This window comes from Triticum dicoccoides, chromosome 7B (genome assembly GCF_002162155.2).
Source record: "Triticum dicoccoides isolate Atlit2015 ecotype Zavitan chromosome 7B, WEW_v2.0, whole genome shotgun sequence".
In the NCBI taxonomy this organism is placed as follows: Eukaryota; Viridiplantae; Streptophyta; class Magnoliopsida; order Poales; family Poaceae; genus Triticum; species Triticum dicoccoides.
The window spans coordinates 121,401,998-121,474,086 of record NC_041393.1 but is presented as its reverse complement, the minus strand read 5'-3'; positions in this window follow the sequence as shown (position 1 = coordinate 121,474,086).

The following is a 72,089-nucleotide window of genomic DNA, read 5'->3' as shown; positions in this document are numbered from 1 at the left end:
TTGATGAAGCACAAGTCTGAAACATTTGAAAAGTTCAAAGAATTTCAGAGTGAAGTGGAAAATCATCGTAACAAGAAAATAAAGTTTCTACGATCTGATCGTGGAGGAGAATATTTGAGTTACGAGTTTGGTTTACATTTGAAACAATGCGGAATAGTTTCGCAACTCACGCCACCCGGAACACCACAACGAAATGGTGTGTCCAAACGTCGTAATCGTACTTTACTAGATATGGTGCGATCTATGATGTCTCTTACTGATTTACCGCTATCGTTTTGGGGTTATGCTTTAGAGACGGCCGCATTCACGTTAAATAGGGCACCATCAAAATCCGTTGAGACGACGCCTTATGAACTGTGGTTTGGCAAGAAACTAAAGTTGTCGTTTCTTAAAGTTTGGGGCTGCGATGCTTATGTGAAGAAACTTCAACCAGATAAGCTCGAACCTAAATCGGAGAAATGTGTCTTCATAGGATACCCAAAAGAGACCATTGGGTACACCTTCTATCACAGATCTGAGGGCAAGATTTTTGTTGCTAAAATTGGATCCTTTCTAGAGAAGGAGTTTCTCTCGAAAGAAGTGAGTGGGAGGAAAGTAGAACTTGATGAGATAACTGTATCTACTCCCTTGTTGGAAAGTAGTTCATCAAAAGAACCGGTTCCTGTGACAACTACACCAATTAGTGAGGAAGCTAATGATATTGATCATGAAACTTCAGATCAAGTTTCTACTGAACCTCGTAGGTCTACCAGAGTAAGATCCGCACCAGAGTGGTATGGTAATCCTATTCTGGAAGTCATGTTACTTGACCATGATGAACCTATGAACTATGAGGAAGCGATGATGAGCCCAGATTCCGCAAAATGGCTAGAGGCCATGAAATCTGAGATGGGATCCATGTATGAAAACAAAGTATGGACTTTGGTTGACTTGCCCGATGATTGGCAAGCCATTGAGAATAAATGGATCTTTAAGAAGAAGACTGACGCTGATGGTAATGTAACTGTCTATAAAGCTCGACTTGTTGCAAAAGGTTTTCGACAAGTTCAAGGGGTTGACTACGATGAGACTTTCTCACCAGTAGCGATGCTTAAGTCTGTCCGAATCATGTTAGCTATTGCTGCATTTCATGATTATGAAATCTGGCAAATGGATGTCAAAACTGCATTCTTGAATGGATTTTTGGAAGAAGAGTTATATATGATGCAACCAGAAGGTTTTGTTGATCCAAAAGGTGCTAACAAAGTGTGCAAGCTCCAGCGATCCATTTATGGACTGGTGCAAGCATCTCGGAGTTGGAATAAATGCTTTGATAGTGTGATCAAAGCATATGGTTTTATACAGACTTTTGGAGAAGCCTGTATTTACAAGAAAGTGAGTGGGAGCTCTGTAGCATTTCTGATATTATATGTAGATGACATATTATTAATTGGAAATGATATAGAATTTCTGGATAGCATAAAGGGATACTTGAATAAAAGTTTTTCAATGAAAGATCTAGGTGAAGCTGCTTACATATTGGGCATCAAGATCTATAGAGATAGATCAAGACGCTTAATAGGACTTTCACAAAGCACATACCTTGATAAAATTTTGAAAAAGTTCAAAATGGATCAGGCAAAGAAAGGGTTCTTGCCCGTGCTTCAAGGTGTGAAGTTGAGTCAAACTCAATGCCCGACCACAACAGAAGATAGAGAGAAAATGAAAGATATTCCCTATGCTTCAGCCATAGGCTCTATCATGTATGCAATGCTGTGTACCAGACCTGACATATGCTTAGCAATAAGTTTGGCAGGGAGGTACCAAAGTAATCCAGGAGTGGATCACTGGACAATGGTCAAGAACATCCTGAAATACCTGAAAAGGACTAAGGATATGTTTCTCGTATATGGAGGTGACAAAGAGCTAGTCGTAAATGGTTACGTCGATGCAAGCTTTGACACTGATCCGGACGATTCTAAATCGCAAACCGGATATGTGTTTTTATTAAACGGTGGAGCTGTAAGTTGGTGCAGTTCTAAACAAAGCGTCGTGGCGGGATCTACATGTGAAGTGGAGTACATAGCTGCTTCGGAAGTAGCAAATGAAGGAGTCTGGATGAAGGAGTTCATTTCCGATCTAGGTGTCATACCTAGTGCATCGGGACCAATGAAGATCTTCTGTGACAATACTGGTGCAATTGCTGTGGCAAAGGAATCCAGATTTCACAAGAGGACCAAGCACATCATGAGACACTTCAATTCCATCCGGGACCAAGTCCAAGTGGGAGACATAGAAATTTGCAAGATACATGCGGATCTGAATTTTGCAGACCCATTGACTAAGCCTCTCTCACGAGCAAAACATGATCAGCACCAAGACTCCATGGGTGTTAGAATCATTACTATGTAATCTAGATTATTGACTCTAGTGCAAGTGGGAGACTGAAGGAAATATGCCCTAGAGGCAATAATAAAGTTATTATTTATTTCCTCATATCATGATAAATGTTTATTATTCATGCTAGAATTGTATTAACCGGAAACATGATACATGTGTGAATACATAGACAAACATATAGTCACTAGTATGCCTCTACTTGACTAGCTCATTAATCAAAGATGGTTATGTTTCCTAACCATAGACATGTGTTGTCATTTGATTAACGGGATCACATCATTAGGAGAATGATGTGATTGACATGACCCATTCCGTTAGCCTAGCACTTGATCGTTTAGTATATTGTTATTGCTTTCTTCATGACTTATACATGTTCCTGTAACTATGAGATTATGCAACTCCCATTTACCGGAGGAACACTTTGGGTACTACCAAACGTCACAACGTAACTGGGTGATTATAAAGGAGTACTACAGGTGTCTCCGAAGGTACATGTTGAGTTGGCGTATTTCGAGATTAGGTTTTGTCACTCCGATTGTCGGAGAGGTATCTCTGGGCCCTCTCGGTAATGCACATCACTATAAGCCTTGCAAGCAATGTGACCAATGAGTTGGTTACGGGATGATGCATTACATAACGAGTAAAGAGACTTGCCGGTAATGAGATTGAACTAGGTATTGGATACCGACGATCAAATCTCGGGCAAGTAACATACCAATGACAAAGGGAACAACGTATGTTGTTATGCGGTTTGACCGATAAAGATCTTCGTAGAATATGTAGGAACCAATATGGGCATCCAGGTTCTGCTATTGGTTATTGACCGAGAATAGTTCTAGGTCATGTCTACATAGTTCTCGAACCCGTAGGGTCCGCACGCTTAACGTTACGATGACAGTTTTATTATGAGTTTATAAGTTTTGATGTACCGAAGTTTTTTCGGAGTCCCGGATGTGATCACGGACATGACGAGGAGTCTCGAAATGGTCGAGACATAAAGATTGATATATTGGACGACTATATTCGGACACAGGAAGTGTTCCGGACGTTTTCGGAGAAAACCGGAGTGCCGGACGGTTACCAGAACCCCCCGGGAAGAGATAATGGGCCACATGGGCCTTGGTGGAAAGAGAGAGGGGCGGCCAGGGTGGGCCGCGCGCCCCCTCTCCCTCTGGCCTGAATTGGACTAGGAGGGGGGCGGCGCCCCCCCTCTTTCCTTCCCCCTCTCACCCTTCCTTCCCCTCCTAGTAGGAGTAGGAAAGGGGGAGTCCTACTCCTACTAGGAGGAGGACTCCTCCTCCTTGGCGCGCCCACAAGGGCCGGCCGGCCTCCCCCCTTGCTCCTTTATATACAGGGGCAGGGGGGCACCCTAGAACACACAAGTTGATCTACGGATTGTTCCTTAGCCGTGTGTGGTGCCCCCCTCCACCAAATTCCACCTCGGTCATATCTCGCAGAGTTTAGGCGAAGCCCTGTGCCGGTAGAGCATCATCATCGTCACCACACCGCTGTGCTGACGGAACTCATCCCCGACACTTTGCTGGATCGGAGTCCGGGGATCGTCATCGAGCTGAACGTGTGCTGAACTCGGAGGTGCCGTACGTTTGGTACTTGGATCGGTCGGATCGTGAAGACGTACGACTACATCAACCGCGTTGTCATAACGCTTCCGCTTACGGTCTACGAGGGTACGTGGACAACACTCTCCCCTCTCGTTGCTATGCCATCACCATGATCTTGCGTGTACGTAGTAAAATTTTGAAATTACTACGTTCCCCAACATTTACAACAGTGCCTAAAGGTAGTGATTTGCTTTAATATACTAACGGATCTCACAAAGTTTTTATTAAGTTTTTGTGGATGAAGTGTTCGAAGAACGAGGAGTTACCGATGTGAGAAGAATAAAGAGAGTCAAGAGTTCAAGCTTGGGGATGCCCAAGGCACCCCAAGTAAATATGCCAAGGATACTCAAGCATCTAAGCTTGGGGATGCCCCGGTTGGCATCCCATCTTTCTTCTTTAATAATTATCGGTATACCTTGGTTTTTGTCTTGTTCATATGATTTATGTCCTTTGTGTTTTTCTTTTTCTTTAAGAACCATGCTAGTATGAGATAGCCCTTTATCGATTTATAGGATGCTTCATGTGCTTCACTTATATCTTTTGAGTATGACCTTATAGAATGCTCTTTGTGTTTCACTTAAATCTTTTGAGTATAGTTTTATAGAATGCTTCGTGTGCTTCACTTATATATTTTGAGCTTGGATATTGGTTAGTCTATATTAATTGTAGAATGCTCCATAAACTTCACTTATATCTTTTGGAGTGTAAATAATATTATCATCTAGAGTGGGTTTGGAAGAGTGTCAACTTTAGTTACTGGTGATCCCACTATTTGGAGGGTGTTGATCTTAGTGTGATATCTATGAAAGTGGATTTGGAAGAGTGTCAACTTTAGTTAGTAATGATTCCACTATTTCGGAAGAGGTTCCAATTGATTATGAGAACAAAGTTGCTATCTATGATGATTATTGTGATGACATGTATGCTATAAAGAAAAATTTAAACCATGAAACTTGTCATCATGATTTTAATTTTCAATTGGATTATGCCTCACATGACAGTTATTTTGTTGAGTTTGCTCCCACTATTCCGAACGAGAAGAATTTTGCTTATGTGGAGAGTAGAAAATTTTCTATGCTTGTAGATCATGAAAAGAATGCTTTATATGATGGTTATATTGTTGAACTCCTTCATGATGCTACTGAAAATTATTATGAGGGAGGAATACATGCTTGTAGGAGTTGCAATAATATCAAGTTTCCTCTCTATGTGCTCAAAGTTTTGAAGTTATACTTGTTTTGCCTTCCTATGCTAGTTGATTCTTGTTCCTATAAATTGTGTGCTCACAAAATCCCTAGGCATAGGAAGCGGGTTAGGTTTAAATGTGCTAGTCATATTCTTCATGATGATCTCTTTATGTTCCAATTCTTATCTTTTATATGAGCATCATTGAAATCATCATGCCTAGCTAAAAGGCATTAAAGAAAAACGCTTGTTGGGAGACAACCAAATATTTACCCTTACTGTTTTTGTGTGTTCACATGATTAAGCTACTGTAGTAATCATGTTTTATATCTTTTGTTTCAATAAAGTGCCAAGTAAGACCTTTGGGAAGAGTTGGGTGAAAGTTAATGTGATCTTGTTGTAAAAACAGAAACTTTGTGCTCACGAGATTAGCTGTAATTTTTTACAGAAGAGTGATTTTGAGTTGATTCTTTTTGCATAAGATTAATAGACAAATTACTCACGTCCACCAATTTATTTCATAATTTTTGGAGTAGCAGAAGTATGGTTGTTGTTCATATCATTACAGACTGTTCTGTTTCTAACATATTCTGTTTTCATTGCATAGTTTGCTTGTTTTCTATTTTCTATGGCTTATATTGCTCAATATAAATTGTAGAAATGATATGGTACAGTAGGCATTGTGTGAGAACAATTATGAATCTTGTCTTTTACAGTAACAAAGCGAATGATTTACTCTTTATCATACTAACCCATCTCATGAAGTTCCGTTAAGTTTTGTGTGATTGAAGTTTTCAAGTTTTGAGTGAGATATCGATATGAGGAGAAATAAGTAGTGGAAAGACTCTAAGATTGAGGATGCCCAAGGCACCCCAAGGTAATATTCAAGGAAAACTCAAGCGCCTAAGCTTGGGGATGCCCTGGAAGGCATCCCCTCTTTCGTCTTCAAAACCATCGGTATACCTTATCCGGAGCTATATTTTTATTATTCACATGATATGTGTTTTGCTTGGAGCATATTTTCATTCTACTTGATGTTTGAATAAAATCATTGGATATGAAATCTTGAATAATAGAGAGTCCTCCCATGGCTAGTTAATTATTTGGCTACTCATTGTTCTTCACTTATATCTTTTTGGAGTAGTTTGTCATTTACTCACGTGCTTCATGTATATCCTATGAGTAAATGGTTGAATGAATTGAATATCATAAATCTGAATTTATACGTGAAGCATTGGGGAGTAATGACTTCACACATAATAAGTATAGGTAGTAAACTTATTGAAAGTTAGCAAACGCAGAATTGGTCACTTGAACAATTCATGAAACAATATTGAAGGAAGACATATTTCACATATAAATTAATATACTATCTTGGACATATTTTGTAATTGTGAGCACTCATTAAAATATGACTTAAAAAAGGTTGATGTTGGACAAGGAAGACAACTTAATGGATTATGTTTTCCTATATCCGAAACATTATATTTTCTTGGATCATCCAACATGTTGAGCTTGCCTTTCCCTCTCATGCTAGCCAAATTCTTTGCACCAAGTAGAGATACTACTTGTGCTTCCAAACATCCTTAAACCAGTTTTTCCATGAGAGTCCACCATACCTACCTATGGATTGAGTAAGATCCTTCAAGTAATTTGTCATCATGCATGCAATAAAAATTGCTCCTTAAAATATGTATGATCTATTAGTGCGAAGAAAATAAGCTTTATACGAACTTGTGATAGGGAAGAAATAAAAGCGACGGACTGCATAATAAAGGTCGTTATCACAAGCGGCAATATAAAGTGACGTTCTTTTGCATCAAGATTTTGTGCATCTAACCATAAAAGCGCATGATAACCTCTGCTTCCCTCTACGAAGGGCCTACCTTTTACTTTTATCTTCTACCCTTATACAAGAGTCATGGTGATCATCACCTTTCCTTTTTACACTTTTTCCTTTGGCAAGCACTTTGTGTTGAAGCGTTCCGGATATATATACCCACTTGAATGTAGGTTTTTATAAATTATTATTGTTGACATTACCCTTGAGATAAAAGGTTGGGAGGCGAAACTATAAGCCCCTATCTTTCTGTGTGTCTGATTAAAACTTTGAACCCATAAATATCACATGAGTGTTAGCAATTGTGAAAGATTAAATGATAGTTGAGTATGTGGAGTTTGCTGAATCAAAGCTCTTACATTGACCCTTCCCGAAAATAAGATGAATTGCAATTGTTTGATGACTAAGAGCATGGTTTGTTAGTTTTCAAGAAAGTTTATGATCTATACTTTAACATGGGAATAGCTTGTTACTTGATCATGAGAAGTTTTATGAGTTGAGCTACTGTTATGATATATAATGATGCTAGAAAAAGTGATTGCAACTATCATTGATCAAACTTAAGCACTTGCTAGCTTTCACACTTCATAAATTATTTCTTTTATCATTTACCTACTTGAGGACGAGCAGGAATTAAGCTTGGGGATTGAGGGAGTCCTGGATTAGGGGGTGTCCGGATGGCCGGACTATGACCTTTGGCCGGACTCCCGGACTATGAAGATACAAGATTGAAGACTTCGTCCCGTGTCCGGATAGGACTTTCCTTGGTGTGGAAGGCAAGCTTGGCGATGCGATATGAAGATCTCCTCCCATTGTAACCGACTCTGTGTAACCCTAGCCCTCTCCGGTGTCTATATAAACCGGAGAGTTTTAGTCCGTAGGACGAACAACAATCATACCATAGGCTAGCTTCTAGGGTTTAGCCTCTCTGATCTCGTGGTAGATCAACTCTTGTACTACCCATATCATCAATATTAATCAAGCAGGAGTAGGGCTTTACCTCCATCGAGAGGGCCCGAACCTGGGTAAAAACATCGTGTCCCTTGTCTCATGTTACCATCTGCCTAGACGCACAGTTTGGGACCCCCTACCCGAGATCCGCCGGTTTTGACACCGACATTGGTGATTTCATTGAGAGTTCCTCTGTGTCGTCACCGTCAGGAAGGATGCCGCACCCCGTATTTAAAGACGGCGCTGTTGCTAAAGGAGCTTTGGCTGTCGGCCAAACTCTCCGGCTAGGCAGTTTTTTAATGACCGCCTGTTCGGCCACCGCGCCGACGATGACTACTCGGGTCATCGAAAGCAATCTCCACGTCAACTCAGAACTTGCCGAGCAGTTAGATCCGATGGAGCTCTCTTCCTTAAATGAGCTCTTGGATCGCATTGCCGCCTTGGGAGTCGCTACAGACTACGGTCAGATTGGGCTTAAACCCGATCCGAGAGAGATTGACTCTCCCCAGGTCACCCACACCACGTCGAAGTGGTGGAGGAACAATGCGGCGAATCTTCACCCATCCTAAGGACCAGATGTGTCCGGATTCCTGATCCCTCCAAGCCGGACATCCGCGGAAGGGAGGACGTCACTCAAGCCCTGAACCTAAAGTCAGGCAGCGGGCCTGATTCATTGGATAACGTCCAAGAACCCAAGCTTCCGAGTTCGGAATTTTCTTGGCCCCTGAGTCTTAGATCGGGCGAGGTTTCGGATTTAAATCCACCCGCCCACCCAAATATAAGGGATCTATCCCAAATTCGGCAAGAGCCCAGAGAAACAGTACACCATTACTGGGCCAGATTCCTCCTGGTTATGAACATGATAAAGGACTGCCACGAGGGGGATGCAATTTCATTCTTCTGCAACAACTACACGGACATCGGAATCCTCAACGCCATAAGTCGCCGTGAAATTACACGCTTCGCCAACTTGGCATCCATAGTACGAAAGTACTGTGCGACAGAAAGCGTTCGGAAAACCGAAACAAAATTCTGGGACAATCCGATCCTGAATACAATCCCAGTCCGAAACAAAAGGGCGCATTATCGCCAGGCACCTGGGCCAAACAACAAAAAACAAAAACCCTCTATAGGGTATGGAACCGTACTGGAGGGATGGCTCAATGGACCCTGTAAAATTCATAGTACAGAGGGCGCCACACCAACTCATCACCTTAGAGCATGTTGGATACTCCGGCAGGTGGCCAGAAGTGGCGAGGAGCTTCTAACTCCAGAATCCGCAGAGCACCACCCCAGGAACGCCAGCACGATATCAACATTCTTCGAGACTTTCGCATCAAACAATGCGAGGAAACGAATGCTCCGCAGCCTTACCGAAGTCTATCAGGTAGCGACAATAAACCCATGGAGTGACACTGCTATTACCTTTAATGCCAATGATGAACCTAAATTCCGGACAGCCCGAGCACCAGCCGCACTGGTCCTCAGTCCGATAGTGGACGGCTTTCGGCTTACCAAGGTACTCATGGATGGTGGCAGCGGATTGAACCTCATCTATGAGGAAACCCTATGAAAAATGGAAATAGACTGGAGCCGCATTAAGAGAAGCAACACAACCTTTAGAGGAATAATCCCCAGTTGGGAAGCGTGTTGTATAGGAAAAATCACACTGGACGTGGTGTTCGGCACGCCGGATAATTACATATCCGAGGAGGTCACATTTCAAGTGGCCCCGTTCAGCAGCGGATACCACGCTCTGTTAGGGCGAGAAGCATTCACAATTTTTCAAGCTATACCCCATTACGGGTACATGAAGCTCAAAATGCCCGGACCCAACGGAATCATCACTCTTGCTAGCAATCCGGACACAACGCTCCGCGCCGGAAACAAGACAGCCGCACTGGCCCTCGAGGCATTATCCGAAGCCCTAGCGGCCAAGGAACTAACTATGTTGTGCTCCACGGTGGACAGGGACGACGTGATACTCGACAAAAGATCCAAGTCCACCTCCTTCAAGCCGGCAGATGAAATAGTCAAGTTCCAAGTCCATCCAACGGACACTACAAAAACGACCTCCATTGGGGCACAACTAAACCCTGATGTAGACGCCGCACTAAGAGAATTCCTACGCGAAAATTGGGACATTTTTGCCTGGCACCCTTCAGACATGCCAGGAATCCCACGCAGGCTGGCCGAGCACAGCCTGAACATCCTAAAAGGATTCAAGCGTGTTAAGCAGGCTCTTCAGCGTTTCTCCGAACCTAAGAGACAAGCCATGGGAGAGGAGCTAGCCAAACTATTGGAAGCCGGATTCATCAGAGATATAAAACATCCGGACTGGCTAGCAAACCTGGTGATGGTACCAAAGAAGGACAAATCCTGGCGCCTATGCGTCGATTTCAAAGACCTAAATAAGGCCTTCCCAAAGGATCCCTTCCCCCTCCCCCGCATTGATCGAATCATCAACGCCACCGCAGGACACGATTCATTGTGTTTCCTCGACGCATACTATGGCTACCACCAAATCAAGATGGCAGAGTCAGACCAAGCCGCAACGGCATTCATCACCCCATACGGCCCATTCTGCTTCAACACAATGCCCTTCGGGCTCAAAAACGCTGGCGCAACATATCAGCGCATGATTCAGACATGTCTGGCCAACCAGATCGGCAAAACGGTTGAAGCATACGTGGATGACGTGGTCATCAAAACCAAGCATGTCGAAACTCTAATATTCGGTAGAGGCATATGAGGCTCACGTTCGATAACCTCCGAACATATGACATTAGGCTTAACCCAGAAAAATGCGTTTTCGGCATACCAGCCGAAAAGCTCTTGGGCTTCATCATATCCGGTAGAGGAATTGAAGCAAACCCATCCAAGATCCGAGCTCTGTCACAATTGGATATTCCAAAAGATCTCAAGCAAATACAAAAATTGACTGGATGCGTGGCGGCTCTAAGCCGCTTCATCTCCCGCTTGGGGGAAAAGGCATTACCCCTTTACCGCCTCCTCCGGCGCACTGAACACTTTGAGTGGACGGATGCCGCCACGGCCGGACTCGAAGAAATAAAAGCCATACTGGCAACAAACCCGGTCCTGGCCGCGCCTAACATCGGCGAACCAATGTTGTTATACATCACGACAACTCACCAAGTTGTAAGCGCAGTCCTTGTCGTCGAATGAGAAACGGACGAACACAAATTCCCTGTCCAGAAACCAGTCTACCACGTGTCCACTGTCCTCACTCCATGCAAGTCCCGGTACCCGCATTACCAAAAGATAGCATACGCAGTGTTCATGGCATCCCGGAAGCTACGACACTACTTTCAAGAGTGTTCGATAATAGTAGCCTCTGAAGTACCTCTTAACGATATCATAAACAACTGAGACGCAACGGGCCGGATTGCCAAATGGGCCATCGAGCTCCTCCCGTCCGACATAACCTATAAGCCACGGCGAGCCATCAAGTCGCAAGCCTTGGCCGACTTTGTCGCTGAATGGACTGAAGCCGAACTCCCTAAAGAGTACGACACATATTCCAACTGGACCATGCACTTCGACGGCTCCAAAATGCTGGCAGGTCTGGGGGCTGGCATTGTTCTGACGTCCCCAACAGGAGATACAGTCCAATATGTACTCCAGATAATGTATACGGACTCCAACAATGCAGCCGAATATGAGGCCCTTCTACATGGCCTCCGGATGGCAGTCTCCATGGGCATTCAATGCCTAGAGGTGCGTGGGGATTCGAACCTCGTGATATCCCAAATAAACGGAGACTTTGATGCCAAAGATCCGAAAATGGCAGCCTATCGCAACGCCGTCCTAAATATGTCAGCTCGGTTCGAAGGGCTGGAATTTCACCATATAGCCTGGGAAAACAATCAGGCAGCAGACGTCTTGGCACGCATCGGTGCAAAGCGCGATGCAGTCCCCCCAACATTTTCCTGGAAAGGCTATTCAAGCCATCCATACAGTGGGAAGGGGAATCCGGAAATAACAATCCGGACCTGGCCGCACCACCTGACCCCGAACATTCTGACACAACGGAAGACTCCGCCAACGAAGTCACACCCTCAGCCCACGTAATAATGGCAGTAATTGCCCCATGGACATAACCATTCTTAGCCTACTCAACTAGGTAGGAACTTCCCGAGGACCAACATGAGGCACACTGCATAGTGCGGCGATCTAAAGCCTATAAATTCCACGAAGGAGAGCTTTATAAGAAAAGCACCACCGGAGTCCTTCAAAGGTGTATCTCCGAAGAGGAAGGGCGGAACCTTCTGGCTGAAATTCACGCTGGACTCGGCGGGCACCACGCCGCAGCCCGAGCCCTTGTGATCAAGGCCTTCCGTACCGGATTTTATTGGCCGACGGCCCGGGCAGACGCTCAGGACTTAGTCCAGCGATGCGTCCGTTGCCAATTATTTGCTAATCAAAGCCACATGCTGCCTACCGCCCTCCAAACTATACCCATTACTTGGCCTTTTGCGGTCTGGGGGCTTGACATGGTTGGACCCCTTAAAGGAGGAACCCACAAGCAAAAATATCTACTGGTCATGGTGGACAAATTCACCAAATGGATAGAGGCCAAGCCTGTTAAGACGGCCGAATCCGGACCGGTGATAGACTTCATATCAGGGGTTGTACACCGTTACGGCGTCCCCCACAGCATCATTACTGACAATGGCACAAACTTTATGGCCGACGAGGTTAAACTCTGGTGCAAAAATATGGGCATTAAGCTCGATTACGCTTCAGTCTATCACCCACAAACTAACGGTCGAGTCGAGCGAGCCAATGGTCTAATCATGAGAGGCATCAAACCCAGATTAGTGCAATCCCTCAAGGAATCTAACACACACTGGGTAGAGGAGCTCGACTCCGTACTCTGGGGGTGCGGACCACGCCGAATCGCACTACCGGATTCACACCATTTTTATGGTATACGGCGCAGAGGCAGTCCTGCCCTGCGACATAATTCATGACTCACCTCGCGTGCGCATGTACGAAGAAAGAGAAGCCGAGCTCGATCGGCAGGACAGCTTGGACGCATTGGAGGAGGAGCGCGACGTGGCAAAAGCCCATTCCGCATTCTATCAACAGCAGGCTCGAAGATATCAAAGCAGAGAAGTATGGGCCAAAACTTACAATGTTGGCGAACTAGTTCTATGCCCGCCGGACAAGAAAAAGGACAAACTCAAGCCCAAATGGGAGGGTCCCTTCATAATCGACCAAGTCCTGACTGGTGGAGCGTACCATCTGCGAAACGCATCGGATAACCGACTCGAGCCAAACCCATGGAACGCAGCACGCCTACGAAGATTCTACGCCTAGCGCCGGACTCTATGTTCGTCTCCTTCCTCTATCCCCTTTTTTTTTACAAATTAGCTGCCTTATATTTCTCTACTTCTCCCTCCCTTTTTCTTCCAAGCCTTTAAGGACTTGCTTGCGCATTGTTCGCACATAATTGACGCGCCACCCACGCTCACTATACCTGGGGGCTTCTTTATCAGAAGCTTATATACACGGGCCTCATGCCCAAAACATGTGTGACACTTCCGCATGAACCTTTTATGCACCATTATATGCATCGATATGACTTAAGTTTTGGCCAAGCTGGGTTGCCTGGCTCCTGTGCTTACCCCTACGTTCCTGTTTGTTCGGTTAGGTGGTAAAGGGAGCACCTCTGCGATTGTTACTGCTGGGTCAGCCGGATGTGTACCTTAGACTGGGTGAAGCCGAAAGCTAGCGTTCTTAAGGGAATATTCGGTCGGTGAACTAAAAGATGATTTTTCACTTGTTTATTTATCTGCCCCCAGATGCTTTTCTGCTTTTTTCGCAGTCCGGACATGCACTTTAGGGCATGCCTCCCAGGGAAAGGAACCCCTAACGAAACTATTCTCCCTGGAAGATGTTTCTTACTAACCATGTAATATAACATAACTAGTTGGGCACTTGTTTGCTAAAGCACTTATGACTCCTACGCCGGCCTGGTCTCCACGCATGCCCCGGTTCTTGCATAACCGAGAGGGTATTCGGACACACTCCAGACTATCAGGTCCAGAGGTTGAAGCGAAAAGGTCTGCAATGACAAATGATCTACAATCCGGCTAGAAGGCATTTTACATGTCATTTTAAATTACATAGTCAATTTGACTGGGTATATTCTTCTTCAATACCATCCAACAGGTTGTCTAATTTATAGTCCTGTTGGGAATACTTGGCGGCCAGCTCTACCTGGCCGTACACTAAACTGACAGGGATATCCTTCCCGTCGGGCCCCACAGGGCCGACCTCGGCCATGTGGTTTGGGCAGCCTTCGTGTACCGCGTCTTCACCATGGCCCAGGCCTCCCTGGCGCCTTGACGGCAGGACGATATCTTCCATAATCGGAAGCACTGCCGCGCTCCCTTCAGCTTCTCTGCAAGCTCTCCAAGGCCTTCGGGCATGGAGAGGGATGGCCACAAAGCCTGGATGACGCCTTGCATCGCCTGCCGAACTCGTTCGTGCAGTTGCGATAGCTTGGGAAGAAGGTCACCCATAGAACCGGGCATTTCCTCCGCAGGCCGACCTGTCAGCATATCTAAAGACATAACTCTGTCAATCGACTTCCTCGCCGAACTCTTTTTCAAAGATTCGTTCAAGCACTTACTAAAAATGTCGCGTCGAAGTCGCCGATTCTCCTTTACGGAATCCGACAGCTGAGCACGAACATCCTTTAGTTCCTCGCCCAGCTGGGTATTGGCATCTTGAAGCTTGTTCTTCTCTTGCCTCACCCTCGTAAGCATGCTCTCGCCGGCCTTTAACTGGCGCAAGAGTTGTTTCTTGTCCGGATCCACTCCGGCCCCATCTGCACTGTTATTGTCAGAATTGCACACATGCCGCACTTCAAAACATACTTATCTTTCGAAGCATATATTACCTAAGGGGGTCCCCTTGGCATTCTCTGTAGCGGCTAGTGCGGCCTCGAGTTGGGCCTTGCACTCTTCCAGCTCCTGGGACAGTTGCGTATTCTTTTTTGTAAGATCCTGCATAACAAATGATCCTTAAATCAGTTATTTTAACTATTTCAAGTCTCGGGGCTACTGACATATATAACCATCAGATCTACTCACCCGTATGTCTTTTACATACTGCTCTGTGGCTCTGGCTAGACCGTTTTGAGCGGCACGGAGGTACGCATCTCCCGTATTAAAGGCGTCCGACGCCTCTTGGGAAAAACATGCGTCACGAAGAACAGTCCGGTGACGCTTGTGGTTCATGGCACTCTCCACCTCTGAATTGGTGGCAGATAGCCCGTCCATGTCCTCTGTTGGAGGAGCGTCCGGTGCGCGCCCCGTGTTCACCTCCGCTTCCGGACCCGGACTTGAAGCCTGGCCGGTGGATATAGTCCGACGGGCGCTCTTCTTCCTGAAGAGAGCATGAATGTTAGTATGCCTTGAAGGCATAAACCCTGGGCATTAAAGTCACATGCCGTACCATTGCGCCGGCGTCTCGATCCGGTCCGCACTTCTTTTTAGCCCGTCGGGCCTCAATGGCCCTTGTTGGCTACCCACCGCGGGCTCGGCCCTCTGCCTCAAGGATTTCCCCTGCAAAAAGAAACACTATTGGTTTACGGCAATCAAAATAAGCATGGATGGATCCTCTTGAAAGTACTGGGACTTCGGTCTCGGTTACCTTTGAGGCTGGAAGTAGTCCGGGATAATCGGCCATAGTGGCCACTAAGGTGTTGTCCTTACTCAATTAATGAAACACCCCGTCAATTAGCTCCACACATAAGTCCGGGTCCTCTTGGGAGTCTGGGTCAAGGGATCGTTCTGGGTCCTCGGGTTGTGTAGGAGGGCTGTTTATCTCCTTTACAGTCTGGCGCAGCTCCTGCGTTAAAATTGCTAGACTAAGTACTCAATTATGGGAATTTGAAAATAGATAGGCAAGTGAAAGTGTTCGCTCACCCAACTTGGAGGATTGTACATAGAGAATCCGCCCCGTGGGTTGACACAGAGGAATTCCTCTTCTTCTCCCTTGTACAAAGCGGATAAGATCTTCGTTAGAGTGGTAGCCGAATCCGGCCCCTTGCGACCACACCGGGTGGCATCGTCCTCCCCATTGAAATCCCACATGGGGTGGCCTCTGTACTGAAGCGGTTGCACTCCCCGCATAATGCATGTGGCCATGACCTCGATCATGGTCGGTCCGGAATGAGCTAACAACCTTATCCGGCTCATCAGGTAAAGGACGTCCCTATCAGTTTCCCTCTGAGGGCACCGTGGGCGCCAGCTCAGGCGTTTCTTCAAGGGAGCATTATTGAACTCAGGGAGGCCGATCCGTACAGGGTCTGGCAGGGGGACGTCATCTATATAAAACCATTCTGAAGGCCAGTCCTCGGACGCCTTCTTTGGGGTTCTGGATAGATATCCGGTCCCGGCGATGCGCCATAGTTCGGCTCCGCCCACTTGATAAATCGACCCCTCCTAAGAGCGGGGCACGAGGCAGAACAACTTCTTCCACAGTGCGAAATGGGCCTCAATGCCCAAAAACAGCTCACAAAGGGCCACGAAGCCCGCAATATGCAGTATGGAGGCAGGCGTGAGGTTGTGTAGCTGGAGGCCATAAAACTCCAGTAGCCCCCGAAGAAACGGATGAATTGGAAATCCGAGCCCTCTTATTAAATAAGGGACTAGGCATACCCGCTCTCCTTTGGAGGGATTGGGGACGCTCTCCGCCTGCTCTCCGCCACTATAGGTAGCAAGCCCGGCTCGAACTGGGACCATATATGCTGGGGGGAGGAGCCCCTTGGATTGGAGCACTACTAGCTCGCTATGCGGGACGGAACACCGCTCCCAATATCCGGGCCGAGGGCTGGAGGGGCGAGAGGAGGGGCTGCGTCGACCGGCCATGATGGAATGGATCTTCGTCGAAAGCGCTCTGATGAATGCTCGCAGAGGGAAGATGGTGTGAATTGGATCTAAATCCCCGTCTCTTTTATGGGCAGCTCATTTACGCAGCTAGGGGGGTAAATGAAAAAACTCCCTGGCTTTTCGCATTCGTTTGACACGTGGAAGATGGTCATTATTGGGCACAGAAGCCAAGGAGCGCAGCATGCACTAGAAGCCGGACACTGTTCGACAGGTACATGGAATTTGGAGAAGAACCCGCCTTGCAATGCCGAAGACAAATTTGCGCGCCGGACTCATCGTCATTGAAGCCTGGTTCGGGGGCTACTGAGGGAGTCCTGGATTAGGGGGTGTCCGGATGGCCGGACTATGACCTTTGGCCGGACTCCCGGACTATGAAGATAGAAGATTGAAGACTTCATCCCATGTCTGGATAGGAATTTCCTTGGCGTGGAAGTCAAGCTTGGCGATGCGATATGAGGATCTCCTCCCATTGTAACCGACTCTGTGTAACCCTAGCCCTCTCCGGTGTCTACATAAACCGGAGAGTTTTAGTCTGTAGGACGAACAACAATCATACCATAGGCTAGCTTCTAGGGTTTAGCCTCTCTGATCTCGTGGTAGATCAACTCTTGTACTACCCATATCATCAATATTAATCAAGCAGGAGTAGGGTTTTACCTCCATCGAGAGGGCCTGAACCTGGGTAAAAACATCGTGTCCCTTCTCTCCTGTTACCATCTGCCTAGACGCACAGTTTGGGACCCCCTACCCGAGATCCGCCGGTTTTGACACCGACAGGGATGCTGATACGTCTCCAACGTATCCATAATTTATGAAGTATTCATGCCATGTTTACAATAGTTTTATATGATTTTGGTATGATTTGATTATAACTAACCGGACTGACGCAGTTTCCAGCAGAACTACCTGTTAGGGAACGCGGTAATTTCAAAACATTTCCTACGATCACGCAAGATCTATCTATGTGATGCATAGCAATGGAGAGGAGAGTGTATTGACGTACCCTCATAGACCGAAAGTGAAAGCGTTTAGTTAACGCGGTTGATGTAGTTGAACGTCTTCACGGTCCAACCGATCCAAGCACCGAACGTATGTCACCTCCGCGTTCAGCACACGTTCATCTCGGGGACGTCCCTCGTACTCTTGATCCAGTTGAGGCCGAGGGAGAGTTTCGTCAGCACGACGGCGTGGTGACGGTGATGATGCAGTTACCGGCGCAGGGCTTCGCCTAAGCACTATGATGATATGACCGAGGCGTGTAACTGTGGAGGGGGGCACCGCACACGGCTAAAACAATTGTCAACTTGTGTGTTCTAGGGTGCCCGCTACCCCCATATATAAAGGAGCAAGGGGGAGGCCGGCCGGCCCCTGTAGGGCGCACACCAAGTAGGATTCCTACTAGGAATCCTATTCCTAGTAGGTTTCCAACTTGGGGAAGGGAGAGGGAAGGAAGGAGAGGGAGAGAGGGAAGGCAAGGGGGGCGCCGCCCCCCCTTCCCGTGTCCTATTCGGACTCAGGGGGAGAGGGGGGGGGGGCGGCCTGCCCTGGCTGGCCCCTCTCTCTCCCATCGAGGCCCATTAGTTCCCCGGGGGGTTCCGGTAACCCTCCGGCACTCCGGTTTTATTTGAAACTTCTCTAGAACACTTCCGGTGTCCTTATATAGTCGTCCAATATATCAATCTTTATGTCTCAACCATTTAGAGACTCCTCTTCATGTCAGTGATCACATCCGGGACTCCAAACAATCTTCGGTACAACATTCACATAAACTCATAATACCAATCATCATCGAACGTTAAGCGTGCGGACCCTACGGGTTCGAGGACTATGTAGACATGACCGAGACATGTCTCCGGTCAATAACCAATAGCGGAACCTAGATGCTCATATTGGTTCCTACATATTCTACGAAGATCTTTATCGGTCAAACCGCATAACAACATATGTTGTTTCCTTTGTCATCGGTATGTTACTTGCCCGAGATTCGATCGTCAGTATCTCAATACCTAGTTCAATCTTGTTATCGGCAAGTCTCTTTACTCATTCTGTAATACTTCATCCCGCAACTAACTCATTAGTCACAATGCTTGCAAGGCTTATAGTGATGAGTATTACCGAGAGGGCCTAGAGATACCTCTCCGAAACACGGAGTGACAAATCCTAATCTCGATCTATGCCAACCCAACAAACACCTTCAGAGACACCTGTAGAGCACCTTTATAATCACCCTTTTACGTTGTGACGTTTGGTAGCACACAAAGTGTTGCTCCAGTATTCGTGAGTTGCATAATCTCATAGTCCGAGGAACTTGTATAAGTCATGAAGAAAGCAGTAGCAATGAAACTGACACGATCATAATGCTAAGCTATCGGATGGGTCTGTCCATCACATCATTCTCCTAATGATGTGACCCCGTTCATCAAATGACAACACATGTCCATGGTTAGGAAACATAACCATCTTTGATTAACGAGCTAGTCAAGTAGAGGCATACTAGGGACTATATGTTTTGTCTATGTATTCACACATGTACTAAGTTTCCGGTTAATACAATTCTAGCATGAATAATAAACATTTATCATGAATTAAGGAAATAAATAATAAATTTATTATTGCCTCTAGGGCATATTTCCTTCAGTCTCCCACTTGCACTGGAGTCAATAATCTAGATTACATAGTAATGATTCTAACACCCATGGAGCTTTGGTGCTGATCATGTTTTGCTCGTGGAAGAGGCTTAGTCAATGGGTCTGCGACATTCAGATCTGTGTGTATCTTGCAAATCTCTATGTCCCCTTTCGACACTTGATGACAGATGGAATTGAAGCGTCTCTTGATGTGCTTGGTTCTCTTGTGAAATCTGGATTCCTTTGCCAAGGCAATTGCACCAGTATTGTCACAAAAGATTTTCATTGGACCCGATGCACTAGGCATGACACCTAGATCAGATATGAACTCCTTCATCCAAACTCCTTCATTTGCTGCTTCCGAAGGAGCAATGTACTCCGCTTCACACGTAGATCCCTCCATGACGCTCTGCTTGGAACTGCACCAACTGACAGCTCCTCCATTCAATAAAAATACGTATCCGGTTTGCAACTTAGAGTCATTCAGATCAGTGTCAAAGCTTGCATCGACGTAACCATTTACGACGAGCTCTTTTTCACCTCCATAAATGAGAAACATATCCTTAGTCCTTTTCAGGTATTTCAGGATGTTCTTGACCGCTGTCCAGTGCTCCACTCCGGGATTACTTTGGTACCTCCCTGCTATGCTTATAGCAAGACATACATCAGGTCTGGTACACAGCATTGCATACATGATAGAACCTATGGCTGAAGCATAGGGAATGACTTTCATTTTCTCTCTATCTTCTACGGTGGTCGGGCTTTGAGTCTGACTCAACTTCACAACTTGTAACACAGGCAAGAACCCTTTCTTTGACTGATCCATTTTGAACTTCTTCAAAACATTATCAAGGTATGTGCTTTGTGAAAGTCCAATTAAGCGTCTTGATCTATCTCTATAGATATTGATGCCAAATATGTAAGCAGCTTCTCCAAGGTCTTTCATAGAAAAACTCTTATTCAGGTATCACTTTATACTATCTAGAAATTCTATATCATTTCCAATCAACAATATGTCATCCACATATAAGATTAGAAATGCTACAAAGCTCCCACTCACTTTCTTGTAAATACGGGCTTCTCCAAAAGTCTGTATAAAACCATATTCTTTGATCACACTATCAAAACGTTTATTCCAACTCCGAGAGGCTTGCACCAGTCCATAAATGGATCGCTGGAGCTTGCACACTTCGTTAGTACCCTTTGGATCGACAAAACCTTCTGGTTGCATCATATACAACTCTTCTTCCAGAAATCCATTCAGGAATGCAGTTTTGACATCCATTTGCCAAATTTCACAATCATAAAATGCATCAATTGCTAACATGATTCGGACAGACTTAAGCATCGCCACGGGTGAGAAAGTCTCATCATAGTCAACTCCTTGAACTTGTCGAAAACCTTTCACAACAAGTCGAGCTTTCTAAATAGTAACATTACCGTCTGCGTCGGTCTTCTTCTTAAAGATCCATTTAATTTCTATGGCTTGCCGATCATCGAGCAAGTCCACCAAAGTCCACAATTTGTTCTCGTACATGGATCCCATCTCAGATTTCATGGCCTTAAGCCATTTCACGGAATCTGGGCTCATCATCGCTTCCTCATAGTTTGTAGGTTCATCATGGTCTAGTAACATGACTTCTAGAACATGATTACTGTACCACTCTGGTGCGGATCTTACTCTGGAAGACCTACGAGGTTCGGTAGTAACTTGATCTGAAACTTCATGATGATCATCATTAGCTTCCTCACTAATTGATGTAGGAATCATGGGAACTGATTTCTGTGACGAACTACTTTCCAATAAGGGAGAAGCTACAGTTACCTCATCAAGTTCTACTTTCCTCCCACTCACTTCTTTCGAGAGAAACTCCTTCTCTAGAAAGGATCCATTCTTAGCAACAAAGATTTTGCCTTCGGATCTGTGATAGAAGGTGTACCCAACAGTTTCCTTGGGGTATCCTATGAAGACACACTTCTCCGATTTGGGTTCGAGCTTATCAGGTTGAAGCTTTTTCACATAAGCATCGCAGCCCCAAACTTTAAGAAACGACAACTTTGGTTTCTTACCAAACCACAGTTCATAAGGCGTCGTCTCAACGGATTTTGACGGTGCCCTATTTAAAGTGAATGCATCTATGTCTAAAACATAACCCCAAAACGATAGCGGTGAATCAGTAAGAGACATCATAGATCGCACCATATCTAATAAAGTACGATTACGACGTTCAGACACACCATTTCGCTGTGGTGTTCCAGGTGGCGTTAATTGTGAAACTATCCCATGTTGTTTCAAATGAAGACCAAACTCATAACTCAAATATTCTCCTCCACGATCAGATCATAGAAACTTTTCTTATTATGATGATTTTTCACTTCACTCTGAAATTCTTTGAACTTTTCAAATGTTTCAGACTGATGCTTCATTAAGTAGATATAAACATATCTGCTCAAATCATCTGTGAAGGTAAGAAAATAACGATACCCACCACGAGCATCAATACTCATTGGACCGCATACATTGGTATCTATTATTTCCAATAAGTCAGTAGCTCGTTCCATTGTTCCGAAGAATGAAGTTTTAGTCATCTTGCCCATAAGGCACGGTTCGCAAGCACCAAGTGATTCATAATCAAGTGATTCCAAAAGTCCATCAGCATGGAGTTTCTTCAGCATTTTACACCGATATGACCCAAATGGCAGTGCCACAAATAAGTTGCACTATCATTATTAAACTTCAATCTTTTGGCTTCAACACTATGAATATGTGCATCACTACTATCGAGATTCAACAAAAATAGACCACTCAGCAGGGGTGCATGACCATAAAAGATATTACTCATATAAAAAGAACAACCATTATTCTCTGATTTAAATGAATAACCGTCTCGCATCAAACAAGATCCATATATAATGTTCATGCTCAACGCTGGCACCAAATAACAATTATTCAGGTCTAAAACTAATCCCGATGGTAGATGTAGAGGTAGCGTGCCGACCACGATCACATCGACTTTGGAACCATTTCCCACGTGCATCGTCACCTCGTCCTTAGCCAATCTTCACTTAATCTGTAGCCCCTATTTTGAGTTGCAAATATGAGCAACAGAACCAATACCAAATACCCAGGCGCTACTGCGAGCATTAGTTAAGTACACATCAATAACATGTATATCAAATATACCTTTCACTTTTCCATCCTTCTTATCCGCCAAATACTTGGGGCAGTTCCGCTTCTAGTGACCAGTCCCTTTGTAGTAGAAGCACTCAGTTTCAGGCTTAGGTCCAGACTTGGGTTTCTTCTCTTGAGCAGCAACCTTTTTGTCGTTCTTCTTGAAGTTCCCTTTCTTCCCTTTGCCCTTTTTGTTGAAACTAGTGGTCTTATTGACCATAAACACTTGATGCTCATTTTTGATTTCTACCTCCGCGGCCTTTAGCATCGTGAAGAGCTCGGGAATAGTCTTGTCCATCCCTTGCATGTTATAGTTCATCATGAAGCCTTTATAGCTTGGTGACAGTGATTGAAGAACTCTGCCAATGACACAATCAACTGGAAGATCAACTCCCAGCTGAGTCAAGTGATTATGATACCCAGACATTTTGAGTGTGTATTCACTGACAGAACTATTCTCCTCCATTTTGCAGCTGTAGAACTGTTGGAGACTTCATATCTCTCAACTCGGGCATTTGCTTGAAATATTAACTTCAACTCTTGGAACATCTCATATGCTCCATGACGTTCAAAACGTCTTTGAAGTCCCGATTCTAAGCCGTAAAGCATGGCACACTGAACTATCGAGTAGTCATCAGCTTTGCTTTGACAGACGTTCTTAACGTCATCAGTAGCATCTACAGCAGGCCTGACACCCAATGGTGCTTCCAGGATGTAATTCTTCTGTGCAGCAATGAGAATAATCCTCAAGTTACGGACCTAGTCTGTGTAGTTGCTGCCATCATCTCTCAACTTAGCTTTCTCTAGGAACGCATTAAAATTCAGAGGAACGATGGCACATGCCATTGATCTACAACAACATAGACATGCAAAATATTATCAGGTACTAAGTTCATGATAAATTAAAGTTCAATTAATCATATTACTCAAGAACTCCCACTTAGATAGACATCCCTCTAATCATCTAAGTGATCACGTCATCCAAATCAACTAAACCATGTCTGATCATCACGTGAGATGGAGTAGTTTTCAATGGTGAGCATCACTATGTTGATCATATCTACTATATGATTCATGCTCGACCTTTCGGTCTTAGTGTTCTGAGTCCATATCTACATATGCTAGGCTCTTCAAGTTAAACCTGAGTATGCTACGTGTGCAAAACTGGCTTGCACCCATTGTATGTGAACGTAGAGCTTATCACACCCGATCATCACGTGGTGTCTCGGCACGACGAACTGTAGCAACGGTGCATACTCAGGGAGAACACTTGTACCTTGAAATTTAGTAAGGGATCATCTTATAATGCTACCAATGTTCTAAGCAAAATAAGATGCATAAAGGATAACATCACATGCAATCAAATATGTGACATGATATGACCATCATCATCTTGTGTTCATGATCTCCATCGCTGAAGCATCGTTATGATCTCCAACGTCACCCGCGCGACACCTTGATCTCCATCGTAGCATCATTGTCGTTTCACCACCTATTGTTCCTACGACTATCGCTACCGCTTAGTGATAAAGTAAAACAATTACATGTCGATTGCATTGCATACAATAAAGCAACAACCATATGGCTCCTGCCAGTTGCCGATAACTTTGTTACAAAACATGATTATCTCATGCAACAATTTATATCACATCATGCTTGACCATATCACATCACATCAAGCCCTGCAAAAACAAGTTAGACGTCCTCTACTTTGTTGTTGCAAGTTTTACGTGGCTGCTACAGGCTTCTAGCAAGAATCGTTCTTACCTACGCATCAAAACCACAATGATTTTTCATCAAGTGTGATGTTTTAACCTTCAACAAGGACTGGGCATAGCCACACTCGATTCAACTAAAGTTGGAGAAATAGACACTCACCAGCCACCTATGTGCAAAGCACGTCGGTAGAACCAGTCTCGCATTAGCGTACACGTAATGTCGGTCTGAGCCGCTTCATCCAACAATACCGCCGAATCAAAGTATGACATGCCGGTAAGCAGTGTGACTATTATCGCCCACAACTCTTTGTGTTCTACTCATGCAGATAACATCTACGCATAAACCTGGCTCTGATACAACTGTTGGGGAACGCGGTAATTTCAAAAATTTCCTATGATCATGCAAGATCTATCTATGTGATGCATAGCAACGAGAGGCGAGAGTGTGTCCACATACCCTCGTAGACCGAAAGCGGAAGCGTTTAGTTAACGCGGTTGATGTAGTCGAACGTCTTCACGATCCAACTGATCCAAGAACCGAACATACGACACCTCCGCGTTCAGCACACGTTCAGCTCGAGGACCTCCCTCGTACTCTTGATCCAGTTGAGGCCGAGGGAGAGTTTCATCAGCACGATGGTGTGGTGACGGTGATGATGCAGTTACCGGCACAGGGCTTCGCCTAAGCACTACGATGATATGACTGAGGTGTGTAACTATGGAGGGGGGCACCGCACACGGCTAAAACAATTGTCAACTTGTGTGTTCTAGAGTGCCCCCTGCCCCCATATATAAAGGAGAAAGGGGGGAGGCCGGCCGCCCCCTGTAGGGAACACCCCAAGTAGGATTCCTACAAGGAATCCTATTCCTAGTAGGTTTCCAACTTGGGGAATGGAGGGGGAAGGAAGGAGTGGGAGAGAGGGAAGGCATGGCGGGCGCCACCCCGCTTCCCTTGTCCTATTCGGATTCAGGGAAGGGGCACGCGGCCTGCCCTGGCCGGCCCCTCTCTCTCCACTAGGGCCCATCGAGGCCCATTAGTTCCCCGGGGGGTTCCGGTAACCCTCCGGCACTCCAGTTTTATCTGAAACTTCTCCGGAACACTTCCGGTGTCCGAATATAGTCGTCCAATATATCAATCTTTATGTCTCAACCATTTAGAGATTCCTCGTCTCCGTGATCACATCCGGGACTCCGAACAATCTTAGGCACAACATATCACATAAACTCATAATACCAATCGTCATCGAACGTTAAGCGTGCGGACCCTACGGGTTTGAGAACTATGTAGACATGACCGAGACACGTCTCCGGTCAATAACCAATAGCGGAACCGGATGCTCATATTGGTTCCTACATATTCTACGAAGATCTTTATCGGTCAAACTGCATAACAACATACGTTGTTCCCTTTGTCATCGATATGTTACTTGCCCAAGATTCGATCGTCGGTATCTCAATACCTAGTTCAATCTCATTACTGGCAAGTCTCTTTACTCATTCTGTAATACTTCATCCCGCAACTAACTCATTAGTCACAATGCTTGCAAGGCTTATAGTGATGAGTATTACCGAGAGGGCCCAGAGATACCTCTCCGAAACATGGAGTGACAAATCCTAATCTCGATCTGTGCCAACCCAACAAACACCTTCGGAGTCACCTGTAGAGCACGTTTATAATCACCCTTTCACGTTGTGACGTTTGGTAGCACACAAAGTGTTCCTCCGGTATTCGGGAGTTGCATAATCTCATAGTCTGAGGACCTTGTATAAGTCATGAAGAAAGCGGTAGCAATGAAACTAACACGATCATAATGCTAAGCTAACGGATGGGTCATGTCCATCACATCATTCTCCTAATGATGTGATCTCGTTCATCAAATGACAACACATGTCTATGGTTAGGAAACATAACCATCTTTGATTAACGAGCTAGTCAAGTAGAGGCATACTAGGGACTATATGTTTTGTCTATGTATTCACACATGTATTAAGTTTCCGGTTAATATAGTTCTAGCATGAATAATAAACATTTATCATGAATTAAGGAAATAAATAATAACTTTATTATTGACTCTAGGGCATATTTCCTTCACTACCGTGGTGTTGTTTTTGCGCAGAAATAAAAGTTCTCGCAATGCGCTGAAAATCAACGGAGAGTTTTTCTGGAAAATATTAAAAATACTGAAACAAAGAGTTACTGGAGGGACCGTGGGCCCCACGAGGGTGGAGGGCGCGCCTGAGGGAGTCCTGGATTAGGGGGTCCTCGGACAGCCAAACTATATACTTTGGCCGGACTATTGGACTATGAAGACACAAGATTGAAGACTTCGTCCCGTGTCCGGGTGGGACTCTCCTTTGCGTGGAAGGCAAACTTGGCAATTTGGATATGTATATCTCCTTCTTTGTAACCGACTCGGTGTAACCCCAGCTCCCTCCCGTGTCTATATAAACCGGAGGGTTTAGTCCGTAGAAGAACAACAATCATAATCATAGGCTAGCTTCTAGGGTTTAGCCTCTACGATCTCGTGGTAGATCAACTCTTGTAATACTCATATCATCAAGATTAATCAAGCAGGAAGTAGGGTATTACCTCCATCAAGAGGGCCCGAACCTGGATAAACATCGTGTCCCCTGCCTCCTATTACCATTAGCCTTAGACGCACAATTCGGGACCCCCTACCCGAGATCCGCCGGTTTTGACACCGACATTGGTGCTTTCATTGAGAGTTCCACTGTGCCGTCACGATAAGGCTTGATGGCTCGCCTGGTTGTCAAGGAAAACATCACCTCTGGGTGAGCCCTAGCTGTAGGCCAGACTCTCCAGCTGGGCGGCTTCATCATGACCGCCCGTTCGGCCGCCGCGCCGACTATGACTTCTCAGGTCATCAAGAACCGCCTCCACGTCATCTCGGAATTCACCGAGCAGATGGATCCAATGGAGCTCTCCTCCCTAAACGAGCTCTTGGATCGCATCGCCGCCCTGGGAGTCGCTACGGACTATGATCGGATCGGGCTTAAACCCGACCAAAGGGAGATTAACTCTCCGCTGGTCACCCATCAGATAGCGGTGGTGGAGGATCAATGCAACGATTCTTCCTCTATTTTGAGGATGAACTATGTCCAGATTCCCGAGCTCTCCGAGTCGGATACCCGTCTATGGGAGGACATGGCCCAGGCTCCGAACCTAGAATCGGACGGTGGGCCAGGAATTAGACAAGAGCTCGAAGAGACAGTACATCACTTCTGGGCCAGATTCCTCCTTGTAATGAGCAAGGTTAAGGACTATCGCGAGGAAGACGCAATCTCATTCTTTTGCAAAAATTGCACGGACAAGGGAATTCTCAACGCCATAAGTCGCCATGACATAGCACACTTTGCTGACTTGGCGGCCATAGTACAGAATTACTATGCGATGGAAAGCACATGGAAAACCCAAAAAAATTCTGGGATCCTCCGACTCTCACTAAACTCCTTGTCCGAACAAAAAGGGTGCACTCTCGCAAGTCATCCGATCCAATTACAAAGAAACCAAAGCTCACTACAGGGCGTGGAACCGTATTGGAGGGATGGCTCAATGGGCCATGCAAAATTCATAGTACGCCGGATACCATACCAACACACAGCCTGAGAGCATGTTGGATACTCCGGCAGGTGGCCAAGAGCGCCGAGGATCTCCTCATCAACAATACCGCAGAGCACCATCCCGCAGAAAATAACAATACAGTACTGACAGTCTTTGAGACTTTCGCCTCAAATAATAGGCGTAAGCGAGCACTCCGCAACCTCGCCGAAGTCTGCCACGTTGCAACAATAAATTCGTGGAATGACACGGCCATAACCTTCAATGCCAGTGAATAACCTCAATTCCGTACAGTCCGAGCACCAGCCGCTTTGGTCCTTAGTCCAATTGCGGATGGCTTCCGGCTTACTAAAGTGCTCATGGACGGTGGCAGCAGATTAAACCTCATCTACGAGGAAACTCTTAACAAAATGGAAATAGACAAGAGCCGCATTGAGCAAAGCAGCACGACCTTCAGAGGTATCATCCCTAGTCGGGAGGCACGATGCACGGGAAAAATCACACTCGATGTGGTATTCGGCACACCGGAGAATTATAGGTCCGAAGAGATCACATTCCAAGTGGCCCCGTACAGTAGCGGATACCACGCCCTTTTAGGGCGGGACGCATTCACGAGCTTCCAAGCTATACCCCATTACTGGTACATGAAGCTCAAGATGCCCGGGCCCAATGGAATAATCACTCTAGCTAGTGATCCGGACGTAGCACTCCGCGCCGAAAATAAAACCACCGCTCTAGCCCTTGAGGCATTATCCGAAGCCCTCGCGGCTGAAGAACTAACTGCGCTGTGCTCCACGGTGGACAGGGATGACGTGATACTCGACAAATGACCCAAGTCCACCTCTTTCAAACCAGCGGACGAAATAGTCAAATTCCAGGTCCTATTCCAGGTCCACCCAATGGACCCTACAAAAACAGCATCCATCGGGGCACAGTTGAGCCCCACAATAGACGCCGCACTCCGAGAATTCTTGCGCGAGAGTTGGGACATCTTTGCCTGGCATCCTTCAGACATGCCAGGTATCCCTCGCAGACTAGCCGAGCATAGCCTAAACATACTGAAGGAATACAAGCCGGTCAAGCAGACTCTTCGGCGCTTTTCAGAACCTAAGTGACAAGCCATGGGAGAAGAGCTAGCCAAATTACTCGAGGCCGGATTCATCAGAGAAATAAAACATCCGGACTGGCTATCAAACCTGGTGATGGTACCAAAGAAGGACAAATCCTGATGCCTATGTGTCGATTTCAAGGACCTCAATAAAGCTTGCCCTAAGGATCCCTTCCCACTCCCCCACATCGATCAAATCATCGATGCTACCGCAGGACACGACTCACTGTGTTTCCTCGACGCATACTCTGGTACCATCAAATCAAGATGGCAGAGTCCGATCAAGCCACAACGGCATTCATCACTCCATACGGCCCCTTCTGTTTTAACACCATGCCCTTCAGGCTCAAAAATGCCGGTGCAACCTATCAACGCATGATTCAGACATGCCTGGAAACACAAATCAGCAAAACAGTGGAGGCATACATAGACGACATGGTCATCAAAACCAGACATGTCGAATCCTTAATAGATGACTTGAGGCTTACATTCGACAATCTCCGAACATATGACATCAAGCTCAATCCGGAAAAATGCGTCTTCGGCGTACCTGCCGGAAAGCTCTTAGGCTTCATTGTTTCCAATAGAGGAATTGAAGCAAACCCGGCTAAAATCCGAGCTCTGTCATAGTTGGCTACCCCAATAGACCTCAAGCAAATCCAGAAATTAACTAGATGTGTGGCTGCCCTAAGCCGCTTTATCTCCCGATTAGGAGAAAAGGCACTACCTCTCTATCGCCTTCTTCGACGCACTGAACACTTCGAGTGGACAGATGCGGCTACGGCCGGACTAGAAGAAATAAAGGCCCTCTTGGCCAGCAATCCAATCCGGGCCGCGCCAAATATCGGCGAACCCGTGCTGTTATATATAGCTGCAACACACCAAGTTGTAAGCGCAGTGCTCGTCGTCGAACGAGAGACGGACGGGCATAAGTTCCCGCTTCAAAAGCCGGTATACTACGTATCCACTGTCCTCACTCCATGCAAGTCGCGGTACCCACATTATCAAAAGATAGCATACGCGGTCTTCATGGCATCCCGAAAACTATGACACTACTTTCAAGAGTGTTCAATCACGGTGGCCTCCGAAGTACCACTCAATGATATAATAAATAACCGCGATGCCACGGGCCAGATTGCTAAATGGGCTATCGATCTCCTCCCGTTCGACATAACATACAAACCACGGCGAGCCAGTAAGTCGCAAGTACTGGCTGACTTCGTCACCGAATGGACAGAAGCCGAACTCCCTAAAGAGTAGGCGCGTACTCCAATTGGATCATGCACTTTGACGGCTCTAAGATGCTGGCTGGTCTAGGGGCAGGCGTTGTCCTGACATCCCCCACCGTAGATACAGTCCAATACGTACTCCAAATACTATACACAGATTCCAACAATGCAGCCGAATATGAGGCTCTGTTGCACGGCCTTCGGATGGCAGTCTCCATGGGCATTCAATGCCTATAAGTGCATGGGGATTCAAACCTTGCAGTATCTCAAATAAATGGAGACTTCGACGCCAAGGACCCAAAAATGGCAGCTTACCGTAATGCCGTCCTCAAAATGTCAGCTCAGTTCGAGGGGCTCGAATTTCACCATGTGGTCTAGGAAAATAATCAAGCGGCGGATACCCTCGCCTGCATCGGCGCAAAGCGCGACCCCGTCCCACCTAATATCTTCTTGGAAAGGCTGTTCAAGCCATCTGTGGTGTGGGAAGGGGAGACCGGCAATACCAGTCAGGATCCGAACACAACCCCAGATCCCGAACACTCTGACATAATCGGAGGCTCCGCCACCGAAATAACACCTTCAGCCCACGTGATCATGGCTGTCATCGCCCCGTGGACTGAACCCTTCTTAGCCTACTTAAATAGGCAAGAACTCCCTGAGGACCAAAATGAGGCACGTTGCATTGTGCGGCGCTCTAAAGCCAACAAGGTCCACGAGGGAGATCTTTATAAGAAAAGCACGACTAGAGTGCTCCAAAGGTGCATCTCCGAAGAGGAAGGGCGGCAGCTCTTGGCCGAAATTCATGCCGGACTCGGCGGCCACCATGCCGCAGCTCGGGCACTCGTAAGCAAGGCCTTCCGTACAGGTTTCTACTGGCCGACAGCCCGGGCAGACGCACAGGACCTTGTCCAACATTGCGTCGGTTGCCAGCTTTTTGCAAATCAAAGCCATATGCCACCTACCGCTCTCCAAACAATCCCCATAACTTGGCCCTTTGCGGTCTGGGGGCTCGATATGGTTGGACCCCTTAAAGGAGGAAGCCATAAGAAGAAATACTTGTTGGTCATGGTGGATAAATTCACCAAATGGATAGAAGCCAAACCAGTTAAAACGGCCGAGTCCGGACCAGTGATAGACTTCATATCCGGGGTCGTACACCGTTACGGTGTCCCCCACAGCATCATCACCGATAACGGCTCAAACTTCACAGCCGACGAGGTGAAAACTTGGTGCGGCAAAATGGGCATTAAGCTCAATTATGCCTCTGTCTATCACCCCCAAAAAACGGTCAAGTCGAATGAGCAAATGGTCTTATTATGAGCGGCATTAAACTTAGACTAGTGCGATCCTTGAAGGAATCAGATACGCACTGGGTCGAGGAGCTCGACTCCGTACTATGGGGGCTGCGGACCACGCCAAATCGCACCACCGGATACACATTATTTTTTATGGTGTATGGCATAGAGGCAGTGATACCCTGCGATATCATTCATGACTCACCTAGAGTGCGCATGTATGAAGAGAGAGAAGCCGAGCTAGATCGGCAGGACAGTTTAGATGCCTTGGAGGAGGAGCGTGATGTCGTAAAGGCCCGTTCCGCATTCTATCAGCAGCAGGCTCGAAGGTATCAAAGCAGAGAAGTACGGGCCAAAACTTATAACGTTGGCGAACTCATTCTACGCCTACCAGAGAAGAAAAAGGACAAGCTCAAGCCCAAGTGGGAGGGTCCCTTCATCATTGATAAAGTTCTCACTGGAGGAGCGTACCGTCTACGTGATGCATCAGATAATGGACTCGAACCGAACCCATGGAACGAGGCTAGACTCCAAAAATTCTACGCCTAGTGCCGAACTCTGTGTTCGTCTCCTTACCTCCGCCCTTCTTTTTAAGTTATATCCTCTCTCCTCTCTTTCTTTTTTTTATATATAGCCTTAACAACTTCAAGTACGCTTCGACCGCACACTACTGCCACGCTATGTGCGCTCAATATACCTGGGGGCTTCTTATACATAAGCTTAATATAATTATCTTTTGGGCTTTATGCCCACCACATATGCGTTATTCCTTCATATGTACCTTTTTCACCATTATATGCATCGATATGACTTAAGTTTTGGCCAAGCTGGGTTGCCTGGCTCTTGTGTTTATGCCCTACGTTCCCGTTAATTCGGCTAGGGCATAAGGGGAGCACCTCTGTGATTGTTACTGCCGGGTCAGTCGGATGTTTACCTCAGACTCGGTAAAGCCAAAAGCTAGCATTCTTAAGGGAATATTCGATCGGTGAACAAAAGATGTTTCTCACTTATTGCAATACATGCCCCCAGATGTTTATATCCTGCGCCGCTTTTCGCAGCTCGGACATGCACATTAATGCATGCGTACCCAGGGAAAGGAACCCTTAATGGAACTATTCTCCCTGGAAGAGGTTTCTTACTATCCATGTAATATAACATAGCTAGTTGGGTACTTCTCTGTTCAAGCACTTATGACCCCTACGCTTGGTTTCCACGCATACCCCGGGTTTTGCATAACTGAGCGGGTATTCGGATACACTCCGGACTATCGGGTCCGGAGGTTGAAGCGAAAAGGTCTGCCATGACAAATGATTTACAATCCGGCTAGGGACAAAATATGTCATTTGAAGTACACAGTCACTTAGACTGACTAAATTCTTCTTCTATACCATCCAACAGGCTGTCTAGCCTACAATCCTGTTGGGAATACTTTGCGGCTAATGCTACCTGGTCATATACCAGACTAACTGGGATCTCTTTCCCATCTGACCCTACAGGTCCGACCTCGTCCATGTGGTTCAGGTCAGCCTTGGTGTATCGCATCTTCACCATGGCCCAGGCCTCCCTTGCACCTTGTCGGTAGGCCGATATCTTCCATAATCGGAAGCGCCTCCGTGCTCCCTTGAGCATCTCGACAAGCTCTCCCATGCCTTTGGGCAGGGATGCGGGCGACCACAAGACCTGGGCAATACCCTGCATCACCTGCCGAATTCGCCCGTGCAGTTGTGCGAGTTCTTGCAGAAGATCGCCTGCAGATCCGGGCATCTCCTCTTCGGGACGACCTGTCAGCATACCTACAGACATAATTCTGTTAGCCCACTTCTTCACTGAACTTTATAAAGGTTCGTTCGAGCACTTACTAAAAATGCCGCGTCGAAGCCTCTTATTCTCCTTCACGGAGTCAGCAAACTAGGCCCGAACATCTTTTAATTCAATGTCCAGCCGGGTCTTCGCGTCCTGGAGATCATTCTTCTCCCGTATAACCTTTGTAAGCACGCGCTCGGCAGCCTTTAGTTGTCGTTGAGCATGTTGTTCAACCTCCGATATGATCTCCGGATTACCTCCGGTATTGTCTGCAGAATCTATTGTTAGATCCGCATGCATGCCGAATACTAACTGGTATATGTCAGTACATTCTTTTCGATCAAGACAAGTATTACCAGACGAGGCCTTCTTGGACTCCTCCATTCCGGTGACTGCGGCCCGTAGCTGGGCTTTGCACTCCTCCAGCTCTTTAGACAGCTGGGTATTCTTCTCTGTAAGAACCTATGCATACAATGATCCTTAAATCAGTTGTGCCAACTTTTCAAGTCTCAGGGGCTACTGATATACATACTTATCAAATTTTCTTACCCGTATATCCTTTACATACTGGTCCGTGGCTCTGGCGAGGCCATCTTGAGAAGCTCGGATGTACGCATCCCCTGAGTTGAAGGCATTGAACGCCTCTTCAGAGAAATTAGGGTCGCGTAGTGTGGCCCATCGGCGCCTATGATTCATGGCGCTCTCCACTTTGGAGTTTGTATTGGATAATCTATTCGCATCCTCTGTAGGAGGATCATCCGGCGTTGTCCCCGCGTTGACCTCCGCCCTGGAGTCCAGCCTCGGAGTCCGGCTGGTGGAGGCGTGGCCGGCAGGCTCTCCGGATATAGTTCGGCGAGCGCTTTTTCTGCCAGGAAACCATGGACATTGTTATATTTTAAAGATGATAATTACGTAGCAAGTTTTTAATCATACCTCTACAACGGCGTCTCGGTCCTGACCGCCTTCCTTTTAAGCCTACCCGGCTTTGGTGCCCCTTGTTGATGAGTCACCGTGGGTTCAGCGCGGCGTCCTAATGGCCTTCCTTGTAAAACGCAGTACATGTGCGGTGGGTAAGGCGCAAAGAGGGGATCCTTCTTGGAAGTTGGGATCCGGTTTTACTTACATGTGATACAGGGAGTAGGACAGGATAATTAGCTATGACGGCCACCAAGGCACCATCACAGCTTAACTGATAAAATGTCCTGTCGACGAGCTCCACAAATATGTCCGGATCTTCTTTAAGTCCGGGGTCGAGGGCCCGGTCGGGGTCCTCTGGCTGTGGAGACGGGTTGTGAACCTCCCTCATAGCTTTTCGCAGTTCCTGCTATGAATTGGCAAGGTAAATATTTGTGCTAAAGAATGCAGGAAAGACTGGAATAAAAGTTAGCAGCTCACCCAGCTTGGGGAGTTGTACATGGAGAATCCATCCCTTGGCTTGATACGGATGAACTCCTCTTCTTCTCCTTTGTACAAATCAGACAGTATTTTCGCCAGAGCGGCGGAGGAGTCCGGACCTTTACGGCCGCAGCGGGTGGCGTCGTCTTCTCTAGTGAAGTGCCACATGGGTTTCCCCCGAAATTGAAGTGGCTGCACTCCCCGCATTATACATATTGACATAACCTCAATTATTGCCAGTCCTGATTTGGCTAGCGTCTTTATCATGTCCATCAAGAAAAGGACCTCTTTGTTACCTTCCTCCTGGGGGCTCCGAGGGCGCCAGCTGTGGCGTTTCTTCAACAGGGCATTTTCAAATTCAGGAAGGCCCAACCGAATAGGGTCCGGAAGGGGGACGTCCTCTATATAAAACCACTCCGAAGGCCAGTCTTCGGAAGTCTTCTTCGGAGTACCGGACAGGTATCCGGTCCCGGCGATGCGCCATATTTCGGCTCCGCCCACTTGATATACCGGCCCCTCCTGAGTGCGGGGTATGAGGCAGAATAGCCTCTTCCATAGCTCAAAATGAGCTTCGCAGCCCAGAAATAGCTCGCAGAAGGCGACATAGCCTGCGATATGTAAAATGGAGGCGGGGGGGGGGGGTGAAGTTATGCAGCTGGAGGCCATAGAACTCCAGGAGCCCGCGGAGGAACGGATGGATTGGAAATCCAAGTCCCCTCAGCAAGTAAGGGACAAGACATACCCGCTCCCCCTTGGACGGGTTGGGCAAACTCTCTGCTTGCTCCCCGCCATTATAAGTGGCTAGTCCGGCTCGGATGGGGACCATATATGCAGGTGGGAGAAACCCCTAGGTCTGCAACTCTACCAATCGGCTATGGGGAACGGAACACTTCTCCCAATCGCCTGGCTTAGTGCTACGGGAGCGAGAGGAGGAGCCGCGACAGCCGGCCATGATGGGATGGATTTTTTCGGGCGCGCTCTGATGGATACTTGCTGGAAGGAGATGGTGTGATTTGGATCTGAGGATCCCCGTCTCTTTAAATAGACGATTTACTTACATGGTCAGGATGGCAAATGTAAAGATGCCCCGACTTCTCGCATTCGCTCGACACATGGAGATAGCCATTATTAAAGCACAGAAGTCGAGGAGTGCAACGTTAATGGGAAGCCGGACACTGCTCGTTACAACAGGTACTCTGGAGAATTTGGAGAAGAACCCAATGAGGGAGTCCTGGCTTAGGGGGTGTCCGGATAGCCGGACTATAACCTTTGGCTGGACTCCTGGACTATGAAGATACAAGATTGAAGACTTCGTCCCGTGTCCGGATGGGACTTTCCTTGGCGTGGAAGGCAAGCTTGGCGATACGGATATGTAGATCTCCTCCCATTGTAACCAACTCTGTGTAACCCTAGCCCTCTCCAGTGTCTATATAAACCGGAGGGTTTTAGTCCATAGGATGAACAACAATCATACCATAGGCTAGCTTCTAGGGTTTAGCCTCTCTGATCTCGTGGTAGATCTACTCTTGTACTACCCATATCATCAATACTAATCAAGCAGGAGTAGGGTTTTACCTCCATCGAGAGGGCCCGAACCTGGGTAAAAACATCATGTCCCTTGTCTCCTGTTACCATCCGCCTAGACGCACAATTCGGGACCCCCTACCCAAGATCCACCGGTTTTGACACCGACATTGGTGCTTTCATTGAGAGTTCCTCTGTGTCGTCATCTCTAGGCCCGATGGCTCCTCCGATCATCAACAACGATGCGGTCCAGGGTGAGACTTTTCTCCCCCGACAGATCTTCGTATTCGGCGGCTTTGCACTGCGGGCCAATTCACTTGGCCATCTGGAGCAGATCGAAAGCTACGCCCCTGGCCATCAGATCAGATTTGGATGTTTGAACTACACGGCTGACATCCGCGGGGACTTGATCTTCGACGGGTTCGAGCCACAGCCGAGCACGCTGCACTGTCATGATGGGCATGATCTAGCTCTGCAGCCGAACAGTGCCCAGGAGGCCGCCCCAGTGTCCACTCCGACCCTTAGCTCAGAGCCGACTGTGCCAATCGAGGACGGGTGGTTGGACACCGCCTCGGGGGCTGCAATCTCTATGGCGATCGAGCCGAATACCAGCCTTGTCCTTTGCGAAGCTCGTGACTCCAAGGTGCCGGACTCCTCCCCGGACTCCGAACCTTCCGCGCCCCTGCCGATCGAATCCAATTGGGCGCCGATCATGGAGTTCGCCGACGCGGACATCTCTCAACACTCGCCCTTCGGCGACATTCTGAATTCACTAAAGTCTCTCTCTTTATCAGGAGAGTGCTGGCCAGACTATGGTCAGCAAGGATGGGATGCGGATGACAAAGAAATTCAAAGCCCACCCACCACCCACTTCGTAGCCACTGTTGATGATTTAACCGACTTGCTCGACTTCGACTCCGAAGACATCAACGGTATGGACGACGATGTAGGAGACGAACAGGAACCAGCGCCTATAGGGCACTGGACAACCACCTCATCTCACGATGTATACATGGTAGACACACCTAAAAGAAATGACGACGAGGAACAAAGGGACACAACAAGGGATTGTTCCCTCGAAAAGCAGTCAAAGCGGCGACATAAGCGCCGCCTCCAAACCCCACCTCGACAGAGACAGCAGCCATACAGACCCAGCCATAGAGCAGGGCGAACCGGCGAATGACGAACATGCCATCAAGCAACCGTCCGAACAGGGCAACTTGGGTAAACAAACCAAACAACCCGTCTCCGGCGAAGATAATAGTCCGGACGACCTCACGCTGGACAAGTTGCGGGAGCAGAAGAACCTCCACAAAAGGCTCGTCGCCACTGCGCGTAGCCTGAAAAAGCAGAAGCGGAAGCTCAAAACAGCGGAAGATGCACTCAGAATTAGATGGGGCAAAGTACTCAGAACCGCAGACAAATATGGCGACAGTCGCCACACAAAGAGCTATCCGAAGCGAAAATTATTGCCAGAATTTTATGAGGAGGCCTTAGAGCCCCCGCAATCAAAAAATAAGGAAGCCACCAGGTCGGATAAACAACCCCATGTCCAACATAGAGCGGCAAATGGCGCCGCACACAAGCTGGCACGCGATCCGCACAAGGATTCGCATCAAAAAGACGGCCCAGCCAGGTCTATCTACGGGCCGAGAAAGCAAGCTCTAGTAAGCAATGCAACGCAAGAAGTATCCGAACATCACGGCACAACCAAATATAGGGGTGCCGCACACCCCCTATGTTTCACCGATGAGGTGCTGGACCATGAATTTCCAACGGGATTCAAGCCCGTAAACATAGAGGCATACGACTGAACAACAGACCCTGGAGTCTGGATTGAGGATTATATCCTCCACATACACATGCCTAGAGGAGATGACCTCCACGCCATAAAATACTTACCCCTCAAGCTCAAAGGGCCAGCCCGGCATTGGCTTAAAAGCCTTCCCGAAAACACCATCGGAAGTTGGGAAGAGCTCCAGGATGCTTTTCGGGCAAAATTTCAAGGGCCCTATGTCCGACCTCCGGATGCAGACGATCTAAGTCATATAACTCAACAACTCGGAGAGTCAGCCCGGAAACTCTGGAACATATTTCTTACTCAAACGAACCAGATAGTCGACTGTCCAGACGCCGAAGCCTTAGCAGCTTTCAAACACAGTGTTCGAGACGAATGGCTCGCCAGACACCTCGGCCAAGAAAAGCCAAGAACAATGGCCGCATTAACAAGCCTCATGACCCGCTTTTGCGCAGGAGAGGATAGTTGGTTGGCAAGAAGCAGTACTAGCGACCCAAGTACATCCAAAGTTAGGGATGGAAACAGGAAACTGCGACGTAGCAAGGACTAGCGCCGGACCAAGGGAAACAGCCCGAAGAGCACGACAGTCAACGCCAGATTCAAAAGCTCTCGGCAGAATCAGAAAAAGCAGCCCCTCAAGGATAACAGGGACGAGCTATCTAACCTAAACAAAATCTTGGACAAAACATGCCAAATCCACAGTACTCCCGGGAAGCCTGCAAACCATACCCACAGAGATTGTTGGGTCTTCAAGCAATCCGACAAACTCAACGCCGAACACAAGGGGCTCGAAATACCAAGCGAGGACGATGACGAACCCCACAAGTAGAGCACCGGAGAACAAAAGAAGTTCCCACAAGAAGTCAAAATAGTAAACTCACTTCATGTGACAAAAGGGAAAAACAGAGTGGCGCCTATAGAGATACGCGCCATACGGCCTGTCCCAGAGGAGTCCCGCCACTGGTTGTTAAAACCAATCACCTTCGACCATCAGGATTACTCTAGATGTATCCGGAATGTCGGCTGGACTGCCTTGATATTAGATCCGATAATTGACGGACTCCACTTTACACAAGTCCTAATGGACGGCGCAGTGGTCTAAACCTGCTATACCAGGACACAATCTGCAAAATGGGGATAAACCCAACAAAAATTCGCCATGGCAACACTTCCTTTCAAGGGGTAACGCCAGGCCCAGATACCCATTGTACGGGTTCTCTCCTGCTAGAAGTTATGTTTGGCTCCCCCGACAACTTCCGCCGCGAAAAGCTAACCTTCCACATCGCCCTATTTACAAGTAGCTATCAAGCACTACTGGGACGCGAAGCTTTCACCCGCTTTAACGCAATACCGCATTATGCATCCCTTACGCTTAAAATGCCCGGTCCGCGAGGCATCATCCCATTAAAGGGAAATATCGAGTGTTCCTCGAGCGCAGAAGACTGTGCGGCTGCCTTGACAGCCACACACTAAACCAACTTCACTAATCAAAGCACCTAAACAGGTCGTTCAGACCCCGGACATGGCTAGACGAGTCCGGCGTAAACACACAAGGGCTTACTAACCGCACACACCCATACAAGGGGCTCCGCGCGTGTACAACAAGAGACAATAAAGCTCAATTCTACCCATTTTCTGAATTATACTTTGTTTATTTAATATAACATAGATTTTCGCATGATCTTTTTCAACTCAGTTCCTCTCTTTTACAGATGAACACCGTGCTACACCCGTCCAGGATACGGCACAACGGAGACACAGGCGCAGACATGCAGTAGGGACCCGATCCAAGGATTCATTTTAGATTAAGACCCTGCGTAAACCTTTTTCACTGTCTCTTGTTGATACACATCCCCAGGTTTCTTGTTATAACCGAGGAGGAGGCTAGCGTCTTGGCATGTGGCCATGTCAGAATTTTGTGCGTACCTGGACACCAGGGGCTTCTTACCAAGGGCATTGTTCAGCCCGTTTTCATAAAGACCGAATACCTTAGGGAGTGTTCGGCGTCGCGAGTTTGGCCTTATATGCATCAGCTCCGAATCATGTCTTTGGTCAAATGTTGGGTTTGCCCGGCTCCTGTGTTTTGCTGCCTTACGTTCCGCTCTATCGGCTAAGGCGGCACCAGGAGAACTACTGCGATTGTGCCCCGGTTCGGCCAGGCGAGCACCTCAGTAGAGAAAGCCGAAAACTGACTGTCATGATATAGCGTGAGACTGGTCAACCACTCGATGACCCGCCGGAATCTTTAGGATTCCTCCGCATTAATGAAGGGCCGTTTCCCGGCCAGGAACACACGCGCCCCGAATTCGGGTGAGCGTGGTGCCCCTAGGGGCTATATAGTAGCCCCACTATCAAACTCCTATGGCTAAGTGAAAGTGATAAAGCATTATAGTTCGGTTGCCTAGTTCGCTGCACTATCACTTCCTTAATAGGACCAAGACGTTGGATCAAGTGTGAAAATGCGCCTTCTGCGAACACCCCCGCATTATATTCGTGGGGGCTGAAGCCGAAGACTGCCATCTTTCAGGTTATATACACATATACATTAACGGCTGCACAGGAGGTATTCTAATTCTTGAAGGCACAAGTATAAAAAGCTTTTATATTCCATCGAAACATTGTTTTACAATAATACATGTTATTCGAACATAACATCCTTCGAGCACTGCGTCTCTATTAAACGAGCGCCCTGCAGAACTTCCTGAAAATAGTGCTCGGCAGGTACTCGGCTCTCGTCCGAATCTTGGGATGCAACAGCAATGGCCTTCATCTCCGCCCAGTATGTCTTGACACGGGCAAGAGCCATCTGCGCACCCTCTATGCACGCTGACCTCTTCATTGCATTAATATGCGGCACCGCACCGAGGAACTGCTGCACCAAGCTAAAATAACTCTTCGGCTCGGGCCTTTTCGGCCACAGATGACTCATGACATACTTCATGGCAAGTTCGGATAACCTATTCAGCTCCGCCCATGCGGCCAACTGATCGGTTAATGAAAGTGGGCGCTCTGGATTATGGAACTGCAACCAAAAAAGATTTTCCACTTCGTGGTCATTTTGATCGCGGAAGTGTTCAGCCGCGTCCGCGGCACTCGCCGCCAAGTCCAGATAAGTGTTAGCCGCACTCCACTTCCGGTCCAACGGAGCATATTTAGGATCCCCGAACTTCATCCGCAGCATAAAGGGCTTTCTAGCCGTGATATCTCCGGCCAGACGTAGATCCTCCTTCATAGCCCCCATCGCAGAGCGAGTATCCTTGGCCTCGGTAGTGACCTTCTCTAGGTCCTTCTGTGCCACCCTATCTTCTTTTTCAAGAAGCTTGCAGCGGTCGGCAGCATTCTTCAACTTTACAGCCATCTCGGCCATTTCTTCTTGCTTTGGCAGTGAGCAGCCTGTTCGGCTTTCAGCTCTTCAGCCACCTTTAAGGCAGCCGCATCGCTTTTCCTGGCCTGTTCCTTGGCTCGGGCAAGTTCCGCCCGAAGGTTCTCCATGGCAGCGACACCATCTGCATCAAGCACACATGTTGTAAGGTACGGGCATCAAGCTCCTCTTACCAGGTGTCTTCGGAGAAATTACATACCTTGTGCCTCGTCCAGCCGCTTGTTGACAAGCGCGATGTCGGCATCTGCCACATCAAGTTGCCGCTTTAGCTTGGCAAATTCATCAGTCCGACTAGCCACCGAACACTTCGCCACCTACATAGGAAAGGCGACATATTATACCTGGGATTATGATCCTTGGTGCGCTGTCATTTTTGACAACGCACAGAGTCTCAGGGGCTACTATCTATACAGGGCGCATCTTATATATGCGGATCTGTCAAAAGGTACATCATTTTGCGTACCTCAAAACATGTCAGCAAACTCCTGACGGCCTCGTACAACCCGCTCTCCGCGGATGAAATCCTTCCAATCACCGTATCCATCAACGCACTGTGTTCTTCTGAGATAGACGCTCGCCCGAGCAGATCCTTTAGCTCCTCCGACCGTGCACCGGACGGTGCCGGACTCGTCCGATGGCCTTTTTCGAAGGCTGGACACGGATGGCCTTGGGGGGCCATACGACTGCCTTCCGGCCCTGCCAGATTCGGAGAAACCCTCCGTGATGACACCTCAGGGTCGCCTGCCTCGCAAGGCGGTACTGTAGGGGGAGGCGTTCCGCTCTCCGTCATCTCCGGACGAACATCCCCTGAAGATGAGCTCTGCTGAGAAGGGTTGTGATCCAAACTACAAGGTAAAATTTCAGTTATCTTCCTCAGAAATATAACAGGTATGTCTCTCATTTTAAAACCCCCTCTTTACTTACGGAGCACTGGAGAGCTGATCCCCTTGGGGGCGCAATGCGACCAGGGCACCCCCCGGCGCCGGACCCTCTGACAAAGATTTCTTCCCCCGCTTTGAGATCATGGCCTCCGGGTCTTGAGAGGCGGTCCTCTTCTTACCATGGTTAGAGGAATTATCGATTCCTCCTTTCCTGACAGCCTCCTTCGGGGAGGCGGTAGCTTCCTTGCTCCCCTCTTCGCCTTATTCCAAAGGCGCAACCTCCAGCATCCTGGTTAACACCGGATCCGGCGTAGTCTTAGGAAGGGGGGCCGGACACCTGATTAGCTTTGCTTTCTCTATCCACTCCTGTTTAAGGGACAACTCTTTTAAGGGCAATTTTATGATAAATATACGGATAGCGTGTCCGGGTACATGGCTACTTACTTGAGTATCCGGGCGATTGCAGCTCAGACCCGCGTCCTCAGATGAGTCCGGACACATTGCTTGTGATCCGAAGAACAATTTGTACATCTCCATGGGTGTCGCGCCCACAAAATGTTGGAGGGCTCGTGGTCCTTCCGGATTAAACTCCCATAGGCGAAGGGGGCGACGTTTGCAGGGCATGATGCGGCGAATCAACATAACCTGCGTCACTACGGCCAGATTGATATCTCTTTCTAGGAGATCTCGAACGCGGCCCAACAACAAGGGCACGTCCTTGGACGGCCCCTAGTTAAGCCCTTTATTGACCCATGACGCTAGCTGTGGTGGGGGACCCAAGCGAAAGGCAGGTGGCGCTACCCATTTGGTGCCCCTGGGAGCTGTGATATAAAACCACTCTCGTTGCCACAAGCTGAACTCCTCTTGAAAAGAGCCCTCGGGCCATGGAGCATCGGCAATCTTGCTTATAACAGCATGTCCACACTCTGTGTGCTATCCCTCGATCATCTTCGACTCTAGTTTGAAGGTCTTAAGCCACAATCCAAAGTGAGGAGTAATACGGAGGAAGGCCTCGCACACGACAATGAACGATGAGATATGGAGGATGGACTCCAGAGCTAAGTCGTGAAATTCCAGCCCATAATAAAACATGAGCCCCCTCACGAAGGGGTCCATCGGGAAGCCTAGCCCCCAAAAGAAGTGAGACGCGAACACCACGCTCTCACCAGGCTTGGGAGTAGGAATAACCTACCCTTGAGCAGGCAGCCTATGCGAGATTTCGCCGGTTAGATACCTGGCATCTCTTAGCTTTAACATGTCTTCTTTCGTAATGGAGGAAGGCATCCACCGGCCTTGAAGGTCGGAGCCGGACATCATCGGTGGTCCGAAGCGCCTGAATCTGGAGCTTTGGGTGTTGGAACTCAAGGTGAGAGGCGGATTTGATTGAGATTGAAAGAAAGGAGTCGAGCCTTGGTCTCTTTATAAAGAGGTTGAATACCAAGAACCCTCCCCGTGACCATTTGGGACTCGCCTTCGATTGAGAAGACATACCAACAGGCACGATTGGGTTACCCACGCCCGTATTGGTGAGAATCCCAGAATAAGGGGACACGATCTCTGCTTTGACAAGATGTGCCAAGGAAACCGCCTCGCTAAATGCGCTGAGGTGGGACAGTAAAATGATTCAAATAAGGGCTTGGCCGTGGCATGATGTCACGCTGCGGAATACGTCAGCAGATTAGATTTGTGCAAATATTATTCTCTCTACGGTGGTATTTGGAACTCATTTTGCAGAGCCGGACACTATCCTCGTGTTCAAAATATTCTATGAAGTATTCGGAGGACGAACCCGCCTTGCAATGCTGAAGACAATCTGCGCGCCAGACTCTTCATCATTGAAGCCTGGTTCAGGGGCTACTGAGGGAGTCCCGGATTAGGGGGTGTCCGGATAGCCGAACTATAACCTTTGGCCGGACTCCTGGACTATGAAGATACAAGATTGAAGACTTCGTCCCATGTCTGGATGGGACTTTCCTTGGCGTGGAAGGCAACCTTGGCGATACGGATATGTATATCTCCTCCCATTGTAACCGACTCTATGTAACCCTAGCCCTCTCCAGTGTCTATATAAACCGGAGGGTTTTAGTCCGTAGGACGAAAAACAATCATACCATAGGCTAGCTTCTAGGGTTTAGCCTCTCTGATCTCGTGGTAGATCTACTCTTGTACTACCCATATCATCAATATTAATCAAGCAGGAGTAGGGTTTTACCTCCATCGAGAGGGCCCGAACCTGGGTAAAAACATCGTGTCCCTTGTCTCCTGTTACCATCCGCCTAGACGCACAGTTCGGGACCCCCTACCCGAGATCCGCCGGTTTTGACACCGACACCCGCCTTGCAATGCCGAAGACAATCTGCACGCCGAACTCATCATCATTGAAGCTTGGTTTAGGGGCTACTGAGGGAGTGCTGGATTAGGGGGTCCTCGGACAGCCGGACTATATACTTTGGCCGGACTATTGGACTATGAAGACACAAGATTGAAGACTTCATCCCGTGTCCGGGTGGGACTCTCCTTTGCGTGGAAGGCAAGCTTGGCAATTCGGATATGTAGATCTCCTTCTTTGTAACCGACTCGGTGTAACCCTAGCCCTCTCCAGTGTCTCTATAAATCGGAGGGTTTAGTCCGTAGAAAAACAACAATCATAATCATAGACTAGCTTCTAGGGTTTAGCCTCTACAATCTCGTGGTAGATCAACTCTTGTAATACTCATATCATCAAGATCAACCAAGTAGGAAGTAGAGTATTACCTCCATCGAGAGGGCCCGAACCTGGGTAAACATCGTGTCCCCCGCCTCCTGTTACCCTTAGCCTTAGACGCATAGTTCGGGACCCCCTATCCGAGATCCGCCGGTTTTGACACCGACAGCGCCCACCCCCTGGGGCACACCCCTGCCTCGTGGACTCTCCGTGGGCCCCCCTGACTTGTTATCAACGCCAACCTCTCCTATAAATGCCCAAACCTCTAGAAAATAACCTAGATCAGAAGTTCCGCTGCCGCAAGCCTCTGCAGCCATGAGAAATCAATCTAGGGCCTCTCTGGCTGTGACGCCCCCGATTCAATCGTACACCAATCATGCACGCAAACATGTACGATTAAGATCAGGGACTCACGAGAATATATCACAACACAACTCTAAAAGTAAAATAAGTCATACAAGCATCATAATACAAGCCAGGGGCTTCGAGGGCTCGAATACAAGTGCTCGATCATAGACGAGTCACTGGAAGCAACAATATCTGAGTACAGACATAAGTTAAACAAGTTGCCATAAAATGGCTAGCACAAACTGGGATACAGATCAAAACAGGCGCAGGCCTCCTGCCTGGGATCCTCCTAACTACTCCCGGTCGTCGTCAGCAGCCTGCACATAGTAGTTGGCACCTCCAGTGTAGTAGTCATCGTCGACGGTGGGGTCTGGCTCATGGGATCCAACGTTTGGTTGCGGCATCCGAGAATAAGAGGAAAATGGGGGAAAGGAGGGAGCAAAGCAACCGTGAGTACTCATCCAAAGTACTCGCAAGCAAGGATCTACACTACATATGCATGGGTATATGTGTAAAGAGGCAATATTGGTGGACTGAACTGCAGAATGCCAGAATAATAGGGGGATAGCTAGTCCTATCAAAGACTGCGCTTCTGGCAGCCTCTATCTTGCAGCATGTAGAAGAGAGTAGATTGAAGTCCTCCAATTAGCATCGCATAGCATAATCCTACCCGGCAATCCTCCCCTCGTCGCCTTGTGGAAAAGCGATCACCGGGTTGTCTGTGGAACTTGTCTAGGTGTGTTTTATTAAGTATCCGGTTCTAGTTGTCATAAGGTCAAGGTACAACTCCAGGTCGTCCTTTTACCGACGGACACGACTATTCGAATAGATAAACTTCCCTGTAGGGGTGCACCACATAACCCAACACGCTCGATCCCCTTTGGCCAGACACACTTTCCCTGGGTAATGCCCGGCCTCAGAAGATCAACACATCGCAGCCCCACCTAGGCCTAACAAAGAGGTCAGCACGCCGGTCTAACTCCTATGGCGCAGGGGTCCGGGCCCATCGCCCATTGCACACCTGCACGTTGCGCGGGCGGCCGGAAGCAGACCTAGCCTCTCTAATACAAGAGCAGGTGTTCCAGTCCAATCCGGCGTGCGCCGCTCAGTCGCTGACGTCTAGAAGGCTTCGACTGATACCACGACGTCGAGTGCCCATATCTTTCCCGCGTAGTTGGTTAGTGCGTATAGGCCAGTGGCCAAACTCAGATCAAATACCAAGATCTCGTTAAGCGTGTTATTATGAAGCAACCGCGAACAACGACCAGGGCCAGGCCCACCTCTCGCCTAGGTGGTCTCAACCTGCCCTGTCGCCTCGCCACAAAGATCCACATAGAGGGCCGTTGGGACAAAGGTCCTTTCAGCCCCCAATCCGTGAATCACTCGCGGGCACTCAACGAGCCGACCCGACTTTAGTCACCGTCTGTATAATATGTATATATGTATAGTATATACCCGTGATCACCTCCCGAGTGATCACGTCCCAATAGTATAGCAAGGCAGACTGACAAGAATGTAGGGCCAGTGATGATAAACTATCATCCTATACTAAGCATTTAGGATTGCGGGTATGGTATCAATGACTGTAGCAACAATGACACGCTATGCAACAGAATAGGAGAAACCGAATAGTAACATGCTACACTACTCTAATGCAAGCAGTATAGAGAGGAATAGGCGATATCTGGTGATCAAGGGGGGGCTTGCCTGGTAGCTCAGTCGAGAAGGAGGGGTCATCAACATCGTAGTCGTACTGGGTAGCAGTGGTGTCGATCTCGGTGTCTAGCGGGAGAAGAGGGGGAAAGAAACAATAAATATAATGCAAACATATGCATGAAAATACATGACATGACAATGAGCGTTGCTAGTGGTGCCCAATCGCGGTAGTAGGAGATACCGGCGGAGGGGGAAACATCCGGGAAAGTATCCCCGGTGTTACGCGTTTTTGGACAAGTGATCCGAAGGGGGAAAGTTGCATGTTCTCTATGCTAGGGATATGTGGTGGACGAACGGGCTGTGTATCCGGATTCGTCTCGTCCTTTTGAGCAACTTTCATATAGAAAACATTTTCATCTGAGCTACGGTTTAATTTATATGATTTTCTAAAGTTTTAATCATTTTCTGATTTTAATTATTTATTTAAATCCAACATTATCCAGAATAGTGAACGATGACGCAAGCATGACATCAGAGTGACGTCAACAGGTCAACTGGTCGGTTGACTAGTCAAACTAGACAGGTGGGTCCAGTGGGACCCACATGTCATTGTCAAGGGCACTAACAGGGGGGTTTATACTAACTAAATGGTTTATTTAGTGTTTGGGGCCCAGTAGTCAGTGAGAGATTAAGGTTTTAATTAATTAATTTAATTAATTAGCAAATTATCTATTTTATTTTTATCCGTTTATGGCATGTGGCCCGCATGTCATAGACACAGGGTAGCCACGTCGGCGCTGACCAAGTCAATGGTTCAATGGGGCCCACCCGTTGGCGACATAAGGGGGCCCACGCGTCAGGCCAGCTCAGCAACGGCCGGCGACTCGTCGGAATCACGCCGGTGAGCTCATTCGCAGCGGCGTGTCCCCGGGCATCATCGGAAAACGCCCACAGGGCACCATTTCGAGCGCGGCCGGGCGCGTTAGAATGGCAAGACGACGACGCATCGGTTGGTGGTGGTCTTGCGGGCTGTGGTGGCCGGAGAAGGGCGCATCGAGCTCATCGGCGGCGAGGTTCTCCGGGCGAGGTACGGGAACGGTGCTACGGGGCGCAAAGTGAGCTGCGCGAGGTTCCTACGGTGCCTACTCGATGCGAAAAGCGGAACGGTGACACGCACGGGACCAAATAGTCGCCGTCGCCACGCCGGTGATGAGCGCGTGCTGCGACGCATTCGGGCACCCAACGAGCTAGGGGCTAGGGGCCACGGGGAAGCACGTGCGCGGGTGCGCTGGGTTCTTGGAAGCACCAGGAACACGATGCCGTGCTCAAGCGAGCACGACGGAGAGCATGGCCACGGTGGCGAGGCGATCCGCGGCGACGGGCTCACGGCAACGACGACGAGGTAGCTATGGTGCGCGAGGGGCTTAACGAGGATGATTAGGAGGTAGAGGAGCTCACCGTGCGGCACACAATATGGCCCGTGGTGGTTTAGTAGCTGTAGGGGCGTCGCCGGAGTTGGTGAAGAACGGCGAGGACTGGAGATGAGGAAGAAGGGAACCGCTGCAGCAGTGCCTCCGAGCTCTAGTTGCGGCCACTGGTCAACGAGGAGGAGGACGGCGGAGACGTCGGACACGTTGGCAAGGTGAACGGGCGACGGCGGTCGTGTCTACTGCGAGCGGCGACGAGGAAGGCGCTCGGCCATGGCAGAGAGCGAGGAGCGGCGAGTGGATCTGAGGGGAGAGGGAGAGGCGCAGGGGACGAGGGGGAGAGCGGGGTGAGTGGGAGGAGGAACCGAGGAGGCGGGAGCGTGGCGGCCTTATCACCTCCCGGTGTCGCTGCCGGCGAGGTGGTTGGGCGGGGACATGCCCTTGTTCCGACCCTGGTCGGGGGAACAGGGAAGGGGGGACAGGGGTGTGGGCTGGCTTGGATGGGCTGGTTGGGTTGGCCGGCTGGCTAGCTGGGCCAGTTGGCCCAGGGGGGTTTGGGGGGGGGGGTTCTTTTCTCTTTCTTTTTTTTCTTTTGCTTTGTTTTATTTCTTTTCTTTATTTTTCTTTTCTGTTTTAATTCATTTTAAGTATTTAGACATTTTATAAAATTGTGTTTACTTCAACATAATTACTTATGCAATAATTGGCACAGCCCGAACATTTTTGTTTCAATTTTTGAAAACTTTCCTTGTTTGTCATATTTTGAATTTGAATTTTGGACCGGTTTTGAACTAACGAAAGATTAGCAACAGTAACAAAGGTGACATGGCATCATTAGTAGAGTTTCACTGTAGCATAATCATCCAGGCGTTACAAATCTCCTCCACTACAAGAAATCTCGTCCCGAGATTTAGGAGGTAGAAGGAAACAGTGCGGGGTATTCTTCACGCATATGATCCTCGCGTTCCCAAGTGGCTTCATCTTCAGAATGGTGCGACCATTGAACTTTGAGGAACTTGATCGCCTTTTGAGGTGTGCGGCATTCAGTTTGGTCGAGAATGCGAACCGGATGCTCTTTATAGGAGAGGTCCTATTGCAATTTGAGCACTTCATGATCCACTCCTCGGATTGGGTCCTTGAAGCAATGGCGGAGCTGTGACACGTGGAACACATCGTGAACCTAAGAAAGGTTAGGCGGAAGCTTCAGTTGGTATGCCACTTTTCCACGCCTTTCCAGAATAGTGAAAGGACCAATATAGCGAGGAGCTAGCTTGCCCTTGATCCTGAAGGGGTGAGCACCCTTCATTGGTGTGACTCGAAGATAAGCCTTTTCACCAGGTTGATAGACCATGTCCTTATGATGATGGTCATACTAACTCTTCTGACGCGACTGAGCAGTCTTGAGATTCTCGCGAATAATGCGGACTTGTTCTTCGGCATGTTGGATAATATCCGGACCGAAGAGTGGACGTTCCCCAGTTTCTGACCAGTTCAGAGGGGTTCGGCACTTTCGTCCATATAGCACTTCGAAGGGGGCCATCTTCAGACTAGCTTGATAGCTATTATTATAAGAGAACTCAGCATACGGGAGAGATTCCTCCCATTTCTTGCCGAAGGAAATAACACAAGCTCGAAACATGTCTTCGAGAACTTGGTTGACACGTTCAACTTGCCCTTGCGACTGAGGATGAAAAGCAGTGCTGAAAGACAGATGAGACCCCATAGCTTCTTGGAAACTTGCCCAGAATCTTGAAGTGAATAAGCTGCCACGATCTGAACTGATTACCAATGGAATACCATGAAGAGAGACAATTCTGGACATGTAGAGGTTTCCCAGCTGACTAGCAGTGATCGTTTCTTTGACAGCCAGAAAATGTGCAACTTTAGAAAGCCGGTCAATGACGACAAGAATAGCATCATTACCTTTCTGCGATTTGGGGAATCCAGTGATGAAGTCCATTTCAACATGGTCCCATTTCCATTCAGGAATAGAGATAGGTTGCAGAGTTCCAGTAGGCCTTTGATGCTCTGCTTTGATACGACGACAAACGTCACATTCAGCAACATAACGAGCAATGTCTTGCTTCATATTAGACCACCAGAATCTCTGACGAATGTCTTGGTACATCTTGGTGCTACCGGGATGAATAGACAAAGGCGTATCATGAGCTTCTTTCATAACCCTTGGAGTCAGATTCAGGTTTTCCCTCTTACTCAATACCACTAGGCGACCTTTAAAGAATAAGGTGCCTGCGTCATCAACAGTGAAGAATGAGGGCTTTCCTTCTACGAGATAACGTTTAATCCTCTCGACTTCATTGTCACATTTCTGTATCCATTTGATGGTGTCCACAAGATCTGGTCTAGCAACTGAGAGAACCCCGGGAAACAACATGGAGGTTCATCTTGCGACACTCTGGAGGAGGGGGAGCGAGTGCACCAGGAGGAACAATATGGAGGTTCAGCTTTCTGAATTCTTCAACAAGCAAGGGCTGAACTTTGTGAACCTGGAGGTGGTTGCAGTAAAACTTGCGGCTCAAGGCATCAGCCATTACATTAGCCTTGCCTGGGGTATACGAAATACCCAGGTTAAAATCTGCAACAATCTCCATCCATCTCTGCTGACGGAGGTTCAGATCTGGTTGAGTAAACAGATACTTCAGACTTTGGTGGTCGGTGAAGATCTCGCAACGATTACCGAGAAGGTAATGTCGCCACTGTTTTAGTGCATGTATAACAGCAGCAAGCTCGAGGTCGTGAACTGGGTAGTTCTCTTTGTGAGGGCGCAATTGCCGAGAGGCACAAGCAATCACTTTACGCTCCTGCATTAGGATAGCGCCCAGGCCTTGACGTGAAGCATCACAATAGATGACGAAGTCCTTCTTAGTATCTGGAGGAGCAAGCACTGGGACAGAAGTCAACTTGTCTTTGAGCGCCTGGAAACTTTCCTGACACTTTTCTGTCCACTCAAACTTGACGCCCTTATGAAGCAGGTTAGTCAGAGGTCTAGCGATCTTGGAGAAGTTCTCGACGAATCGACGGCAATAGCTGGCGAGTCTGAGAAAACTTCTGACTTGCTTGACATTCTTCGGAGGAGTCCAATCGAGAATAGCCTGAACTCGCTCGGGGTTGACAGTGACACCATCCTTGGAGATGGCATGCCCAAGATAGGTTACTTCGGGAAGCCAGAATTCACACTTGGAGAACTTGGCATAGAGTTGATGCTCTCTAAGCTTTTCCAGAACAAGACGAAGATGTTCAACATGTTCTTCTTCATTCTTGGAATATACAAGGATATCATCCAGATAAACCACGACGAACTTGTCGAGGTATTCCATAAAGATATAGTTCATCAGACGAGAGAAGGTGGCTGGAGCATTGGTTAATCCAAAAGACATGACAGTGTACTCGTATGAACCATAGAGAGTCACAAATGCGGTCTTCGGGATATCTTCTTCACGAACATGGATCTGGTGGTAACCCAACCTCAAGTCGAGTTTAGAGAACACTGACAAACCAGCCAGTTGATCATATAGATCATTGATCCGAAGAAGAGGATATTTGCTCTGAATGGTAGCTTGGTTAATAGGACGGTAGTCTTGCACTAATCGGTTTGTCCCATCCTTCTTCTTGACAAAGAGATAAGGTGCTCCCCAAGGAGAGCAACTTGGGCGAATGAAACCACTTCGAAGAGATTTGTCGATTTCCTCCTTAAGCTCAATGAGTTCATGCGGCGGCATCTTGTAAGGTCGTTTGGCTATAGGAGTGGTACCTGGTTTTAAGTCAATGATGAATTCGATAGCTCTAGCAGGGGGAATCCCTGGAAGTTCTTCAGGAAAGATGTCTTGGAATTCACGAACGACAGGAATGTTTTCAATGCCCTATAGGGGTGCAGCGTTCAATGCATTCAAGGCATAAATCCTTGCCTCGACATTCTGAACAAGACGAGCATTGTAGCTAATTATTTCATCAGAAGGGTGTAGCAGATGGACGGTCTTAGTGGTGCAAACTATAGAAGCAATATGCGCTTTTAACCAATTCATTCCCAGAATGAGATCAATGCTACAGGACTTCAGTACGATGGGAGAGACAAGGAATTCTAGTCCTTCGATTTCAACGGGGACGTCGTTGCAAATCTTAGAGGTCCGACATTGGCCCGCAGGGGTGTGCACTAATAGAGAAGCGTTCATGTCCTCACATTTAATGTCGTGCAAGCATGCAAAATCTTCTAACATGAATGAATGCGATGCACCTGTATCAAATAAAACGGATGCTGGTACTGAATTTACGAGGAGTGTACCCATCACAGTAGCAGGATGGTCTTGAGCTTCGTTCAGATCAACATGGTTGGCATGAACACGACCATAAGACTTGGCATTGTTGTTGCGGGGCTGGTTGTTACCACGACCAGCTGCTGGAAGGGCCAGTTGATTCTGATTCTGATTGCATTCCCTAGCACGGTGTCCTGGCTGACCACACTTGAAGCACAGACCATTATTGGGAGTGGGAGCAGGAGCTCGGGGTGGTGGAGCTGGAAGTCTTGGCTGCCTAGTTGGTGGAGGAGGCAGACGCGGTGCAGCATAGGACTGCCTTGGAGCAGGTGCAGTTGGTTGGTGCATGCTGTTGGGAATCCAGATCCTACGCTTCTGCAAGGACGGGCCCGAACATGAGCCCGTGTCACGGTTGCACCTGTGAGAGCTCTGGTGTTCCAGCAGAACAGTTTCTACATTGATGTCCTTGTTCACCAAGGTGGTGAAATTGGGAAAGTCATGCACTAGCAATGCGAGCTTGATGTCAGCTTCTAGCCCATCACGGAACTTCTCCTGTCTGCGTGCATCAGTTGCAATGTCTTCTTCAGCATAGCGGGATAAGTCCAGAAACTCCCGCTGATAAGCTTCCACAGTTTTGTTGCCCTGGGTGAGGTTGCGGAACTCACACTTCTTCCTGTCCATGATCCCCTGAGGAATGAAGCGGGCACGGAAGGCAGCTTGAAAGTCTGGCCAGGTGATGATTGTCCCAACAGGTAGAGTACGCCTGTGGCTGTCCCACCATTGAGCCGCGGGTCCCTTCAGAAAGAAGGAAGCAAAGGTGACATAGCGGGTAGGGGCTACATCAGCAGACTCCATCTCATAGGTGATGTCACGGAGCCAGTCATCAGCATCCAGTGGCTGAGTTGAGCTGCGGTACATGGTTGGTTAAGGCGCATGAAATCCTGCAAAGTCACTTGGGCTGGCTGCTCGTTCATATTGGGGCGAGGGAACTGAGCCATCATATTCTCCATGAACCGGCGATTCATCTCGAGCCGTTGGACCATACCAGCCATGTACTCAGGCAGTGGTGGGGCATTGCCACCACGATCACGACCACCTGGTCTAACCATCCTGTTAATATATAACAGGGTAAGTTCAGCATTGAGAAATTTGCATAGACAAGAATCATTCATGATGAAACATGCATAATGAGAGGAGCTCGACAGATACTACATAGTAGTCGGCATAACTTACAAAAAGGGTCGGACATAGAGTTCAGTACACAGAGTTCAGTACATAGACTAAGTCATCATAGGCGACACGCTGGCTCGCGGCGAATGCATCTAATACTAATAAGCAAGACTACATTAGTCCCAGGAGGTACTGTGGAGGTAGTCGTAGCCTGACAACTGGTAGTGAGGCAACAGATAGTCCACTTCAACGGCCTGGGGGCCACGGATACTCTGGTGTAGAACCCGACGCTCAGGTGGTAGAAGAGGACCAAGTGCGGGAGAGTAGGCTCCCACCTCTGGCAAACCGACACCATGGGGCATCACGGTCCTAGCTGGGTAGATCGCAGAATGCGGCAGCTGTCTAGATAGAACAAAGGGGTGCAACAGCGTCAGAGCCCTATAAAGGTGCTGACGAGTGGTGGACAACTCGTGGCGAAGAGCTCGGTTAGCTTGGTCCAGCCCATCAGCATGCAGAACCAGGCTCTGATGGTGGAAGGGCTCTCGGGTGACGGTGGAGTAGGCAGTAGTGTAGTATCCCTCCGCACCAACATCAGATGCGATAGCAATGTGCTTGAAAGGGGAAGTGTGCAACGCCCGATACTCTCCATGAAGACGTGTCAGAGCAGCATAGGCAGCATCGTGAACTGCCATCTCGATGGTCACTCCAACACCATGAACGGTGTGCAGCACAGTAGTGGAGTCATACTCCCGAGAGTAGAGGTGGACGATGGCACGGCACTGCTCCTGGTTAAAGTCATGGAACTCCTCGTACATGGTGTACTCGGGGTGCCAGCGATAACCTAGATAGGTCATCATCTCAGCTAGCACAACAGGTGATCCCGAGGCACCAATGGCCGCCATGTGGCGCACGACCTGCCTCGTGGGTTCCATCTGAAAACAAAGATGTTTCAATGGAGTCAAATGACAATGTGGGTACTATTCAAAATACTATCCTACAGAATAACTATGACTTATCCAACTTTGGGGTGAATGTGGTAACGGGATCCTAATGTTAGAGTTAGCAAATTCGTTTAACACGAGTAGGAGAGAGTTCAGAGCCCCAAAGTAAAGGTCGAGAAGTAAAAGATCCTAATACACCCAATGGCGATGTGGGCCCGTAAGGCACACAACCATGTTAGTAAAAGTTTTGTAGTGACTAGACTCAACTTCGGCCAAGGAGTGTGGAAGGGGGATTCCTACAGGCAGTCGGCTCTGGTACCAACTTGTGACGCCCCTGATTCAATCGTACACCAATCAAGCACGCAAACATGTACGATCAAGATCAGGGACTCACGGGAAGATATCACAACAAAACTCTAAAAGTAAAATAAGTCATACAAGCATCATAATATAAGCCAGGGGCCTCACGGGCTCGAATACAAGTGCTCGATCATAGACGAGTTAGCGGAAGCAACAATATCTAAGTACAGACATAAGTTAAACAAGTTGCCATAAAATGGCTAGCACAAACTGGGATACAGATTGAAAGAGGTGCAGGCCTCCTGCCTGGGATCCTCCTAACTACTCCTGGTCGTCGTCAGCAGCCTGCACGTAGTAGTAGGCACCTCCAGTGTAGTAGTCGTCGTCGACGGTGCCGTCTGGCTCCTGGGATCCAAAGTCTGGTTGCGGCATCCGAGAAGAAGAGGAAAACATGGGAAAAGAGGGACCAAAGCAACTGTGAGTACTCATCCAAAGTACTCGCAAGCAAGGATCTACACTACATATGCATGGGTATATGTGTAAAGAGGCAATATTGACGGACTGAACTGCAGAATGCCAGAATAATAGGGTGATAGCTAGTCCTATCGAAGACTACGCTTCTAGCAGCCTCCGTCTTGCAGCATGTAGAAGAGAGTAGATTGAAGTCCTCCAAGTAGCATCGCATAGCATAATCCTACCCGAGGATCCTCCCCTTGTCGCCCTGTGGAAAAGTGATCACCGAGTTGTCTGTGGAACTTGTCTGGGTTTTTTTTATTAAGTATTTGGTTCTAGTTGTCATAAGGTCAAGGTACAACTCCGGGTCGTCCTTTTACCAAGGGACACGGCTATTCGAATAGATAAACTTCCCTGCAGGGGTGCACCACATAACCCAACACGCTCAATCCCCTTTGGCCGGACACACTTTCCTGGGTCATGCCCGGCCTCGGAAGATCAACACATCACAGCCCCACCTAGGCCTAACAGAGAGGTCAGCACGCCGGTCTAACTCCTATGGCGCAGGGGCCTGGGCCCATCGCCCATTGCACACCTGCACGTTGCGTGGGCGGCCGAAAGCAGACCTAGCCTCCCTAATACAAGAGCAGGCATTCCAGTCCAATCAGGCGCGCGCCGCTCAGTCGCTGACATCTAGAAGTCTTCGGCTGATACCACGTTGTCGAGTGCCCATATCTTTCCCGCATAGTTGGTTAGTGCGTATAGGCCAGTGGCCAGACTCAGATCAAATACCAAGATCTCGTTAAGCGTGTTATTATGAAGCAACCGCGAACACCGACCAGGGCCAGGCCCACCTCTCGCCTAGGTGGTCTCAACCCACCCTGTCGCTCTGCCACAAAGATCCACACAGAGGGCCGTCGGGACAAAGGTCCTTTCAGGCCCCAATCCGTGAATCACTCACGGGCACTCAACGAGCCGACCCGACTTTAGTCACCATCTGTATAATATGTATATATGTATAGTATATACCCGTGATCACCTCCCGAGTGATCACGGCCCAATAGTATAGCAAGGCAGACTGACAAGAATGTTGGGCCAATGATGATAAACGAGCATCCTATACAAAGCATTTAGGATTGCGGGTAAGGTATCAATGACTGTAGCAACAATGACAGGCTATGCAACATGATAGGAGTAACCGAACAGTAACATGCTACATTACTCTAATGCACGTAGTATAGAGAAGAATAGGCGATATCTGGTGATCAGGGGGGTGCTTGCCTGGTAGATCAGCCGAGAAGGAGGGGTCGTCAACACCGTAGTCGTACTGGGTAGCAGCGGCGTCGGTCTCGGTGTCTAGCGAGAGAAGAGGGGAAAGAAACAATAAATATAATGCAAACATATGCATGACGATGAATGACATGACAATGAGCGTTGCTAGTGGTGCCCAATCACGGTAGTAGGTGATACCGGCGAAGGGGGAAACATCTAGGAAAGTATCCCCGATGTTTCGCGTTTTCGGACAAGTGATCCGGAGGGGGAAAGTTGCGTGTTCTCTATGCTAGGTATATGTGGTGGACAAACGGGCTGCGTATCCGGATTCGTCTCGTCGTTTTGAGCAACTTTCATATAGAAAACATTTTCATCTGAGCTACGGTTTAATTTATATGATTTTCTAATGTTTTAATCATTTTCTGATTTTAATTATTTAATTAAATCCAACATTATCCAGAACAGTGAATGATGACACAAGCATGACATCAGAGTGATGTCAGCAGGTCAACTGGTCGGTTGACCAGTCAAACCAGACAGGTGGGTCCAGTGGGACCCAAATGTCATTGTCAGGGGCACTAACAGGGGGGTTTATACTAAATAAATGGTCTAATTAGCGGGTGGGGCCCAGTAGTCAGTGAGATATTAAGGTTTTAATTAATTAACTTAATTAATTAGCAAATTATCTATTTTACTTTTATCCGTTTATGGCGTGGGGCCCGCATGTCATAGACACAGGGGAGCCACGTCGGCGCTGACCGAGTCAATGGTTCAACGGGGCCCACCCGTCAGCGACACAAGGGGGCCCATGTGTCAGGCCAGCTCAGCAACGGCCGGCGACTCGTCAGAATCACGCCGGCGAGCTCGTTCGCGGCGGTGTATCCCCGGGCATCATTGGAAAACGCCCACAGGGCACCATTTCGAACGCGGCCGGGAGCGTTAGAATGGCAAGATGACGACGCATCGGTTGGTGGTGGTCTTGCGGGTTGCGGTGGCCGGAGAAGGGCACATCGAGCTCATCGGCGGCGAGGTTCTCTGTGCGAGGTACGGGAACGGGGCTACGGGGCGCAAAGTGAGCTGCGCGAGGTTCCTACGGTGCCTACTCGATGCGAAAAGCAAAACGGTGACACGCATGGGACCAAATGGTCGCCGTGGCCACGCCAGTGACGAGCGCATGCGGCTACGTGTTCGGGCACCCAACAAGCTAGGGGCTAGGGGCCACGGGGAAGCATGTGCGCGGGTGCGCTGGGTTCCTGGAAGCACCAGGAACACGATGCCATGCTCAGGCGAGCACGAAGGAGAGCATGGCCACGGCGGCGAGGCAATCCACGGTGACGGGCTCACGACAACGGCGACGAGGTAGCTATGGTGCACGAGGGGCTTAACAAGGAGGATTAGGAGGCGGAGGAGCTCATCGTGCGGCACGCAAGATGGCCCTTGGTGGTTTAGTAGCTGCAGGGGCGTCGCCGGAGTTGGTGAAGAACGGCGGTGACCGGAGATGAGGATGAAGGGAACCGTTGCAACAGCGCCTCCGAGCTCCAGCTGCGGCCACCAGTCGACGAGGAGGAGGACGGCCGAGACATCGGACATGTTGGCAAGGTGAACGGGCGACGGCGGTCGCGTCTACTGCGAGCGGCGATGAGGAAGGCGCTCGGTCATGGCGGAGAGCGAGGAGCAGCGAGTGGATCTGAGGGGAGAGGGAGAGGCGCAGGGGCCGAGGGGAAGAGCGGGGTGAGTGGTAGGAGGAACCGAGGAGGCGACGGCGTGGCGGCCTTATCCCCTCCCGGCGTCACTACCGGCGAGGTGGTTGGGCGGTGACATGCCCCTGTTCCGACCCTGGTCAGGGGAATAGGGAAGGGGGGACGGGGGAGTGGGCTAGCCCGGATGGGCTGGTTGGGTTGGCCGGCTGTCTAGCTAGGCTAGTTGGCCCAGGGGGGTTGGGGGGGGGTTCTTTGCTCTTTCTTTTTTTCTTTTGCTTTGTTTTATTTCTTTTCTTTATTTTCTTTTCTGTTTTAATTCATTTTAAGTATTTACACATTTTCTAAAACTGTGTTTACTTCACCATAATTACTTATGCAATAATTGGCACAACCCGAACATTCTTGTTTCAATTTTTGAAAACTTTCCTTGTTTGTCATATTTTGAATTTGAATTTTGGACCGGTTTTGAACTAACAAAAGATTAGCAACAGTAACGAAGGTGACGTGGCATCATTAGCAGAGTTTCACTGTAGCATAATTATCCGGGCGTTACACTGGCACCCTGTGGGAGGGGGCCATCATCACCGGAGGCCATGGAGAAGGATAGGGCCATCATCACCATGAAGGCCAAGGACCAGAGGGGGAACATCTCCCCAACCAGGGGGGAGGCCATGGAGGAGGAAGCACAAGGGGATAACCTCTCCTCCTCTCTCTCGGTGAAGCCAGAGTGCCATCGGGAGAGGAATCATTGCCGCGGTGATCGTCACCATCCTCATCTCTTTTACGCGGTCCACTCTCCCGCACCCCGCTGTAATACCTACTTGAACATGGTGCTTTATGCCACATATTATGATCCAATGATGTGTTGCCATCCTATGATGTTTTGAGTAGATATCCTTTGTCTTTGGGTTGATTGATGATCTAGATTGGTATGAGTTGTATGTTTTATTTTGGTGTTGTCCTATTGTGCCCTCCGTGTCGCGCAAGCATGAGGGTTTCCCGCTGTAGGGTGTTGCAATACATTCATGATTCGCTTATAGTGGGTTGCTTGAGTGACAAAAGCATAAACCCGAGTAAGGGGGTTGTTGTGTATGTGATAAAGGGGACTTGATATGTTAATGCTATGGTTGGGTTTTACCTTAATGATCTTTAGTAGTTGCGGATGCTTGCTATAGTTCCAATCATAAGTGCATATGATCCAAGAAGAGAAAGTATGTTAGCTTATGCCTCTCCCTCATATGAAATTGCAATAGTGATTACTGGTCTTATTAACAATTGCCTAGGACAATTCCGCACACCGACCCATCATTATTCAACACTTGCTATTTATAATACTTAAGTAATATATTCTAACTCTATGATAACATCACCTACTTTTATATTGTAGCTCTCCGATATCATAGAAAGTTATCCTCTTCATACCCACAACATAGTTTTAATTTCTCGTTTCTAGTTGGAAGCAAACATTCGGTGTACATAGAGTCGTATCAGTGGCAGATAGGACTTGAGAGAATATTGACCTTACTTTAGCTCCTTGTTGGTTCGACACTCCATGCTTATCACTTCCACCTTTGGAAATTTCTATGATGATTCCCTGCACTTGGGGATTATCACACCCTTGCCGAACCAACATCGCTAAGTTAAAAGTATGAAAATCCCTGAACCCTAGTCCACCTTCTCTCTTTGGTTTGGTCAATTTATCCCATCCGATCCAATGACACCGATCCCATTTATCCTGATTACTCCACCAGTATCAGTTGATGAGGGTGCCAATCTCCTCACACAGCTTCTTGGTTATATCAAAACACGACATGTCAAAGGTCGGGATTGCTTGTGCGATTGATTTAACCAAAGTTTCCTTCCCCGACATTGATAGAAGCCTCTCAACCCATCCCTGCATGCGCTGCCATATATTCTGCTTTATATATTCAAAATCCTGGCTTCTTGCAGCCCCCACAAATATCGGCAGCGCAAGGTATCTACACCCTTGTGATTCCTGTGAGGCCCCTAAAATCTGAAGGACCTCAGCTTTCTCGCTGCACTTGTGCCTTTGCTGAACGTGACTGCATACTTGTTCTTGTTTATCATCTGTCCGGACTGTTCCTCGTACAATGCCAAGATTGCTTGCAGTTTGTTTGCCCCCTGCGTGGTTGCTTTCATCACGATCAGTGAGTTGTCGACAAAGAATAAATGGTTTATCTTTGGCGCCCCTCGGAAAATCTCAATGCCTGAATGGATCCCTCCAACTTAGCTCGATGTAGTAGAGACGAAAAACCCTCAGCACACAGGATTAAAAGGTATGGAGAGAGGGGATCCCCTTGCCATAGCCCCCTTTCAGGCACAATCATCTCCGATAAATTCCTGTTTATCCTTACTCTGTAATTCACCTTCGTGACACACTTCATGATCGTGTTGATCCATTGTCAGCAAAACCCATTCGACGCATAATGTGCACCAAAAATCCCCACTCCACCCGCTCGTAGGCCTTGCTCATATCCAACTTGACAGCAACCAAACCATCTCGACCCCCTTCCGTTTATGCATCAAGTAATTTATCTCATAGGCCAACAACACATTGTTAGTTATCATCCGCCCCGGTACAAATGCATATTGGGTTGGTGAGATAATCTCCGAGAGTATTTCCTTTAACCTGTTGGCCAAAACCTTCGAGATAAATTTTTACAACACATTACGCAGGCTTATTGGTCGGAATTCCGTGATTCTGGATGGATGCTTGTTCTTTGGGATCAAGACAATAGTGGTCTCATTCCAGCGCATCGGCATTGGTCCCCCGTTTAGAACCTCCAAGACCTCTTGTTGTACCTTGTCACCAACTAGCCTCCAAAACTTCTTGTAGAAAATTGTCGGCATTCCATCCGGTCCTGGTGCCTTGAGATCACCAGTGGCCTCAGGTGCTTGTTTTACCTCGGCCTTAGTGTAAGGTCGAGTAAGTCACACGTTCATCTCAGTAGTAATAGAGGTAGGGACACAAGATAGAAGTTGATCATCAATGACACCTGCAGAAGACGTGAACAAACTTTTGTAGTGGTTAGTAATAAAATTCGCTAGCTCCACTTCTCCTTCTACTACACTCCCGTCTTCCTTCTTTTACTTCTTAATCACATTTCTCCTTTTTCTCTTAGAGGCTTGGGCATGGAAAAATTGTATACTGCGATCACAAAACTTCAACCAATTTGCATGCGCCCTCTGCCGCCAATACATGTTATGCTGATCCTCCAGCCGACTCAATTTGTATCTCAAAAGCTGCTCTCGATTCACCTGTTGCTGGTTTATTGGGCTTCTCCTACATGCTTCCAGCTCCTTTTTAGCCTTCCTGATTCGTCCCTTCAACTCTCCCAACACCTCCCGATCCCACTTGGTATGCTCACCACCCACATGCATAATACCCTCCATCATCGTACTCGCCCCTTCTTGAAAAGCATTATTCCATGCATTCTCCACCACCTGCGCACACTCCTCCTCCTGCAGTCACCTTGCCTCAAACTGAAACACTCCTGGCCCATGCATCTCCTGCTGCATATCAGACCTCCCATTTAACTCCACAATTATAGGACGGTGATCAGAGTGATGAGGGTCACCATTTATTACTCTATGTAGCGGATACATGCACCACCACTCCATGTTTGCAACAGCACGATCCAGCCTTTCCTGAGTGTATCCCTCCACCGTGTGCCAATTATTCCTCCATGTGTATGGATCCCCCACAAAACCCAGGTCATCAAGACCACAAGCTTCCAAAGTCTCCCTAAAGGCGTCCATACAACCTTGGGCCCGAGCCGGCCCTCCTACCTTTTCATTTGTGAAAATGATCTCATTGAAATCCCCAAGGCAGATCCATGGGAGGTCTGATTGGGTGCAAGTGCTCTCATAGCCCTCCAAGTGTTCCCTTTCTCCCCCCATATCGACTCACCATACATCCCCATCAATCTCCACCGCCTCCCATCCTGCTCCTTCACCTCCGCATCGATATAGTACTTATCCTTCCATTTTAGTTCAACATCCACCCCCCTATGCTAGAACAAAGCTAGCCCTCCGCTATGCCCAACCGGGTCCTTCACCACCATATTTGGCATGCCTAGCCACCATCTCAGACTATTCAACTCTTTTTCAAACAATCTTGTCTCTGAAAGGAACAAGATATCAGTCTCTTCTTCCCCTTGGAGCTCCAGGAGACTCCAAACTGTCGGCTGGTTCCCAAGCCCCGGTAGTTCCAAGCAACTATCTTCATTGGTTCCTGCAGGGCTGTTTCAACAGCCCCGCTTCAGCTTCACTTAATATCTACTCTACTCTCTTTACTTTCTTTACCCTCTCAACATCCATTTCATCTTTCTCCATCGGTGCCCCCTCTCTTTTTTCTCCGACATGAACATCCAAAGTTGGCTGCATTTCACTGTTAGGCAATCTCTCCCTCCTGACTATCTTCACTCCCTCCTTACCACTTCCCCTCCCCTTCCTTCTCTCTCCTGACCCCTTCTCCACTTTCTTCCCCAGGTCCAGAACCTCTGGTGTGGCTTTTACATTCTCCTTTACTTGCACAATTCCCATGGGGCCACCAGAACCCACTTCAGTTTGATTTTGCAAGGGCGTAGAAACTGTTGAGCCGCTTTCTATTTTCAGAAGTGTCACCTCCAAACACCAAGGCCTTTTTGGGCGGCAGCCCGTCTTCACCTTTGTTTTCCATTGTTTCCACTTGTACATTCTTCATCAGGCTAGTGACCTCTTCCTCCTGAGCATTTCTTATTTTACACTAACTCGGATCACTATGACTCTTCCTCCTCCAATTTTCACTGTCGCTTCCCGATCTGCTCTTACTAGCGCCCATGTTGTATGACCTGAAGCTGGAGCTGTTCCTTCCATCCCCCATACCCCTACCATCCCCCAGCCTCCTCTACTGCCTGAGTCCCCTCCTCTCTGTATGCTCTAAGCCATGAGCCAAATTGTTGTCTCTTTCCTCTACCCAAGTTGGTGCTACAATCTTTGTTCGTGTGATGCAATAGCCCACATATATAACAAAAGTCTGGTAGGAACTTATACTCAAAGCGACACCACAACTCATCATTCTCCTCCTCCTACTCTTTCAGCTTCTTTCTAGCTTCTCCATCCCCATCCTCCTCATCACGCATAAACCCTCTCATCAATGGCTCCCTGATATCAATCCTTGTCTTCACCCGAAGGTATCTACCAACTGCCATTCCATCAGGCCCCACATCCACCTCCATTGTCTTGCCAATAAAATTCCCTATAGCCTCTCCCGCCTCTCTGCACATCATACCTAGGGGAAGATCAAAAACTCTCACCCATACAGGGATCATCCTGAATTCGTAGTCCTTTATTGTTTTTGTAGGGATGTAATCTTCAACAACCAGTAGAGACTTGCCAAACTCCCAAGGTCCCTCCTCCAATGCCTTCTAGATCACCTACTTTGCTCCGGTGCCAAATTAACTCACGCAATGAAAAAACACTGCATGGGAGAGAGAGAGGACTGAGGCAATAAAAAACACTTGTTTGGGAGAGTGAGAGGCTGGTGTAGTTGGTTTGATTGATTTGTTTATACATGTGGGTCTGTGTGCACAGCGGTGCCAACTCTCTCACATCACAAGAGCGGTGCCAAAATCTTTTGATTTGACATCGATGCGTATTATGTGGCATACTTTTATGAAATATGGCATCGGCCACATAGTGGAAGGCAACAAATGCCCAAGCTCTTCATGTGCTCCTACTTAAATGAGAGGAAACAGAAAGAGAGAGAGAGAGTGAAAAAATATCACTAGCCAGCCAACCCTTTCGTATGAGCAAATGATATTGGTACCTCTTGATGACACGGCAATCTTATGTAGCCAGCTGCTCTAATATGTTCTCTTCTTTTGCAGTTAAAAAAAGACCCGAAAGTGAAAAATGTGTTGCACTATAACAATCTCATCGAATGCCTTGATCTCCATCTTACAGAAATTGATTTGATCGACTACCGAGGCAGCACATCTGAGATTAAATTGGCCAGGTTCTTTGTTCTGGAGGCAAGTGTGCTCAAGGTAATGAGGTTTGGCATTCTCTGGCGCAACAATGAATGGCGTGCTGATCACCGCAAGCGTCTAAGCCTAAATGACAAAGTCTCCGCAGAAGCTGAATTTGTTGTTGAAACATCAAGTGGCCAGAGACTTGAAAACTTATTTGCCCATTAGAGACTTGTTAGGGCGGTGGATTTTAGTTTGTACGATAATGCTGCATCCACCTAAAGTAACGAAAGTTCTTACGTAAACTTCCTGGTAATTCCCTCTTCGTAGGTGCAGCATTACTCCTAACATTTGTAATATCAGTTTGAAACTTGTAATATTGCCGTGTCCTATTCCTGTGTTTTCAAAATCCTGCGAATCAAACAGGTCCTGAGTTGGTGATGATGTTGTGCCTCCCATCTTTCACCAATAGCCGTCGGATCTAGATCTGACGCATACAAACCAAGCTTCTCCATTTTTGCAAAAAACATGCCCGCACTTGTTCCCTATTTACAAACAACTCCTTGTCTCTCACAATCAGCCTTATCTCCTCCCCACCACATCTAGAAGGCCGTGGAAAAATCTGGCGCGATGGCCGCTGCCGGAGCCGTCCACCCCCAATCTTGGTGTTCCGTGCAATGCACGGGCATCTACGCACGGGAAATTATGTCGAACAGGGCTAGTTGTAAGCAGGCTAGCTCTATAGCCATGATGATAGTGACTGTAGATGGTGAGGCTGACTATGGTGTGCCGAACACGGCGCCTATACCCAGGTGTCATCTCCGGCGCAGGGTCTTGTCACTTCACTGTGAGGAGCAACACGTAATAATTTGACCAACGGGTAGTACAGTGCTAGTACTCCTACTACTACATTGGTATTACTACTTCTAGTACTAGTAGCACCACCATCTAGATTTAGGAGTACTACCACGTCCATCTAGATTTTAGTATTTGACTAGCAATATCTAGTAATGCATGTCACAAAAAATGTACTACTCCCTCTGTAAATAAATACATGGTGTTTTATTCCTATCGGCGAGAGAACTTAATGTTTTTTTGCTAACTAGAGTACTAATAGGATTACATGCATGTCATGTTTGGTAGTCTCAAGTCATTGAAAGCATGCACGGCCCACATCTCTCATTGGTTGATATGTCACGAAATAAGAAACAAGGAGGGAGTTAATGCACCATGCCTAAGTGTTTTGGGATTATTTGTTTTCGTAAGGTGACTTACACAACATTTTTGTTTACATGCATTAACATTTTATTAGTTAAATCAAAGGTCAAAACTTGGCGCAAAATGCAAAGGGGACCAATAAACCAGTAAACATCAAACTTCTCTCGTTTGGCCCCAACTAGAGGTCCGGCGAGATGACTGACTATACTGCACCGGCACAAAGGGGGACGCAGCTTCATTAACTTACGACAACTGCCTTTGGTTGAATGACACATGGGCCCAGGGGGTGGCTGGCCCACCTATCTTACAACCAAAGGCAGGTGCAGTAGACTAGCCATAGTGGGAGTAACTTCAGTAGTAACATTGAGTCCAACTCAGCAAATTTGCTTATGTGGCAATGAGTTAATGCGGAGAGATGTAGTGCTAGTAACTTAGCTAGTTACTGTAACATCACATGTCCCAATGCAATATGAGGCTATAACCTAATAAATGAAGCTTTGCATGTTAGTACTACCACACTTATGTTACTACCCACTATTGAGGTAGTAACAAAGTCAAGGGATACGTGTGTGTTACTAGTGTATGTTACTCTCCATTGTGGCTAGTCGTAGAGGGCCGAGGAGTAGTACGAAATCCTATGCACCTACGCACGCTAACCAAGGGCAAGAGTGATCACTCGAATCGCAGGATCAGTTGACTAGAAGCTAAGCTAGACCCATGGAGGTTGTGCCAGATGGTCCACGATGCCGGCCTGCGGCCCGGTACCGAGGAATGTCTCTAGGTAGTATTGCTTGAGGCCGCCAGGGCGAGGGGCCGCCTGGACGCCAGCTTCGTCTCCTTGTTCGACGAGGTCCTCGTCGGTTTCCTCGACAAGTTCATCGTTATCAAGAAGCTCACGGACGACTTTGACGTAAGCCTCCAGCCGACACGCCCAGGCTCTGCGATGCCCGCCACCCTCAACGGCCACTATGTTGACAATCTCTTCGACACATTGGTGGCCCTACAACTGCCCGCCGTCGCGCCGGAGAATGTCCATCTCGAGGTCGCGCTCGCCGCGCAGCGCCTGGCGCAGCAAGACACCATCGACATAATCACCCATGTCTACGCGCAAATCGTCCACAAGGACTACTACATGCAAGAGGAGGACGATAGGACGCTGGCCTTCTTGGACCGCAGGGCAACCTTGGATGGCACTGTTCATAAGCACGTTGAGCTCGCCGCCAATGCCGCTGCTCCTCACACGTCGGTTGGTGACCCGGCGCACTAGGGCGTGAGGATGTCGTTGATGGATCCGTATGTATTTTTATCTTTCCGTCAAATTCATGTAGTAGTATATGATACTATATTAATTATCTTACCTTTCGCATCAACTTCATAATTTTCGTACGTACTCCATGCATGAACGGCGCCAGAACCTAACTTCTCATTACTCTAGGCAAAATCGTTATTTTCTATCTATTGGTCGCGCCATGGAGCAGAACCAAATTTTACAAGTTACGAGTTCAAAAGGAAATGCCTGTCGTGTTTGCGTCGCACCCCCACATGGTTGGTCCGGCACGCCATCAAGCGGGAATGCATGCGGTGTTGCATTCTCACTTACAAGTGGGACCGCAGTTGACAAAACTGACTATCGGCAAACCCCCACCCCGCCCACCGCGCGATGGCTGAGAAAACAGGAGGGAGAAGAGATGGATGTAGCACGGACTCCAAGAAAATTGGTGTTGGATGGGACTCGTGTGGGTGGCGTGTGCTGTATTGCTAGACGTGAATGCTAATTATGGCCCATGCCACCCCACTATATCGAGCCTATATCGAGGTACGTAGAACAAATTTCCTGCAGTCCGTGCTCAGCCCTCCTCTATCTCTCTTCTCAGCCAGCCAGCGGACACGCGGAGCCCATCGTCTGTTTGCTCACATGTGGTCCCACATGTCAGTGAAAATGCAAGCGGACCCACTGAACTTGCACATCTTTCACCTCAACGTGCTGGTGATGAAAAACAAATCCAATAAAGATCTTTGGTGGCCGCTTTTGGAGTTACTCAAGAGTAGTAAGATTCTATTTACAGTTTAACCCAAGATGCACATCTCGTGGCTTCAACTACCACTCTATTTTCTTTCACGACACGACCTGGATGCTGGATGTCCCACGTGTCGGCAAAAGGAGGAAGAACCCGACCAAATCTTCGGTTGTGCTCTCGGATTAGACTAGTTGTGCTAACTTAGAAAATTTATTGTGTACTCCCTTTGTCCCAAAATACTTGACTTCCATTTGTCCAAAAATGGATGTACCTATATACTAAAACATGTCTAGATACATATATATTTTGACAAATAGAAGGCATGTGTTGTGCAATGGAGGGAGTAGAATGGATGCAAGTTTTTGTATTGGGAAGAAGAGTACATCCATATATTGATAGAGCGCAATTTAGTAGATGTTCTATCACTTTTAGCTAGCACAGAGGCTAGAGATGAGATTAGTGCACTTGTTGATACTCCTACTAGAATAGAGGCTAGACATGAGACTAGATGCGAGGAAGCAACATCTACTTCTTTACACTCGAAGAAGAAACAGGCACGCAAGATCGAGCCTCCGTAGATCAACAATGAATGCATCGAGAAGGCACTAATCCAACTTACAGGAGTAGTAAAATGTATTCTTGTGGTTTTTGTTTTCTTTGGTCTTACTTTTCTAGTCAAAATTATCATTGGAGTTCGTGCAAAACGGAGGTCCGTTTGGGGTCGTGCGTTGGAGTTGGCCTTACAAGTGGGACCGAAGTTGAGGAAACCGACTATCGGCAAACCCCCACCTCGCCTGCCGCGTGATGGATGAAGTTAGAGAAACAACGAGGTTGAAGAGATTGCTCTAGCACGGACTCCAAGAAATAATATGGTGTTAGATGGATGTCGTGGTGGTGGCGTGCGCGTACTCCTGGACGTGAATGCTTGTTCTGGCCCATGCCACCCTACTACTCCTACTACTTACTCCCACTATATAGTACTAGTATCAAGGATTCGAGGTGCTGGTTACATATAGCGAACACATTAACATATGGCTACAGTAAAAACACCCGCCCGACGCGCGAAGCATGTGAAGCTAGTACAAATAGTGTAATAGTACTAGTACTATTGTTGATTGGCCTCATCCGATAACCTGTTGCAATGCACGTACAATTATGTATTCGGAAAATATTTTTTTGCCTCGTCGCACCACTCACTCAGAGAAGCGACTCGAAAGCCATTCATAAATTTAGTAAGTTTATCACAGGCATATCATTTTATTTCATACAACATGTCATCAACTCACATCGACAATGAGGATACATTATAAATACTAAAGTTTTCACCACACAACAAATAACAAGCAATGAAATGAACTTCGACTCAACCATTCCTCGGTGTTGGAAACGCTTGCTTTGAACCACAAGTGATTCTCTGATTGTCGATCTGGAGACCAACACAGGACTGATCATCCAGGCTGAAGCGGCCTACTATATCAGTACCAGGGTAGGGAACCACCCAAATGTCCAAGGTATAGACACAGTTGCTTCTCATAAATGGTAGTAAAGTTGTGTCAACAGCAGTTGGATCGCCTTTCACCATCATTGGATAGTTTTGTCCAAGGAAGAGCGAGTTTTCTCCAAGACTATCAATTCTGTACCAGGGAGAAGGAGTTGGCGCTAGCACACTAGTATCCATCCCGAATACCATGCAACGAGTGTTGGAATAGGTCCAGAGAGTGCGACCATGGGAGACTACACCTGCTTCCTTAGCAGTAACATCATGAGTGGGATGTATACACACAACAAGAGGTGATCCATCAGAATTAGTTGCCAGGCGCCACAAAGTATATGGGCGCCGCTCGTCCTCATGCTCATGATCATCACCATTGTCATCTCCCCCTTGGTTATAAAATTTTTCAAGTATGGGTGGTGGAATGTTCACAGGACCTTGGAAACACAAGAAGAAGGTTAATTAGTAAAGGGAAACTTGCTAACCCACATGCATGTGGATGAAACAATTATAATTACGGTGGAAGACAAATGTATTGAAACTATGAGGATTCCATGCAAAAACAGTGCCACGAGTGGTGGCAGCAAACACAAGGCCCTCGTATTGAATTGCATCATAGTACTCATCCGTGTACAGAAACTGATTTTTGAGCAATATCCATCGAGTCAAACCACCAAGGACGGCAACAAGCTTGTCGAAGATAGCAACAACTTCATAGTTGTTGTAATTCCAAGAGCGGTTTGGAACTCGACAAATTGCTATCTTCCATAGAAGACAGTCACCATGATCGTATTTGAACGTGCGTACAATACCGGTGTGCTCAACCTCTGGGCAGTCTGTTGAGATTTTTGGAAGTGGAACCCGGTCACGAGTGTACACATTCACAAGTTCCCACTCGCAGTTGGACCCAATGTAAACAACCCAATCTCCATTTGCGCCTGCCCAAGCCTTGCCCTCAAGTGATGGCATCTTAACATCATACGTTTCATTACCAAGTGACATCAACTTGCACAGGGCGAGGCCTCCGTCGTGCCGGTGCCAGTCATCAGGGTCACGACGAAGAAGATAGGGGAGATCAAACCTCTATTTGACTCTTGGGTTCCTTGTAATGATGTTATTAGTTGAGTCGAGAATGGGCTTGAACGAACCTGCCATGCTAGCCGAGGTGATGACGTTGCACCGATCAATGAGTTCCTCCACCACGTCATCTTTCAGATCGGGGCAAGAATAACGGGGTCATTTCCGGCCTGTTCCCTCCATGGAGAAGACGATCGAACAATGGCAGAAGAAAGGGTGAAGGGCTAAAGGAAAATGGAGGAGGGAGAGGAAGAGCGTGCGACAACAGTTCCAAATCGAGAGGGAAAGGCGAAGAGTCGGTGGACGGTTGCCAGTTTGCCACGGTTCACGAAGAGGCGCCCCGGCCTACACGTCCGTTTAGAAATACTCCTACTACTCGCCGTTGTCTCACTGATATGTTGAAACGGGACCACATGTCAACGAAACATGGTGTTGAAACGGGACCGCGTTGGCCCAAGGTGCCGCATTAGTTATCGACCTTTATTTTTTTAATGGCATGCCGTTTAGTTTTGAAGCACGACTAACTGGTACTGTACGCAGAGAAAATATAAACTACTCTACCACTACTCCACCTCCAGTACTAGTAGTATAAAAAAGATATATAGGCTGGAGCTTCAGCGCTTTCTTGCCAAGGGCTGCCCACTTGCTTCTCACACTACCACCCTCTCTCCAGATCTAAAAAGACGGCCCCTCTCTCCCTCCTCACCGGTGGTCATAGATCCACCGGGGAAGAAAAGGACGTGCAGCGTTGACGCACTCGTCGTCGATGAGCGAGGTCACGCACTGACGACAAGGCCGTCCTCTCAGACCTAGCGCCCGCATGGGATGGCCTCCGTCCCCAAGCTCGCTGCCGTAGTGTGTGCGGAGGACCATGAGCGAAGCCACTTCCCGCCGACCCTCAGGTATGCTACCTCTTTTCGAACCATACCCTTGTTCTATTGCCCGATCTGCCACATCGTTGCATGTGGATCTTTTTCCACTCCACCATCTTCCCAATTTGCTATCCTCTGCTCTGCTGGCCACACAGACGAAAACCATAATTTGAACTATTAAAGGAAACCCTACTTCATGTAGACTAATCCATGTCTGGGTTGAATAAGGAAAGGAAGGGAGACTGTACTGTCCAAGAAAGTAGGCATCAAACCCGCATCTAGGTTGAAAAGGGGAAAATCAGTAGCTAAGGAACCAGTCTCTGTCTCTTGGTTGAAGAAGGGTAGAAAGGCATGACAACGCAATAGAGAATGACCAGGTCGATCGGTTTGTTGTCCTCACATAGGAAAAAGGTGGCTAAAGAGAACAAAAATGGGACGTAATCCACATATGCTGCCTGGATATTTGTTGCTCTGGGCAACCATACCTCCCTCACCACTCTGCGTCCGTGGAGGTACATCATACTGTCCGAATGGGCCTCCCATGCTCTTACTGCCACTTTTTTTGCTGTTAGTATAACGCCAGCAGTCAAGTCAAGCAATGCGACTGCTAAAGTGAAGCCACATTTAACTAATGCCGCTCTCAGTCTAATGCCACCGATAAATTTAAGCAATGCCATTTAATGTCACGGGATTATTTCAGGGTTAGCTGTTGATTGTGGATGTATTGTTACCTTTACATTTTGTCTAATGCCACTAGTATACCAATGCTGAAACTTGTTACC